The 72,089-nt window shown below is 40.4% G+C and overlaps 1 protein-coding gene across 1 annotated transcript; it reads right to left on the bottom strand.

Annotated features, from left to right (window-relative positions):
• Window positions 1-27,350: 27,350 nt before the first annotated feature.
• Window positions 27,351-66,388, bottom strand: LOC124596543 (general odorant-binding protein 83a-like). The gene is made up of 8 exons (XM_047135721.1): window positions 66,251-66,388; window positions 52,646-52,721; window positions 42,585-42,637; window positions 37,257-37,292; window positions 31,342-31,444; window positions 28,362-28,426; window positions 27,911-27,958; window positions 27,351-27,578 (listed from the first exon to the last, which is right to left on the bottom strand). Exons 1-7 carry the CDS (start codon window positions 66,320-66,322, stop codon window positions 27,941-27,943), a joined length of 423 nt encoding a protein of 140 aa, XP_046991677.1. The 5' UTR covers window positions 66,323-66,388; the 3' UTR covers window positions 27,351-27,578; window positions 27,911-27,940.
• Between the last annotated feature and the right edge of the window lie 5,701 nt (window positions 66,389-72,089).

The following is a 72,089-nucleotide window of genomic DNA, read 5'->3' as shown; positions in this document are numbered from 1 at the left end:
TGCGGGGAGCACGTGTCTGCAGCAGCGAAAGGGTTAATGAAGAGACAAACACTAGAAATTTCAAAAAATTGCATTCAAACGAATAAAATTCGTGAAGTACGGCACTTCAATATTGTTTTTAAATAAAGAAAATGTTAAGCACCACACAAGGTTTGAATTCATATCTTTTCACGTAGAAGCCTCATATCTTCACCAATACGCTAACGCAGCTCGTCTGTCTATAGAACTCCATGAGATCCATAATACGTCACGCAAAATACTGACACACTGTTGGTATGACTATGAATATTCACGCTTTGTCGAAGTACAATAGGAAATAAACAATTACCGCTGTTCTTTATTGCGAAAAAGCAGTTCGTGAGATTGATACAAACACCTTTCCTTGCTATCGCCTGAATTAGGAGTCTTATTGCTTGTTTGGTTTAATTAATTAATAGAATATGAAGCAATTGGTATAAAGAATGCTTTTTCCAAACTTTCTATAAAAGAAAGTCTGCTATCAAGACATTGCTTTTGTTCTATTACTTTATTTATGACTGAACGTTTCTAAAACTGAAGACAGTCGTCCATGCGCTGCACTGCAGTCGAGATCTGGCAACGTCGTTCTCTGTTCATTGGCTGACTGTGTTTTGTGACGTCAGATGCGCAGAACGAACCTAAACTCGGCCGCCAACATAAATGACGCGCACTTTAATTTTACTTGAGGCTACAACCTCTTACACAGGTCGGTTGACAAAATTTTTCTTTAAAAGTATTTGAATGTTTCTCTCATTGGTCTCCTTAATCTCACATCGGAGTCTCCCGCCTGAGGCCCTTGCGATGCTGAAATTGTTCTTTCAAGACTAAAAACCGAATTACAGTGGCCATTTACTTTTTCGAGTTTCACTTTGGTTCTGCTACGAAAATGAGTACGTTCGTTCGCTAGCCAAAGGCATAGCAAGAACAGCTTTTCCGCCAATTGGACAAAGAGTTGTTTACAGTTCATCTCCCCTCTACGTTATTTTTCGGTGGCTACCCAATAGGAGAGAGAGAAATGGAAATCCTGACCACCCCTCCTAGCAAACTCGAATGGAAAATGACCAGATGAGACTACAGACAGAAAGACGATAATGAGTCAGAGGGATGTGCATTTTCAATTTGTCGCAGCATAATGAACAGTCCATTAAATTTGCCCGAAATTTAACGGACTAGCCGGCCTTGGTGACCGAGCGGTTCTAGGCGCTTCAGTCCGGAACCGCGCTGCTGCTACGGTCACAGGTTCGAATCCTGCCTCGGGCATGGATATGTGTGATGTCCTTAAGTTAGCTAGGTTTAAGTAGTCTAGGGGACTGATGACCTCAGATGTTAAGTCCCATAGTGCTTAGAGCCACTTGAGTCATTTTTAATGGACTAGTCAGAGGGATGTTTGCACCATCCATAGCTTGGAGGAATTCTGCTGCACTTAGAATATTCCTTGTGCCGAAATTATAAAGACAGTCTCTCGTTCCATTATTTGAGCCGAGACGTGTCAGAATGGCTGTTTGGGAAAAGTTACATGTTCTTCGACGCCTTTCCTAGCACCATCATACCACGCAGTATGGGAAGCTCCCATTTTTAGTGAATAGAGGGGTGCTTAACTGCAGTCTGGCGTCTCGCTACAGCGTCGCCTGCCAACCTACTAAAGGATTTCTCTTTCATTCTCGGTTTAGACCACCTGCATAGGATGCACAGTTGTAGTCTGTTTAAAATGACTTGATACTTGACGTCTGTCACTTGTTGCTAGAGTGTTGCCACATCGGCCGCTGGCTACTGCTCGTTTATTGGTAACACACAAACATGGTAAATTACTTCACCAATGTTGTTAATGTATACCATGGAGCAATTTTGGAAGTGCCCACTGTGACGTATATCACAAATGCGAGATGCTCTGTCAACAGCTGATTTTAACTGAACTGGAGCGGGAGACATGTTTTGTAGCAATGAATTTAAACTCATGTTCTTAGCTAACCACAACCTCACGATGTACAATGTATCCGAGAAAGTGGTGGGCAACAATCTGCGGCAGAACTGAAACACTTTCGCTTTCTTCACAGCAATTAAAGCTAACCCCTATGAACAAACTCAAAACAGAAAAAGTTCAGTTTCAGCGAATTGTAATTTCTCGCTATAATTGGCTACCAGAAGCTATCCTCTCTCTGGGTAGATGAGCTGCCACATTACCAACCCATGAGCAGTCCTTGTTGGCATCTGGTTGCAGATTACAGGTGACACAGGCAGATTCCAGACAAGAAACAATGATAGGTAGAAAAATAAGAGCAAATAAAAAAATTCAAAACGAGTAGTAGGGTAAAGTGGGTCCTGAGCCATTTTATTTGAGTAGATTGCATACATTTAGGGACAAGTGTACATTCCGGGACAAACTCATTGTTCTGTTAATTGATTTATGACCCCCTTCACATTGATTTATGACCCTCTGGGGATAATCTGTCCTTCTGAGAAAACTCGCCACCTCTCCCCCTTCACCTCCTCTCCCCTCCTCTTTAGGAAATCTCTAACCCTCCCTCTCCCTCGCCGAAACGAGAACACTTTTGATATAAAATTAATTGACTGAACTGATCAATTAATTACCCCCTCTGGGATATCCCCTAGCTGTACCCCCCCCCCACTCCCCCTCCTCCTTTCCCACCATCTGGAAATAGGCAGGAGGAAGGATCTGATGAAATGAAATTCAAATCAGTCTCAACACGTCAATGATTGTAAGCACTGAGGAATGGAATGAAGCATGGTATATTAGCCACCATTTAGGGTCTCTGCACATGTGTTTGTTGTCAAGCACCATGGAGGTCACGCACTATTGAGGCTCCAGTCTCATGCCATTCTGCCAGCCAGCAGCAGAGCTACAATTGGCTCCCACCCCTAAATTCCTCAGTGTGTGTTGAGCTGTCAGACAGGAAGGACACTATGGAGTACTCGTGTGACAATGAAAAAAAGAAAGACGAATCTTGTGGTACAGTACACTTTTTCCTGGATATTTTAGCTCAGTTTGGAACCATTTTACTGTAGTGTTTTAGTATGTAGTGTCCTCCTGGAGAGATACTGTCATAATTGTTCAATTGAGATGTTGATGTTGGACAGAGAGGACTTTAATAAGTGTATTGCCTGTAAACATACAGCTGAGGACTGTGTTCATGGCCTCTAACCTGAGGAGTGTATGAAGGCGACAATGGATGAGAGTGGGGTGAATACTTTTCAGAAATTATGGCGATGTGGTGGGATGGGCTGAAGATGTATTTCACAACTCATAGAGACTATTGCCTGCACTGGAACTGTTCATGTTTTTTGAAATAGCTGATCAATCCACAGTGCAGGAGACAACTTTGGTCAATCCCACTACCATAGAAAGAATGAACCAGAGGTATTCACTTTAGTGTGTTGCCTTGACTGAGCTAGTTCACAAAACTGCCACAGAGGGCGCTTGAAACACGTTTCCTCCCACGACTTCTGTGAGGAAGCAATGGGAACATAGCATTCATCCTCTTCCCCCATTTTAACTGGTGGGAGCCAATAGGAATGTGGGAACACTACATCCAGTCACATGATTGTGCAGTTGGGGGATATAGGATGGATGCACTCTCAGTCACAGTCAATCAGTGGAAGAACCACGAAGTGTCAACAATAGCCAAGATCCTCATCTGCCTCCACATCACAAAAAATGGCTCTGAGTACTATGGGACATAACTTCTGAGGTCATCAGTCCCCTAGATCTTAGAACTACTTAAACCTAACTAACCTAAGGACATCACACACATCCATGCCCGAGGCAGGATTCGAACCTGTGACCGTAGCAGTCACGCGGTTCCAGACTGTAGCGTCTAGAACCGCTCGGCCACTCTGGCCGGCTCCACAAAAGAAGCATAGAAGTAAGTATTCATTACATGTCTTTGCTACTATTACCACATGTAGTGGTTCTTCCTCTTCTCTGTCCCAGTTCTTTGTTCAACTCCATGTATTTGTCTGCGGATGCTTTTTTCCTTCTTTGTTCAGTGGCCTCCAGTGTGTCCTGACCTCCAGCGACCTCCAATGTGTTGGGGCCAGCCAGCAGCAGTAGCAGTGCCGTGGAATCCTGCAGCGTACCTGACCAGCATGTTGGAGCAGGACAATAAGCTGCTGTTATCTCTCCTGCTCATTGATGAAGATACCCAGCCCACCTCCAACTCTCAGAAGTACTGCGGTGGAGGCCCTACACCACATAGTGTAGATCAGTACTGGTCTTTGACATACACACCATCCCAGAACATTCTGATGTTACTGTGAGGGCAAAGTGTTGATGTGGTGGATGAGAAGCTGCTGATTACTCCCACTACTCTACTGGTTTTCACTTAAACTTGTAATTTAACAGCAAGAGGCCCCAAGCACTTAAATATTGGTAGGAAGCATCAGTGGTCAGTGACTGGCATGTTGTGTTAAAGTTTGAAAATGCATCAAGAAGTGGAAATAGGATGAACTACATAATTCAGAACCCTATAACAATCAACAGATGACCTCCAAATATTGTCCATCTCGAGACATTTACTGTGCTGGCCTCATGCTTTCTATAGTGTCACTGTATGATAGCATGCCACTCATGATGAAATGTGGAAGTCGATCCATTGATCTGCAACACTCCGCCATTACAAACTTGTTTGGCCTACAGATGGTGCTATCCCTTGTGTTGGAAAGACTGAACCACAGGCTGTTGTGTGCTCAAACTGTGTATAAAGAGATTTTGAGCTATCTCCATACGTAGAGTGTGCAGGCAGATGATTTAGAACATTGCATCAATACAGTGTCAAAAGAAGAAGCTAAGGAACACCCATCAATTTGAGAGAAGAACATGGTGAATTCTGTACATACAAGAAACCTTTCTTTGTAAAATACTGTACTGTTATGAAGATTGAACCAATGAATCCCTACTGATGTATACCATTGTTTCTATGTAAATAAAAAAATATTAACACCAATCTTTGTTGTTTACTTAACTACACCATCATTATATAATGTGAGGAGTAGCCACTGTAGATAAGTCAGTAAGATGATTGTGCTATTATTATAGGTGTTCATTTTTCTATAAAAGCCCATTGCACACAAAAACCTAATGTAGTCAGTATCATGGCAGGGTGGGTGAAGCATCAGGACTGGTCCTGTGATAGTGCTGAAGAAGACTGGAAGAAGAACAAGGATGGGATACTCTTACCCAATAATATATGACTGATAATTAGAGGGCTATCCAACTGCAGAAACACATGTCACTACTAACACATGCAGATGGAGTCTGCTTTGAGCATGTATGTGTATTTTCAAAAATGCTGTTTCAACCCAAGTACTAGTTACTGCAAAAGATACTGCAGGGTGCAGATGGTGTAACATACACGACAATCAGCCAAAGCAGTCAAATCCCCCCTCCCCCCCCCCCCCCCCCTCCATAAAAAGTAAAGCCAAACACAGTGTTCATATTTCACAGTGTTGCTGTGGAAATCAGGATCAAATTCTACGATATTTCTGTTTTGGTTGTCACATGAGTGTTGGTGTAATTTGAGTCAAACATATTCCAGAATTCCAAAACAGTTGGTGAGGGATAATGCAAATCTCGTTATAGCTTTCAAACAAGACCATTTGAATTTAAAGCACTTGTACCAAGTGCATGTAGGAAATCACATGTCATTCAATGATTTTGGAAAGATATGCACAGATTGCTGGAATCATACACAATATGGGTATCCTCTCATTGATAAATCAAGAAGACTGAATGATGGTGGGTGTATAGATGGAACTTCCAGGAGTTTCTTTATATGTAGCTATGACAAAAGTGATGTATACATTAGTTTAATGTATGTCAGGCACTCAGCCTGAGAGATAGCTGTGCATAGACAGTGAATGTGCCTACGCATACATGGAAACTTTCAGTCTCTCAAACATAAAGTTACAGAGCTAGAGACGCATATCCAGACCATTCTAAAACTGTTCAACGAATCAGTTGCTAGAGTTAAGGAACTAGGGACATGTCCTGGATAATTCTGAGAAAGAAAGTAGACGACTTAACTGTAAAAGTTGATGGAATTGAAACTAAGGTACACGACATAACTATAAAGGTCGACAGAATTGGACAGAATGAATATAAGGTGCAACCTGCAAAGGAGTCTGCTTCGTATACAACAAGATGTCGACTAAGCATAAGGTCATTGCAGCATGGAAGGCTGTTTTTGAGAAGTTATGACTGCTAAGGTTAGGACATTTGGATAGAGAGCAGACACTAAGAGAAACCTTCAAACCAGTTACTGAATTTCTTGATGAACTCTCAGCGACAATACACAATGACGACCACATTGCTGCTTTCATTAACCATCACAGCGATGCTAGGATAGATAAACCATTCAGTGTCGGTGGTGAAAACACATACATGTTGGGTATGCAGCCCATAAGTTAAAAAAAAGTACCAATATAGATAGGTGATAGGGAATTTCAAAGAACAGCTGTCTAATGAAACTCATTTTCCTAAATCCCACAAAAACTGTAGATTATTCACCCAAAGACCTGGAGATATGTGGTGAAATACTGCAGCTGACTGGTGTACATGGGAAAGCGAGAAACTGGTGCCATGCGAAGTACAGAACCATTAAAAACCTATATTAGATGTTGACATCCAGCATAAAAGATTTAGCAATCGACCCCCCCCCCCCCCCCCCCAGTATATATACTACGATGATCTCAACAAGCTAACAGATCAACTGTGACTGCTCATGGCATCAGCTGCTGCTGCTAATATGCTCATTCGAATGAGGCTGTTTCCAGTCTCTTTGAGCTTAGAGAGAGAGGTATAATCTAGTAAGTATGGAGACAAAAATTCGAGAACTGCAGAAACGAACACGAAAACCATTCCCTCATAGAGATCTAATGATTAAAGGTTTGGATGACTTACAGCAGGCTGATCTTGTAGATACGTGGCAATATTCACATGTGAATGATGGATTCAAAGATATGTTAACGGTTATTGATGCATATTCCGAATTTACCAGGGCATTACCTTTTAAAACAAAACTGGGAGAGATGCCGTGGAGGTTTCTGAGCATTTGTTGCAGACAGGGATGAATCGATGTTCAGACAACCTCCAAACCAATAACAGAGGAAAGTTTTACAATAGATATTTCAAGACTGTGGTGCAACAGTTTGGAATACATCACTATGCAACAGTCACCCAACTGAAGGCGAGTACCGTGAAACGACTGAACAGGACAATAAAAGGTCAAATGTGAATGTGTTTTAATCTTTCCAGGTAATGCAAATGAATGGACATTCTCCTAGAAATAATTGCACAGTATAAGCTTACCAAACAAAGCATAGCAAAAATGAGACCAATTGCTGTTCATAATAATGGTTTCATGGATACAGTACACTATCATGCTAAAATGATGAAGCCACGTAGACAGCAATTTATTGTGGGTGATTTGGTGTGTATCTCAAAAAAACAAGACAGCATTTGAGAAGTCATACCTCCCAAACTGGTCGAGTGAGATGTTCACTGTTTCCAAAAGGCAGAGAACAAATCCCAGAACTTAGATCTTAAAATATAGAAGCGTCACTGAAATTTCAGAATGCTTTTACGCAGAGGAATTTCAGAAGAGCTCAGAACCTCATGTGTTTCTCATAGAGTGTATCACAAGACGTCGAGGGTGTAGAGCATTAGTTAAATGGCTTGGTTTTCCCACAAACGAAACAGTGGGCTCGACGCTGACGATTTGCTAAATAGTGGGGTGCACAGAACACAGCAGCATAACATTCACAGTAGGAGACACATTGCCGGCCGAAGTGGCCGTGCGGTTAAAGGCGCTGTAGTCTGGAACCGCAAGACCGCTACGGTCGCAGGTTCGAATCCTGCCTCGGGCATGGATGTTTGTGATGTCCTTAGGTTAGTTAGGTTTGATTAGTTCTAAGTTCTAGGGGACTAATGACCTCAGCAGTTGAGTCCCATAGTGCTCAGAGCCATTTGAACCATTTTTTTGAGACACATTATAGGAGGTAGTGGTATTATCAACAAATTCCAATCGAATTGCACATTCTGGGATAAAATTACTGCGAAGCTGGTACAAAGCTTCAAAAATGTTCAGCTCATGGTGAGAAGGGGATTAACCTGCTTGCGTGTTTGGAACATGAGACTGCGTATGCAAATCATAAAATATCTCCCATGGTGCCATACTGCACGTCGAATGTTACCTGATACAGCCAAGACAATACGTGCAAGAAAGGATACTGGTGTAGGGCAGCGCATTGCAGCACTCGTAGTTGATAAAATGACACATTATAAAATTAAGTATGGCTTGGATGAGAATTTCAAGCAAATTATGAGCGCAGCACATCATGCACTGTAAACGTTTGACAACGTGACTGCAGCGAGTATTTTAGGTAGCTCTTCAATGTTGCGAACCGCTTCCTAGACGCTGTAAAGAACAATACTACGTCCTCAGTAGTACCAAGTGAGTTTCTCACACTAGTAACTTTGCAACTGCGAGAGACAGCGAGGTTGAGCTGACGACTTCGACACGGTGCTACTTGCGTGTTAATAGCTTTCTTTTTTATTGTAGCCACGACACCTTTCAATTCTGAGGCGTATTAACTGAGCAACCATCACAGCCTATACCCACACAGTTCTCCAGTGACAGAGAAGGGCTTTCCATTCTCTTTAGAATCGTAGTACCTAATACTTCACCACTAATCATCATCATTTTATCCCCACCGACGCGCAACTTGCAGAAGTGGCGTCAAATCGAAAGAATTGTACCCGGCAAATGGTCTACCCGACGGGAGGTCCTAGTCACACGACATTTACATTTAACGCCACGTTCTTCATCTTGACTCTTTTGAGGTTCATCTCAATGTTTCAACTAGATTGTCTTTATGGATGTCAACTAAAAACCCAAAAATCTTTCATGTAATTTGCCGTCACCATCAACATATCTTGCAGCTAAACTCAGTTGGGCGATGTGCGCTATGTCCGTAGTCTCATCGAAGATTATGCTGTGATAACGACAGTCTTTGATTTCCTCCAGTATTCTCAATAACATCACTGTTTCACAGCATGAAATAAGTTCCTTACACGTTGTTTTACTTATGTAAGTGGTGTTCGCTTTAGTGCTCTCAAGGTGATATATTAGTTGCAAGTCTCCAGCGTCAACTCTAAATCTTCGAAGAGCTCTAAAGTTTCCCTCGTTACTCACTATACATTCACGAACATTTTCGTTTTCTAATAGACTCCCATCATCTCTATGCCCCCGCAGAGGAATGTTTTGCTTTCCATGAAACATGAATGTTTCTATTGGAGGTACAAGACAGTCTCTGTTTTTCCTACTGCTGTCCATTCTCTGTCTTGACAATTGATTTATGACCTCAAGTTAGCAGTTGTCTCGTGTCGCCAAAAATAGTTTTGCATTTGTTGACGCTTTAAAGTGGTACACGACCTGAGAGTGGGTCTCAAGGTCACCATCTTTACCAGTAAGTTAATTAAACTTTGTTAGTGGTTCAGTAACAAGTATCTTGGTGATAATGAATTTCTTTACTCCAACCATTTTATTATTCACAAACATTGAACAGTTAATGCAAATAAGTCCATTTTTAACTAGTGGGAACACCAGCCATGGATACTGTCCAAAGCGATTAACGTGCCCTTGTCTTCGTTCAACCCGTCTCCTCTTGTTGTACTCGGAAGTAGGAAAGATATAACCTCTTTCAGCTTTCCTTGGAGCTGTGAGAAGCTTGTGTTTTTATCATCACTAATATTTCCTGACGCTAATATATCCAAATAATTGCCACAGTCCGTGGGATTAAAGCAATAAGTCGATGAACTTTGTTGTGGAAGTTTCTATGAAGCACTGGGCCCTGCCTGTACATCTGGTGGTGTTTTTGCGGCTGAATGGTGACCGGAATCTTCAGGTGTTTCTACTTTTCTTTTTCTTATTGCATAACGATAACGATCCATTTATTACATTGTTACGACGTACGTAAATTATATGCCAATTATTCTCGAATAAACAGTTTATTCGCACTGAAAAATGCAACACTAGTACACCTAGCACTATAACACACACGGTCACACACCACGTATTTCTAAATCACTAAGCACAACACTGATTAAAGTCTGTGGTGCCGGCCTCGGTGGTCTCGCGGTTCTAGGCGCGCAGTCCGGAACCGTGCGACTGCTACGGTCGCAGGTTCGAATCCTGCCTCGGGCATGGATGTGTGTGATGTCCTTAGGTTAGTTAGGTTTAAGTAGTTCTAAGTTCTAGGGGACTGATGACCACAGCTGTTAAGTCCCATAGTGCTCAGAGCCACTTGAACTTGAAAGTCTGTGGTAGCAGCCAATAATCGCAGTTGTTCACTTTTTATCACTTCCAAGTTATCGTGACGATTGTTGTTTTCAAACTGACTATCTGACAGCGACTCTCCTTCCCTTATATATCTGGCTCGGTTGTTTCGAGAACATTCGTTGACAGCTTGTTCGCTTGCAAACTTTTATGGAGTGTGAACAAATGCTTACTGTGAAAGCGACAAGCCAATATGTACCTTACGCGAGCTTCCAATGACGACGTGATAGGCACTTTATCTGTGTAGAACTTTTATTGTCGATTCCGTTCCTTTCTAGTGCATTCGGTAGAGGGCCTATATAGTATTACGAGCTAGGTATGGGAAACTATTGTTACGTTATTAGTAAAAATAATTATTACGAGTGTCGTAACAATATTTTTTCTGAGAAATTACTATGTATTACTATTATTAATACTTCACAATCAACATTCTTCACTAATCTTCACGTTTGTACTTGCTACGTCTAGGACTTTTTACTTATTCATTCTTCAGTCTTAATATTTCTGCTTCTGAATGTAAACTAGCTTCCTCTTCGGCGACTAGTCCGTATTTGTAACGCTATGTATCGAAAGTTCTCTGTACAAGAAAACAGTAGAATATTCGCTACTATTCTCGAACAAATGCCAGACAGAATAACGTATTGAGATTGCTAGAATGGGGTCGATAACTCGATTCAGTCGAGTCGACTGACGAAAGAAACGAACGAATAGCGTGCAGGCTGACTGGTGGGGGTGGCGCGGGTGGAAATGCGGGCGGTCCCACAAGGGGGCGGCGCGCTACCCTGCCCCCCCTCCCCCGTATGTATCCGCCACTGGTTGTAGTCCAGGGTACCCTCCGCCCCACGCACCGTATAGTGGCTTGCGGAATAAGTATGTTCGATGTAGATGTAGATTACACGGTTTATCATAGAAGGGTCTGAAGACGCTATTTTGTAGCACCGAAATCGGTAGCACATAAAGCAAGATTTCAAAATGGTTCAAATGGCTCTGAGCACTATGGGACTTAACATCTGAGATCATCAGTCCCCTAGACTCAGAGCTACTTAAACCTAACTAACCTAAGGACAACACACACGTCCATGCCCGAGGCAGGATTCGAACCTGCGAGCGTAGCAGCAGCGCGGTTCCGGACTGAAGCGCCTAGAACCGCTCGGGCACAACAGCCGGCAGCAAGATTTCAATACAGCTCAAAAACATTATAGTAACAGCTGACGTCCCCCTATCCATTTGAAAATGGATGTACGAATATTGGAAATGTTGGTATGCTTCTTGGAAAAGTGCAGTGTATCTGTAAAGCAACACATAAATGAGACACTACTGTTACCCCAGGTTATTGTGTATGTGTTCACTAAGTCCAGGTAATTGTCCCAGCGTTTAGAGTTCTTACGAAGAAGCGCGACAGCACATGTCTAACGAACTCAGCAGTGCGCTGCTAGGATCGTGGAAAGGTAAATCCTGTCCATACCAAACCTCAGAGAACATAAATCGGAATCTTTGGAAGAAAGGTGACATTGTTTCCGTGAAACCATTCGCTAATTTAAAGGACTGGCATTCGAGAAATCGTGTGCGATAGTTCTGCCGGTTATCGTATATTTCTCATGGGAATAACAAGAATAATTTAAGAGATGCTGTATTCACCCGGGCGCGATACTAAGATGGCCCGTCAAAAAGTGAACACAAACGAAGCATGAAATCAGGAAGAAGGTTCACTAAACCACGAAAGAGGAAGCAAAATAGAAACAGTGAACAGTCTAGGCTCAAGATGTGCAACATCGACTGAAGGCATATTGCCATTGCCTCGTGGTTATGTGTGGTTAAGGTGAGAAGCGGGAGGTCTGTATTCAAACCTCCCTCTTGTCCCATTTTTTTTCTTTGTCACAAAATTATGAACTACCCTTCCGGACATTGTCGTGTCTGTTTGCTGTGTTTAAATTTGTGACCATGTTGTGGTGTAATGTCCGTTCGCAACAGCGAAGTGTAATGAAGGCACCTCCAGACTTGCATACCTCCTATCTGTTCTACACAAGTACAGCATGTTATGACTCTTGCTTTCCGTTTTGGAAGTTTTGACCCTTGAATTTCCCTTTGTTGTAACGCAATTCATACCCATCGTTGTTTTCGTTTCTGAGAGAGATCTATGCAGCATTTCGCCTACTCTCAGTATTCATCACATTTACTTGCGACGGTAATATATTTTTACAACACGACTCATGCTCTATAAACAGTGTATAGTATGACAACTGTCAAAACTAAAGAAGGGGAAGAGACACGTCAATGATCAGACGGGTGGTTCACAAATTTGTGGAAAAAATGGGGCACAGGGGAGATTTGAACACAGATCCCCCGCAGGATAGGCCAACACCTAGACCACCCAAACACGACACCTTGGTTCTCGCAATACGCTCCATGTTGAACATGTTGAACCTGGGTCGCCCACAGTTTCTATTTTGCTTCTTTCTTCAGAGTTCAGTGCATCTTCGTCTTGTTCTGTGTTCAATTTTGCACGGGCTATCCACGTAGCCATTTTACCACTGAATCTGAGGGTGGGGGGGGGGGGGGGATGTGATGGGGAGTTTCCCTCGCCAGCTTTATGTTCAGAGGGCATCGCACACAAGGTAGTCTGAGGGTGGCACCATACTTAGTATGGTCAGTCCTTTAAGACATGCCGCGCGTACGAGGAATTAGATTGTGGTTCAATTACAAGACTTTCAAACAGGGCATTCAACCGCCGATAGTTATGTCTGCCGTCACATAGAGTGATGAAAGCCAGAACTATTTGATACATCCACCAAATAGCGCACACAATGACATTATTACACCGAGCATGCGCTCGCAACGACTACACGCCGACACTCGGTCAGTTCCAGTTATCACGCAGTTCCAGCAGTTCCCGGACAGTTTATCATTCACTTATCGTCCAGTACTCCTCAGCATTCAACTCAGCAATTTTCAGAAGATGCCTGAAAGTTAGCTAGTGCCAGCCAGACTAGTCGTAGAACATATTACGGTATATTGATAATTTTTACTTATGGACCGTCTGACAGCAACTGAATAAAACACAATTTTAGCGCCATACGCGTTTCGCCTTTATTTTCTGCAAGGCATCATCAGTAGCAGGATGCGTGGACAATTTCTTACATATTACGCTCCTGTTGCATTTTTGGTGTTGTTATTCTTCTTATGAATGCCATTTTGCGGTTATTTTCCCACATTCCACAGCGCTATGAACTGAATTATAGTGCTATTTTCCCACATTCCACAGCACTATGAACTGTAGTGCTGTGGAATGTGGGAAAAAACCGCAAATTCTTATAAAAGAAGAAGAACAACACCAAAAATGCAACAGGAGCCTAATATGTAAGAAATTATCCACGCAACCAGCCACTGATGATTCCTTGCAGAAAATAAAGGCGAAACGCATATGGCACTAAAATTGTGTTTTATTCAGTTGCTGTCAGACGGCCCATAAGTAAAAATTATCAATATACCCTAATATTGCACGCAACTGAGGAAGACAGGACTTAAAAGTTGAAAATAGTTGTAGAACAGTTTATGCCAAGCGTCTAACATTGTTCAAAGTGAGAGTCAAAAGTGTATACATATTGAGAGACTGAACTTTCAGCCTCTGAACTTCAGTAAGATCAATTAGAAACAGTGCCACGGCTGCTCACGAAGAAAAAGCTGAGTATATGTACACAGGTGTGCAAAACGTAAGGACAAAAGTAAGTTTCGCATGATGTGAAATCGCCAAGTACCACAGCTCGGTGAAACTTGGACCACACATTACGTATCGAAAGAACTGCTACAATATAGTGCAGAGAGTCCCTGAAACAAATGCGCAGACAAAGAGAAATGAGACTTTCATTCAAACGCAAAAATTACTGTAAATTCACCGCCATTAACGGTCGTCCTCTGGACACTACAAAAGGCAGGGAATGGTTCTTAATAGGGTGCGTGATCACCAAGGGCGGCACTGGGTGCTTTGCAGCGCGCTCCCATGCTGGTCACGGAAGTTGGTAAGGAGTTCTTATGGCAGGGCGTTCCAGACCTCCAGTAGCGCGGTCGTTGGAGCATTTGGTGAGCTGCACTACGCCTACACACCGTATCCCACCGTCCGCGATGTACACTACTGGCCATTAAAATTGCTACACCACGAAGATGACATGCTACAGACGCGAAATTTAACCGACAGGAAGAACATGCTGTGATATGCAAATGGTTAGCTTTTCAGAGCATTCACACAAGGTTGGCGCCGGTGGCGACACCTACAACGTGCTGACGCGAGGAAAGTTTCCAACCGATTTCTCATACACAAACAGCAGTTGACCGGCGTTGCCTGGTGAAACGTTGTTGTGATGCTTCGTGTGAGGAGGAGAAATGCGTACCACCACGTTTCCGACTTTGATAAAGGTCGGAACGTAGCCTATCGCGATTGCGGTTTATCGTATCGCGACATTGCTGCTGCGTTGGTCGAGATCCAATGACTGTTAGCAGAATATGGAATCAGTGGGTTCAGGAGGGTAATACGGAACGCCGTGCTGGATCCCAACGGCCTCGTATCACTAGCAGTCGAAATGACAGGCATCTTATCAGCATGGCTGTAACGGATCGTGCAGCCACGTCTCGATCCCTGAGTCAACAGGTGGGGACGTTTGCAAGACAACAACCATCTGCACGAACAGTTCGGCGACGTTTGCAGCAGCATGGACTATCAGCTCGGAGGCCGTGGCTGCGGTTACCCCTGACGCTGCATCACAGACACGAGCGCCCGCGATGGTGTACTCAACGACGAACCTGGGTGCACGAGTGGCAAAACGTCATTTTTTTGGATTAATCCAGGTTCTGTTTACAGCATCATGATGGTCGTATCAGTGTTTGGCGGCCTCGCGGTGAACGCACATTACAAGCGTGTATTAGTTATTGCCATTCTGGCGTATCACCCGGCGTGATGGTATGGGGTGCCATTGGTTACATGTCTCGGTCACCTCTTGTTCGCATTGACGGCACTTTGAACAGTAGACGTTACATTTCAGATGTGTTACGACCCGTGGCTCTATCCTTCATTCGATCCCTGCAAAACCCTACATATCATCAGGATAATGCACGACCGCATGTTGTAGGTCCCGTACGGGCCTTTCTGGATGCAGAAAATGGTCGACTGTTGCCTTGGCCAGCACATTCTCCAGATCTCTCACCAACCGAAAACGTCTGGTCAATGGTGGCAGAGCAACTGGCTCGTCACAATACCCCAGTCACTACTCTTGATGAACTGTGGTATCGTGTTGAAGCTGCATGGGCAGCTGTAGCTGTACACGCCATCCAAGCTCTGTTTGACTCAATGCCCAGGCGTATCAAGGCCGTTATTAAGGCCAGAGGTGGTTGTTCTGGATACTGATTTTTCAGGGTCTATGCACCCAAACTGCGTGAAAATGTAATCACATGTCAGTTCTAGTGTAATATATTCGTCCAATGAATACCCGTTTATCATCTGCATTTCTTCTTGGTGTATCAATTTTAATGGCCAGTAGTGTAATTGAAGTTGGCGGAATGCGGATGCCAATGGATTGGCCAAAAATCCTCTCGTTCTAAAAGTTCCTCCTCGTGCACTGTTCGATGCGGTCGCGCACCGTCATGAATAAAAATGAATTCTGTGCCGAGTGGACACTTAAAAGTACGCACACGAGGGATAACTACAGTGTCACAATAACCTTGACGGTGAGGGGCCTTGTTCAAAGATTTAGAGGTCAGTACACCCATGCAACATTATGCCTCCCCACATCATGATGCCCACCTAAACGATCGTGTTCGACATTGTTCCTGGGTGCATCACCTGTTCCCATTCTCGCCAGACTACGTTACATTCACAGTTTCTACTCAGGCTGAATCTGCTGTCATACGAGAAGAGTACGCGATCCCACTCCTCGTTGGAACAGTCCCTATGTTCTCGGTACCGTCGCAACCTCTGCCGTTGACGTGGCGGCTGTCAAAGGAACACAACGTACTGATCGCCGGGCAAAGATATCATCACCATGCAGTCGCTAGCCACTGTGGAGCGTGAGATTGCGTGTCGTGCACTCCTGTTAAATGTGGCTGCAATTTGCACCCTCTGACGTGGCTCCCTTCTTGCCCACTGCACAATGTAGCCGCCATATAGTACTATCTTTAATCACGGTCGCCCACCTCCTCTCCTTCGGGCAGCTGTGCCTGTGGATCACAACTCTCACCCTGTGTGTGAAACAATACTGTGAGCAATGCCAGACTAGTGGGCTACACTTCTGACACTTCGTCTTGCTCCCCGTTTTCGACGGTTCTTCCTCAAGTGAAGTCATGCAAATATTATATCCGGACCGCGTTGTAATAAAGAACACCACCGTCCACCGTAACCTCTCGCTGGTTGGTACACACTTCCTTTCCCTTTTCTTAAACTCCTGCGTGTTCCGGGGTCAGCCCCATTTGACGCTATCGTCAAGCTGACCTCACGCCGTGAGACGTCCAACTTTATGTGCACGACTGGGAGACCTCCAGCAAAATCGTCCCACACATTCATTTCCAACGAGTGGTTAATATGCTATGCTACACTATCTATCCGGTCTGAAGGTTTTGCAAAGCAGTGTATTTGATGAATATCGGTACGCATGCGATAGCGTGCACTATCAACACACGAATAATCTGTGGAAGAAAAGGGGTCATTTTTAGGAAATATGGTGCGAAATTATGATTTAGTGTGTTTCAGTGCGTGATGCGCCAGCCTCACGCCAGACGGCGGACGAAGGGTGGCCGGCGCGTTATGCAGGTCACACAGTTTTGCAACAAGTGCTGGTATGTGTGTATGTGTGCGGCAGCCATCAACAGCCAGAACACAGCATTAGCAGAATTACGCAGGCGTGGGCCGCTTGTGGCGCGGTTGCGTTAGCCAACTCATCGAGAACCTTCTAATAAACACGGAGCCACGGAACCGGCGGATTCAGCAACGGTCTGCACTATTTAAGGGCATCAGAGGTGGGCGTCGGGATCGGTTCGAGCAATTGGGCGTTCGGTCGCTGTTACGTCGTCGTCACCAGTGACGCTGTCCTCGAGGACTGGCCGGCGGAGGGCATAGCCCGCTGCTGCACCGGCGACTCCTGGCGTCGCCACGAGCTGCAGCGTCTGCAGGGGGCGAGCTGGCCGGGCCTCGTGCTGCTAACCTCCTACCGTCTGCGCAGCCACTGACCGAGCACGGCGTCACATTCCACGGGCTGTGTGCATCAGCACGTCTCCACCATGACACGAGCGGTGGGGCTGAGCTACCGGAAAGTGTATTGGAAGAACCAGCAATAAAGACGAAGATTGCTAAAAACAGCCACCTTCTTCTACTCAGCCACGCCATACAACGCCGACCATGTCACCCGCTCTGGTCATCCTATTACAAATCTTATAGGTCGAGCAACCGCTTCTAGATAATATGAAGGACACACAAACAATTTAGAATCAGGGAAAAGGGACAGTCGGTAACGAGTGTGGAAAACAGCCTTGACACTTTTTGCATTGAGAATAAAGGGACAGTATTAGACATTTTAGAACGGAGACACATTTTTAGGACTGTTATGGAGTCCCCTTTACAGATATTGAATAGCCAGACGGAGCTAAGACATCGGGGTCTGTTATTGACTCTCAACTACTAATAGCCACCTCACTACTGATAAGGTCCACGTGTGTTTCCATCCATCCTGGACAAATAATTGTTCCTGTCACATAGACACAGTTCTCCTATATTCTTTCTCTATTCCCAACCACCTCTCATTTCCCCTCCCCAACCCCTCCTCATCTATGGAGGTTCGGTTAGTTTTGAAAGATTAGTTTTAAGAGGGCTTTGGTCCATGAATTTGCCTTTGTCAGCTATGCTCTGCTTTCACTAAGATCCATCATCTGGTCTCTATATTCTCCAAGTTAATTTTGACTGTTTTAAAAAAAACGATAGGGTTTGTTTTTTTACGTTAACTTCGTCTACCATTGCCTAGCACCATTTCAGATATTTTGTTTTCATATTTTTATACTTCTTATATTTTTATATATAATGTTTTAATTTTTTTGTTCGTTTAATATACTTTGCCCTCAAGGACTAGGACTTCAGTCAGGTTCTGTTATCTTGTGGATGGAACCAGGTAGTTCAGTTTCGTTAGCTGTAAGTAATTTTAAGTGTATCTTACTTATCATAAGTGTAGTTGTTCATATTTTCTGTCTCTTCTACTGGATTGATATTTAACACTGAGATATATTTTGTTACTGTGATTTCCGAGATCCCGTCTGTGTGTTTTTTTAATTTGGTTTCTATCTCTAGATTTTGCGATTTTCATCCAGCGATGGGTTGGCGCGTGCTTGGCTGCACAGTATTCAGTGTGTGGGTAGCGCTGCAACGTGCAGTTCTATTTGACGCCTGCCAATATATTTTAGTGTGGTAACGACACCCAAGGTTTGTGTGTCTTCTAATTCTTTGTTTCCTCCGCGGATTTTGACCATGGTTGATTTCCCCTCTTTTATACTCGACCGCCACCGCGAGTTATGTCTTAATTTACATTACGTTCATTCTGCAATGTTTTGTGTTCGTAGGTTTCAACCTATCAAACGTGGATTGTCTTGTACTGTCCAGGCTCGTCTTTTGACACAACTTTGGAGATGTTTTACTGATCATGCACGGTTCGGATCCAACGCCCACCTGCCGTTTCATCCATGGTTTTACCGAGGAGTGACACTTTTTTATGCGCACTTGCACATTAGATGTCGTAGCACATGAAAAATTAGTTTTGTGAGTAACTCTCTTTACCGTCTACTTTTCTCGGTAGGTTATGTTGACTATTAGAGCTTTTACTTGTGTAGTTTGATTCTATATGCATGTATGACCCGAAGATATACCTCTAGGGTATGAAACCGCTCGTCATACAGGCAAAACGACAATAATCAGCTATTGAAGATTCGGATATTCATTTACTTTAATGTAGACTACTCTACCATCTCTGATTGTAAATTGTCTGGTTGTCCCTCACGTTATATACTACCTAATATGTTCCAAAAAGCTGTACGTAAAAAACGGAATTCTTCTCATTTGGCGTTGTCTAGGGTGGGTCTTAAGGTGCCTATGGAGGCACCATTCCTTCGTGAGCGGTTTCTTGGAAAAGCCCAAAAGAGACTTTTTTACCATTGTTTCGTACCAAACCCGGCCCGCGGATTACGAAATATACCATTTTCAGTTATTCAATTCCTTACTCTAAGTAATTTTCCTTGCAGAAGTCACACACATTTCGTCCTTTACCGTAACGTGCACATCAGTGTACGCCCACATTAGACATTATAAAGTCTTCCCCTGCCTCGTTCTGTGAAAATTTACCTGGGCAAAACAGACAATTGGTCGGTACACTGTTGTCCAGAACGCTACTAAGATTGGATGGATCTCTCTCACACTAAAAACATCATCCTCAGAAACGTCTGTTTACAAAACATATTAATAATTTATGTGTTGTGATAAGAATGAAACTGAAAACCAGCAACTTGCAACAATTATGCCTTCTAGTCAATTTGTTAAAACAGCTTACTCGCAATGGCTGCCAGCTGTTATATGAGTGCATCCCAAAGCAGTCTACAGTTGCCGAACGTAGTTTCTTGACAGCTAACGAAAGTACAGTACTTACAATGCGAGAAATCATAGCATTTCGTATTACTACCCCTATTCCACATTTCTATCTCTTCCTCTAGGTAAAATCCGATGTGATACGAGAACGTAGATCATAAAATGACGTAGCACGGAGAAATATGTTGTAAAGTGTCTCCGCTATAATCAGAAGTTAGATGAAGATGGTACCTGTTCTTTCGGACATTTAACCTAATCTTCCTTCCTTCCTCCTTCCACGGTCTGTACACATGAGAATTGTACATATAATATTAGCGATCCCATATGAACAGTGAACTGGTTCACACAAGAGCTAGTAGAAATTAGAGGAAACTTGCATATGCTGTACCAGATACATAAACAAGCCTCTGACCAAGGGGCAGAACAGAGTGTGAACATCCATAGGTCATATCTGAAATGCAAAAAATACTATAAAGCTAAACTTCTTCTGGCAAAAAGCAAGCAGTGGAGAACTATATAGAAAGAGCTCCCAATAAATGCAAGGCAGCCTGGCAAATAATAAAACAAGTGAATACACCGAATCGCACAGAAGCAGCTCTGCTTGATCCTGAAGAATTAAATGAGTACTTTTAAACTCAGTTAAAGAAATAAGTAACAGTATCAAAGCAACAAATTCATCTGCAATGAACCTTGTTGGAACACCACTGCCTGTTAACCTGGCATTTCAATGAAGGGCTGTCACACCTGCTGGTGTTATAAAAGCTGTATCCAAATTTTCAGGTTCTACATGTATGGACTGTTATTGGTTATCAAATAACATAATTAAAAAGACAATACACTCAATCGCCAAACCATTAGCTTATATTTTTAATAAATGTGTAGAATTTGGAGTTTTTCTGGATGCACTCAAGGTATCAAAAGTTGTCCCAGTTTTTAAAAAAGGAGACAAACATCTCCCCCAAAGCTACCGTGCAATCTCCATTGTTCCAATATTCTCAAAGGTATTTGAGGCGCTGATACACACACGAATAAGCAACTTCTTTGAAAAACACAATATCCTATGTAACAATCAGTTTGGCTTTCGAAAGGGGAAGAACACAACAGGGGCCATCTTGGAAATCATTGACCAAACCTTAACAGCTTTTGAAAATATTAACATGGTATCACTGGTATTATGTGACCTAAGCAAAGCTTTCGATTGCATTCCTGTTGACATACTACTGGGGAAATTACAGTTTTATGGGGTGAGAGGGAGCACTTTATCTGCGATAAATTCTTATTTAAGTAACCGAAAACAATTCGTTTCAGTCAGAAATTTAAATTCTACCATCATGGAAATCAGCACAGGTGTACCACAAGGGTCTATCCTTGGACCCTTCTTCTTCATTGTCGCTATTAATGATTTACCTAAAAATACAGCTCACCCTGTTGTGTTTTATGCTGACGATACAACACTACTTACCACACGTCAGAACATTTCAGATCTGAATAATCTAACAAAAGAAACACTAGATAAGGCCCTGGACTGGTTTGCAGACAATAAGCTCCTATGCAACCCTGACAAAACACAACATCTTCTAATGGGAACATCAAATGAAGTAGGCAACAAGTCGGTAAAACTCTTAGGTATTCACATTGACTCAAAACTATATTGGGAGGAACATGTCAATCATGTATGTGAAAAAATATCTCGGGTGGCATACCTTCTCTTGAAACTAAGAGAGGTAGTGAGCTTGGAGTACCTCAGGGTGACATACTTTGGGCTATTCCAGTCATATGGTCTGATTCCCCTCACATCAAAAACGTATTGAAATTACAAAAAAAAGTCATACGTATAATATGTAAAAGAGGTCATAGGGAGCACTGTCGTCCTCTTTTTTCCAGACTCAGAATACTTACAGTTATAAATTTATACATCTATGTGTATGTACTCTATATTAAAAATAACATTTCAGAATTTATTGCCAGAAGGGAAATACACGAACACACCAGGGCTAATCGTAATTTAGACATACCGCGCCACAGATTAGCGAGAACAGGAAATTCCCACAAAGTTAACCCACTCAAAATGTTCAATAAACTGCCAGTTCATGTTCAGTCTATGGATACAGATTCTTTTAAAATTAAGTGGTACAGCTGGCTGTCAGATCATACATTCTATGGCATTAAAGAATTCTTTGAGATGCCTGAGGAGAATATAAGCATTTAAAAGTTGTCTGTAGTTAAACATTTTATTTTGTGCTGTGGTTAATCGTGTGTAATTACAAAGTTTATACTATAAACAATAAAATACCATATTATATTAGATTATAAGATAGCTTGTTGCGTTAACTTTTAAAAGCTATCCTTTGTAATTTGGTACACTGCCATGCTTCAAATGTATTCTATAATGTATTGACAGAAGTTTATTTTATTATTCTGTATGTACTAGTACATCTTGTATGACGAAGCCAATATCATTGTAAAATGATCTACGGTGAATAAAATTCTTGATTCTTGACATTGTTTTGTGCATGGGTCAATTAAACTGTTTTGATGCTGAACATCTTAAAAACAACATTAAATGACTATATGTAATGTGAGTTAAGCTTTTCCTTTCTGTAATTACTACATTTCCCATCCTAATCATTTAATAGAGCATACAAGGGACTACCACTTGCAAATGTAGTGCTATTTGAATATCGTGCCCTTCTCAGTTTAGAATCAGATATCCATGTTTCCCAGTCACAGCTCCACTGAAGGATTTGCTTAATCCTTACATCAGAAAGTGTTCACATCACATTCAGAACTCTGTGAATTTTGTGGGATGTCTTAACAATTTTAAGCTTAAGGATATGGACATAATGTGAATTTTGACATTCTTTCTCTTTTTGCCAGAGTGCCTTTTCAATAATTCTTAAAATATGTTGGCCAGAAATTTGATATAGTGATGACCAGCCTTTTTCAACATATGTTAACATTGGTATAATATTTTTGTGGTGGTGGCTACTACAAGCAGACAGAAGAATTTGCCATGTTGCCAGCAATGTTTACATAGAACATTTTGAGGAAGAAGGCCTGGAATCAGCCGAATGGAAATCTATCTGTTTCTACTCATTCATTGTAATTAATAATCAATTTTTTTCAAGCAGAGGGAAGTCTTCTTGTAGCTTATATGAAGGAACATACAAATTTCCACTTTTTTGCTTTTTGTTCACCCTGCAGAGATACTTGTTCCATCACTCTGATGGTCAACAACTGCGGCGCAGAATTTGGGTGGAGTTCAGTTTGGCTGAGGGTTGTGTAACGGTGAACTTATAATTAACATTTCCTTTATTAAATAATATATTACAACATAAGAGCACGTACACACTTGGCACTCAATTTCAATTTCAGGAATAATTATTTCAGGAATCTAATGATAGGAGAGATAAGAACAATATGCCATCCTGACAGAAATATAATAAGCTTATTGCAGTGAGCAACAATAACATACAACAGAACATAATATAAAATATATCCATAAATTTTATGAATAAAATAATCTTGCTTCAGCCCAGAATCACTGTACAAGGGGGCTCCAAAACAAAATGACAACTTGTTTCTGTCTAGGTCAACTTTACAAGTGGGCACCAGAGAACAGAACAAACTAGCTTCTACCCACTAGTAACTTTACATGAGCACACTAAAATAAATCAGGGCAAAATCACTATAATTATCTAGAAACTACTACTGTCAACACCTGGCCCTACAGATAAAACAACCACATAGTACTACAAGTACTATATTGACCACAATAAAATTAAGATAAGCAATGGCACAATAAAAGAAAAAATTTAAGCAAAATACACATTAACGTTTTGCTAACACATTGTCATCTAACAACAGGCTCACAAAATTTACAACTGGGCGATCAAAATGTTACACTCTATACCACCACGACCATGCCATGTAAAACACTTGGCAATAGTTTTGGCAGAATCAAATTCCTCACAACCTCACCATTATTTCATACAAACTGAATCAAACAAACATCACCTATCCCAGCACGCAATGCCACACTGTAGTCTGGTTGGAATAAGTGAGACAACTACCACTTCTGGCCAAAAGAAAATGTGGCCCATAAAAACGTATGTCATTTTGCACCCTTGCCATAACCAGTTTCTCCACTATTCCTCCTCTTTGGCTATGAGCTGCTGTCTGCTCCTGGAAATCACCAGGTGGACAATGTCTGCATTACAGCTGGTCATAAACTACACTGACCACCGCAGTCCACTGCTGCTGTCACCAGGCTACTCATGGTTCCACAGCACTCTCTGTCCAGGGTCAGTTTTGCTTGGTCTTGGCGACACACAGCAATACAGAGGCAAGTCAGGGTGGTGCACCAACAAGGCCCCTATACTGCCCCACAACTTGTCACCCACTGCCCACTGAGGTTCCAGGCACTGTCCCAAGTCAACATCACTGTCTCACTGCCTACTCTCAGTACTGAAGACTGACTTCCTCCACACCATGCTGTCACAACTCAGTTCAGTGTGGTGCTGGCTCTGCCACTTGGAAACAGGCACAACACCTGGAGCAATTTCAGGATCAGAACTGTGCTGACATGGCTAGGTTGACAAACAGGCTTACAAATGTGCCATGAAATTTTAATTTCACATCGCACAACATAGCAATTTAAATTAAAACTTTGTTTGATGTTGTCCAAGTCTCCTTTTATTACGATGTGAATTCCCTCTAGCTTGTTACTGACTTTTTGATATCATCCATTATTGCATCCAGAGGAACATGGGCAGCAATTCTGCTTGCAGCTTCTTCTTTCCTCGAGGTGTAAATGACCCAAATCACACTTATTACTCATGTGTGTGACCTAAAAGGAAGCATGATAGAATCCATCCATTAATTTGTTGACTTTGTCCTAGCTAGGCAAAATCCATTTACATTACAGTTTTGCTGTGTTTTCATTTGCTATTTACTGGTGGATTTTGATGTCTAAATGGCAGACCTGTGACACTAGTAAGTAAATTTTGGTGCTGTTTGTACAATTTGCAGCGCCTCTAATTCTAGTAAATCCTGATACACTACTTGAAGATTATGAGTATGTTTGAAATGTTCAAGAATGACCACTTTCCTAGAAGCCCAAAAAGTCACAAATACAGCAGCTAATAGCAACTTTATATCGAGTTCGAGTCTCGGTCGGGCACACAGTTTTAATCTGCCAGGAAGTTTCATATCAGCACACACTCCGCTGCAGAGTGAAAATCTCATTCTGGAAACATCCCCCAGGCTGTGGCTAAGCCATGTCTCCGCAATATCCTTTCTTTCAGGAGTGCTATTTCTGCATGGTTCGCAGGAGAGCTTCTGTAAAGTTTGGAAGGTAGGAGACAAGGTACTGGCAGAAGTAAAGCTGTGAGTACCGGGCGTGAGTCGTGCTTCGGTAGCTCAGTTGGTAGAGCACTTGCCCGCGAAAGGCAAAGGTCCCGAGTTCGAGTCTCGGTCGAGCACACAATTTTAATCTGCCAGGAAGTTTCAACTTTATAGTAAATAGATGAATCTCCTGCATGGAACAATCTATCATGTCACTGAAGAGCTGACACCTGGCTCAATTCTTTGTTGCATGAACTGCATAGGTGATCACCTCCTGCTGAGTTCTTCATTTTGTTCGCCACAATTTTTTCTTTCCTCCAAAAGTGTGCTTTTTAGCTTGTCTCCATAAACTCCCATGCAGTTCATATTGTTGTTGATGTAGCACACATTCAAACATTACATTAGGCTATTCCAACTTGAGTGCCTGCCTGCAGGCAGCCAGGTACCTGTGGGCAACAGTGGGCAGGGGTGCGAACAGGTGACACATGGCCAGTCAAGAAGCAAACAACCAGGTTGTAGAATGCTGATGCTGCTTTTCCACTGACAGGCAGTGGTTGTTAAGTGGATCACGCATGCACAGAACATATGCAATTCTGGCTGCCTTGTGAGTAGGCTGTACTAGGTGCACCTGCCCACAAGCAATATGACAATGCTCCTTAGTCCCAGGACCCCGTGGGGCAGTGTTGGAGCAGCCTACATTACTTGAGAGTAGTTTACAAATTACTATCACATAATTAGCATTCAATATAGACTCAGAGGAGATCATACAGCATGTCATAAACAACTAGAGCAATGGATCACTGGCAACATGTAGATTTGCCTTAAAGAGAGGGCTGAAAAATGTTTTTCTGCTACTGTATTTCACATATGGTTGACTGTATTCAGAAAAGTTTAAAGCCAAAGTTATTGTAAATGCAAATTGGGACACTTTTCATCATTATGAATGGAGAATTATCTGCCAACAAAATAAAATAAAATAAAATGTAAAGCTAGTTAAAATGAAGATATTGAAAACATATGGAATATTCAAGATTCATGTCCAATAAGTACAATGATTTCCTGGCCAGATGCATGTGAACATGACAGCTGGTCAGGCAGGCCAGGACTGAAATATACCACTAACATGTGGATTTATTACATTTGGGTAATACTAATATGGACGTTAATGAGTATTACCCAACAAAACAAACTGAATATATGGTCAGGTTGACAGCATCATCATCTTTACATCCAAGATAGAGAAAAACGCAGATGGTAACATGACCTATTATTAGTCTCTATAATTTCTTAATCATGTTTAAAATATTCCCTGTTATGGCCTTTACTTATCTTGTATGTTTACCTGTCCATCATTCAAGCACAGCTCTCAAAGAGCTGTCCAATTCAGTACTCATTTATGGTTATGGTCTGGGACTTTATTTCATTTTTTGCGTATATAGCCACTACCCCTTTCCTTTCGTTATGCCTGCAGAAATATTATTAACCTTCAACCATGTAGATTCACCTGTTCAACTTCCAATTGATGTTTTGTTCTGCACTTACTGGCAAGATAAGCTGATCTTTCCTATTCAACAAGCTTCTTATTTTTTGATGAAAAAGTCAAAATAATAAGACTGTTACCTTCAAGATGTCCAAGAGACAGTTTCTCTCCCTCTGATTGTTGCAAATGTGTGCGTGGTTACTAAGCAGTTACGTTGTTCAAATGTGTATCATGCCATCTGTTATGTGTTCAGATGAATGGTGAAAAAAATCACAACAATGTGTGAATATCCCTTTTTCCTTAGTGACTCTCCAATACCTGCATTAACACTGCTCAAAGAGTGTCACATCCTGCATATATCCTGATTCCACTGAACTAGACACTCTTAGTTATCAGTTACATTATCTTCATCTCATGTGATGTCTAATAAACTTTTGCTCATTTAGTGCCTATCTTATCATCAGAACAATCAAACGAGAGTAAATATAACTTTTATTCATGAATAATGGAATGCTAATACATTTCACATAATTGTGGATAAAATATCTCCGAGTTTAATGACATAAAAATATTGTGTGCTTTATTGTCTCAATATCTGTACATCACACATAAAAAATATTTTCATCTAATCAAAAACATCATAGATGTAGCATACATTTTTGTCTGTAAAGAGATGAACAGTAGATTCAAGAATATTATCAAAATAGTTAATGGTAAAACCACAAATGTATTTCCTGGAGCAAGATATGCTTTTGGTGACAACATCTGGGAACAATGGCATCTGTAATAAATTCAGAGTATCATCAAATTACTTCAGTTTAAAATTAATGTCTCACTAGCTATTCACTAATAAAGAAAAATTTACACGTATGCCTACAAAATTTTGAATATGTATGTGGAGGAGGCAAACAAATAAACTAAATGGAAGAAAAAGGTATTTCACATATCAAATTAACAAATTATTTAATAAAGATGAGAAACTGAGATGTTTATATTAATTTGAAATCCACAGGATCCTTTAATTGTGCTCAGTTGTGCCTCTTTGTTGTCACTATTAAAATGTCTCTAATAGTGCTACAACACATAAGGTGGTAATACCAACAGTTTTATTACCTCAATGTACTTCTGCTCAGCATCACTGTATTAGACAAGTATGTAGTCCTGAAATAATGAAAAAAGCCACATAAGAAATTTATTACTAGCTATGATACTAAACTTTTAATATTCATACTCAAATACTACAAATAAAAACTAGTAAACCATATAGTACAAAGAAGATAATCAAATGAGCTACAAAAATGGCAGAAATGAGAACAACAGGAGCCATGTAACTAAAAACACACAATACTTGTTCCGTTTCTCTTGTAGTTTCAAAACACTTGTACTATGATGATATGGAACATAGCAATAAATTCTTGTATAGAAATACTGATATTCAAATTATTAGCTAGATAATGTAGTCAATGAAAGGAGAAGCAAAAACAAGCAGTAAAGTAGTAATTCTGGGCAACACATTCTTGTGGCTACACAAAATAGCAGTAAGTTGAGGAAGCAGCAGTCTTACCTTTGGTGCTTGTTTGAAGAGGCACTGATTTATTTTGAATGCTGTATCACAAGCATCACTGCCCTCTGTGAACAAATAGTAGTTTTATATATTGATTAAATCAGTTTTAAAGTTCTCTGTGTTAAATATTTTAGTAAAATTATTTGTAATGTATTCATGTAAATGGACTGTGTCTATTAGTATAGCTATCAGTAAAAATACTGGAAAAGAAAATTTTGATTTGATTTGTGACATGTCTATGGTCAAAAGAGAAACAGTGTCACTAAGATATTTAAAGTCACTTCTGTGTAGCCTAATATGCACATTATTTACTTAAATAATGAATAAAGTTAGATAAAATTTTTCTAGTCCAACAGGCCATACACCATAATGAACAACTGTGACAAGTTACAATTAAATGCTGCTGTGGGACTCAAACTTCCTTTCAAAAGTACTGCACTCCTGGCAGCCGCTAGCTGCAAGTTTACCAGTCTTTTTGTTGTCCCTGCTGAGACTCAGCGGCCATCTTTCCCATGAATAGCAACCTATCCTATTCTTTATATTGTTGGTATTACAACCTGGAGATTCCATTGTTTCATGGGAGTCAGATGTATAAGACGTTTGATTACAAACATTCAATTTCCCTGCTCTTCACTGGGTATGTCTATGCTCTTTTGACAACAGTTGAAAAGCATGTACAGCTGTGTAATGGAGATTCAATGCAGAAAGTGCAGTTTAGTAGAGTGCACTATGTCTCCAGTCATGAACAGTACAATGTGGCTTGTGCACAGTGTTCATTCTGCAAACACATTTCAAAAGGACATTTCAACCTTTGACTGTGGACACATTGTCACTTTATGATGAGAAGGGTTGCCTGCACAGAAAGTTGTCCACCAAATTGGCATACACCACAGTGACATCATTAAACATTCACCTGTTGTTGTGACACACAAAACATTGAAGATATATCTCATAGTGGTTGCCTTCAGTTAACACCACCATCTGATGACCATCATCTACAAATTGTGGCTTGTAGGAACCAAAGCAAAATGCAACAGAACAGTGTGGTGTCTTTTTGAAGGCTATTGGTTGGGCTGTGTCAACCCAGACAGTATGCAACCATCTCCAAACGGTCTGACATCTGGACATCCATCATGAACAAAAGTGTAAACTTCCCACCACTATGATGTGTCAGAAAGGTGGTAAGGTAACACCTGGAATGGAACCTAGAACAATGACACTCACTTTTCTTTACCACCAAATACAGGATTTGTCTGAAGAGTATGGAGGTGGCTAGGTACCAATGGACTCAGCAGGGAGTTATTTTTTGGTTTGCTGTCATGTATAAATTTCAAATTCCTCCTATCATTATCAAGGGTAAGTTGAGGGCTGTGCAGTAGTGGGACAGTATCTTCCAACCTATTGTCCAGACTCAGTCAACATTTCACCTACAGATTCATCTTGTAAGATGAAAATGCGTAAAGTTCTTCAATTTTGCAGCCATAGTGTCCACAGTTGCTTTACAGATGTTAAAGGTATTTTAATTCCGTCTATGAAATGACTAAAATGTGTGTTTATTTTAGCACATGTGTTTCATTTTATTCGTTTGAATGAAACATTTTTACTTTTTGGTTTGCTTCTAGTTTCTTTGTAAGGAACTGTTTCTAGGTCCTGGAGGAAAGCAAAATTATAAATATGTTTCATTCCAGACCACTGACAATATTTTAAATGAGTAAAACAACATGTGTATGTTGAAATAAAGAATCATTTTTAGTAGGTGTAAAGATGGAATTCAAATGACTTTGATAATGCACGATCACACCATGCTCCCCTCATAAATACCTTCCTCTGTGAGGCAGGAATCAACAGTACAGAATGGCCTGTGGTATCCACTGACATGAAACTGACTGAACATGCTAGAGACCAGTTGAACCTTATATAGTGTCGCTGCAGGAACAGTGAACACTGGATGACCTCAGGAGGCCATTGTTGAAGAGTGAGGCAGGCTTGTGCACAACATCTCGGCATGCCAAAGAGCATACAAGCATATAACAATGCTCGAGATGGAGCAAAATGGTATTATAAAGTTACCCGGCAACAGATTTCGATGCTGCAGGTGTGTAGACATACACATTTTCAAACAGACTGACTTCAATTTTTGTTACTGCTCAAGCTTTTTTCAGGCTCCCTTAGAATCTAGCTTCATCTATGTTCACAGATGTGCAACTTATAATGTTCTCCAAAACCAGTTACCGAATGTTAAGCATGCATATTTCCTGGATTTGACTTCTGTATAAATACCTGTCCTACACATCAGCAACACTGTAAATGAGATATGTCAGTACACAGCAGCAGAAGAGCTCTGCAGTAATTTGATAACAATTTAATTAAATTCTATTATTTGAAGAGGAACAGGTACATGTAGTTGTAAATGTAGGTTTCCACGGCCATTGTCACAGTCAATAAAATTCTTGTGGGTTTGAGGTTGCATTGTCAAATATAAAATTCTGATGTCTCAGCGACTGTTGCAAGACTCCTTCCTCAGGGTGTACTGCAGTACACCATGAGGAAGGCATCTTGCAACAGTTGCCATTGGAATTTTATAGTAGACAATGCAGTCTCAAACCTAGAAGAATTTCATTGACAGATACATGTAGGTTTACCCTTCACATTACATGATTTCATACCTGGAGAAGATATTCATTGTTATCCACTGGATCTTGATGTTGAACAGATGAAATAAACTACATATGTGAGCTGAAATGTGACTGACACGATACAGTCATTGCAGTAAGTTTTGTAAATTCTAATACTTCTGTAAAATTATCTTTATCTGTTCATTTTAGAAACATAATGAGGTCTTTGTAAGTATAGTATATAAAGATAAAGATGTCAAGCAGCAAGAGTGTAGAGTTTTGTTTCTGTCTACATTGCTGGCAGTATATTTTTCTGACATACTGCGAGGAGCAAATAATAAAAGTCACTTGATGTATGTACTCACTTTCATCCTTGCAGGCAGTAAGTGCCTTTGATGCAACATCTTTGAGATTATCAGGCAACATTGCAATTGCAGTATCAGCATCAAAGACTCCATCATCTGACATCTGCAACACAGAATTTGCTATTTTATAATTTGCATTTTAAAGATAGTAAAATTATCTTATATTGTTTATTAGTACTTGATTGATGAGAACATAGTGGGAGAATGTGATAAACTATGAACATTTTCTCCCTCTTTTTCTGTAAGCACTTGCTTAGCATGCTTTATACAATTATCCTTTCATGATAAATGTCTTATCATGAAGCATACTAAAATATACAAAAAGTCTCTGAGCAGCATGTCTTTTTGTTTTGTCCCTACATTAAATGAATATAAGATGCACGTACAAACACTATCCTCACGCTTTTTGTGAAGAATAGTATGTGTTTCTGTTTTCTCCCCACATTAATTATTCACAAGCTGCTAATAGAAATACCACCCCATACTTTTTTGTAAATTCATGAAGCTTGTAGACAGGCAAGTTTATAGGAAAGTAGATGACCCTAGAGCAGAATGCAGATTGGATATAATCTGTCATGAAGATAACTCAAAGGATGAATATAACTGCCACAGAACCACAAAGAAAATATTAAGAAACATAAAATTAATGCAACATGTGATAGTAAAGTAATTAAATGAAAATATTGTATTATGGCAAAAGCAAAGTTACAGTTTTTAGTGTGTTGTAGAGGACAGTTAAATCATTCACCCACTGTCTTCCTCAGATTCCATCAAGGAGGAGAACCTCTAGGAATGTGGAATGAATCAGTGTATTTGTTGTTGTTGTCTTCAGTCCTGAGACTGGTTTGATGCAGCTCTCCATGCTACTCTATCCTTGGCAAGCTTCTTCATCTCCCAGTACTTACTGCAACCTACATCCTTCTGAATCTGCTTAGTGTATTCATCTCTTGGTCTCCCTCTATGATTTTTACCCTCCACGCTGCCCTCCAATGCTAAATTTGTGATCCCTTGATGCCTCAGAACATGTGCTACCAACCGGTCCCTTCTTCTTGTCAAGTTGTGCCACAAACTCCTCTTCTCCCCAATTCTATTCAATACCTCCTCATTAGTTATGTGATCTACCCATCTAATCTTCAGCATTCTTCTGTAGCACCACATTTCAAAAGCTTCTATTCTCTTCTTGTCCAAACTACACTTCTGGAAATTGAAATAAGAACACCGTGAATTCATTGTCCCAGGAAGGGGAAACTTTATTGACACATTCCTGGGGTCAGACACATCACATGATCACACTGACAGAACCACAGGCACATAGACACAGGCAACTAAGCATGCACAATGTCAGCACTAGTACAGTGTATATCCACCTTTCGCAGCAATGCAGGCTGCTATTCTCCCATGGAGACGATCGTAGAGATGCTGGATGTAGTCCTGTGGAACGGCTTGCCATGCCATTTCCACCTGGCGCCTCAGTTGGACCAGCGTTCGTGCTGGACGTGCAGACCGCGTGAGACGACGCTTCATCCAGTCCCAAACATGCTCAATGGGGGCAGATCCGGAGATCTTGCTGGCCAGGGTAGTTGACTTACACCTTCTAGAGCACGTTGGGTGGCACGGGATACATGCGGACGTGCATTGTCCTGTTGGAACAGCAAGTTCCCTTGCCGGTCTAGGAATGGTAGAATGATGGGTTCGATGACGGTTTGGATGTACCGTGCACTATTCAGTGTCCCCTCGACGATCAGCAGTGGTGTACGGCCAGTGTAGGAGATCGCTCCCCACACCATGAAGCCGGGTGTTGGCCCTGTGTGCCTCGGTCCTATGCAGTCCTGATTGTGGCGCTCACCTGCACGGCGCCAAACACGCATACGACCATCATTGGCACCAAGGCAGAAGCGACTCTCATCGCTGAAGACGACACGTCTCCATTCATCCCTCCATTCACGCCTGTCGCGACACCACTGGAGGCGGGCTGCACGATGTTGGGGCGTGAGCGGAAGACGGCCTAACGGTGTGCGGGACCATAGCCCAGCTTCATGGAGACGGTTGCAAATGGTCCTCGCCGATACCCCAGGAGCAACAGTGTCCCTAATTTGCTGGGAAGTGGCGGTGCGGTCCCCTACGGCACTGCGTAGGATCCTACGGTCTTGGCGTGCATCCGTGCGTCGCTGCGGTCCGGTCCCAGGTCGACGGGCACGTGCACCTTCCGCCGACCACTGGCGACAACATCGATGTACTGTGGAGACCTCACGCCCCACGTGTTGAGCAATTCGGCGGTACGTCCACCCGGCCTCCCGCATGCCCACTATACGCCCTCGCTCAAAGTCCGTCAACTGCACATACGGTTCACGTCCACGCTGTCACGGCATGCTACCAGTGTTAAAGACTGCGATGGAGCTCCGTATGCCACGGCAAACTGGCTGACACTGACGGCGGCGGTGCACAAATGCTGCGCAGCTAGCGCCATTCGACGGCCAACACCGCGGTTCCTGGTGTGTCCGCTGTGCCGTGCGTGTGATCATTGCTTGTACAGCCGTCTCGCAGTGTCCGGAGCAAGTATGGTGGGTCTGACACACCGGTGTCAATGTGTTCTTTTTTCCATTTCCAGGAGTGTATTTATTGTCCATGTTTCACTTCCATACATGGCTACACTCCATACAAATACTTTCAGAAACGACTTCCTGACACTTAAATCTATACTCGATGTTAACAAATTTCTCTTCTTCAGAAACGCTTTCCTTGCCATTGCTGGTCTACATTTTATATCCTCTCTACTTCGACCATCATCAGTTATTTTGCTTCCCAAATAGCAAAACTCCTTTACTACTTTAAGCGTCTCATTCCCTAATCTAATTCCCTCAGCATCACCCGACTTAATTTGACTACATTCCATTATCCTCGTTTTGCTTTTGTTGATGTTCATCTTATATCCTCCTTTCAAGACATTGTCCATTCCGTTCAACTGTTCTTCCAAGTCCTTTGCTGTCTCTGACAGAATAACAAGGTCATCGGTGAACCTCAAAGTTTTTATTTCTTCTCCCTGGACTTTAATACCCACTCCAAATTTTTCTTTTGTTTCCTTTACTGCTTGCTCAATATACAGACTGAATAACATCGGGGACAGGCTACAACCATGTCTCATTCCCTTCCAAACCGCTGCTTCCCTTTCATGCCCCTCGACTCTTATAACTGCCATCTGGTTTCTGTACAAATTGTAAATAGGATTTCGCTCCTTGTATTTTACCCCTGCCACCTTCAGAATTTGAAAGAGAGTATTACAGTCAACATTGTCAAAAGCTTTCTCTAAATCTACAAATGCTAGAAATGTAGGTTTGCCTATCCTTAATCTATTTTCTAAGATAAGTCATAGGGTCAGTATTGCCTCACGTGTTCCAACATTTCTACGGAATCCAAACTGATCTTCACCGAGGTTGGCTTCTACCAGTTTTTCTATTCGTCTGTAAAGAATACGCATTAGTATTTTGCAGCTGTGACTTATTAAACTGATAATTCGGTAATTTTCACATCTGTCAACACCTGCTTTCTTTGGGATTGGAATTATTATATTCTTCTTGAAGTCTGAGGGTATTTCGCCTGTCTCATACATCTTGCTCACCAGATGGTAGAGTTTTGTCAGGACTGGGTCTCCCAAGGCCGTCAGTAGTTCCAATGGAATGTTGTCTACTCCCGGGGCCTTGTTTCGACTCAGGTCTTTCAGTGCTCTGTCAAACTCTTCACGCAGTATCATATCTCCCATTTCATCTTGTTCTACATCCTCTTCCATTTCCATAATATTGTCCTCAAGTACATCGCCCTTGTATAGACCCTCTATATACTCCTTCCATCTTTCTGCTTTCCCTTCTTTGCTTAGAACTGGGTTTCCATCTGAGCTCTTGATATTCATGCAAGTGGCTCTCTTTTCTCCAAAGCTCTCTTTAATTTTCCTGTAGGCAGTATCTATCTTACCCCTTTTGCTGGATCAGTGTATATATTAATAAAAAATAAAGACATGGCAGGAACTTAATCTGTATACAGTACCATATTAACAATAAACTATGACTATATTGCTCAATGCTTTTCAGCTTATGCTAGTTAAATGTAACTGAGTAAACCAGTAAGAAACTGCTATTTGGAAAAAGCCTGCTTCCTTCTCTATTTTGTTATATAGCTGATCTTTATCTGCTATTAGTAGATTAGTGTTTACTTGATTACAATAGAATTTTTCAAAGAAATATTTTTTATATCTATAAATACTAAGACTTGGTTATAGCACATTATTACTTGTCATATAACTTTAAAACAACACCAGCTACTAACAGAGGTTTTCAGTTACAGTACATCAGATTTATTTTCCACACATCTTACATATCAGTTAAGTAAATACACATCTATAAAATATTAAACATTAATATGAAACTAAGAACAAATATTGTTATAATGGATATCCCAGTATGGAAACAAAACACAGAAATTAAATCAGCAACCACTTAATTGGTGTTATCGCAACAGAAAGAGTATTCTCTCTTTCTTTCTCTCTCTCTCTCTCTCTCTCTCTCTCTCTCTCTCTCTGTGTGTGTGTGTGTGTGTGTGTGTGTGTGTGTGTGTGTGTGTGTGTGTGTTTAATTATTGTATTGAAAGTTGAAGAAGGAGTGGAAATTTGGAGTTAGTTATGTTATTTGATCTCAAAGTTTGACTACGTATCACCAACAAGTCATCTGCTGTTGAGTGATTACTTGTCCTTATTACTATATACAGGATGTTCAAAAATAGATGTCATGTATTCCTACAGAAGGTAGTACTGATCAGAACTATATGTCCAGACAAACTCTTCAGCCATTCATCACAGTGAATAACACAATCTTTCAAATGCACTTATCTCCATTCAAATTGTGTCATATGCAGTTTTCAAACTCTCCTGTAACAGCTGCACAGAGTCAGTGGCTTGGGCATACACCAATGCTTTTATATGTTTTTTGGCCAGAAATTCAATGGATTATGGGCCAATAAATAGGGAGACCATGCTACCAGATCTCCTCCACCAACCCATCAACTGTGAAATTTTGTGGTGAGGTACTTTTGCAGAGAAAATGAGGTGGTACTCCTTAGTGCATAAGCAACAGTTGTAGTCTTCCTGCAAGGGTAACATTCACCAATAGTGCTGGTAATTCAATGCATAGAAACCAGTAATACACAGCACTTGTTAATCTGTTTGGTAAAGTGTATTGCCCTACTACTCTGTCACCGACAATTCCTGCCCATACATTCAAACTGAAGCAATCCTGATGACACACCTCACCTTTGTGATTGCTTGAGGATTTGCGTACTGTAATAATTTACTTTTTGCAATGAACTACAACAGTAGGATGGTCTGTACCACCAAATACTACACATTACTTGTCACAAGTGAAATGGCCCATATCTCATCAGGAATTAATTTCCAGACCTATATTTATAGGAACTTTTCTTCTAGATTTGGCCAATACTATCTCCTTAGGCATATATTAAAAAGTTTGCCTAATACTTCCTACTTACCTAGGCACAAGCATATAATTAAAAAATTATAACTGATAAACACAATTTAAGACTGAGAAGACGTTTCACATGATGCCACGATCTAACACTTCAAAAGATTTTAGACTGAAATATATGACATTTGGATTAGTTGCAGTTTGCCCGTTTATGCATTTTCAACCAAGATATCATATTGGAAGAGACAGAAAATGCTTTTACTAGACCTTTATGAAAGTCATCACTTCTTCTGGCAACTGCTGATATCATCATTACTATTAAGGAAATTGTTCCATGAGACTGATCATTAATCACTAAAGTAACCCACTGTTTTTAGCATAATATGTGTAAGTATTTGAAAAATGTTCATAATATAAAAAGAATTTCTGAATTTTATTTTTACTTACACACGTCATTTGGACGAATATGCACTTCATGTAGCACTGGAACAAAATGTACATTTTTAATAAATTTACTGTACAAAAAAATGGCTTTAGACATCTACTGTTCATAAAATTAAAAATTTCATTTTTCAGCTTTCCTCTTATAATGCACAGAGTTGTGACTTAACTGACATAGATTTCAAAACAAATAAAAATAAGCTGTGAAGATTTGTACATCTATACCCTACAAACCACTGTGATAAACATGGCACATTGTATTTCCATTCTACCATGTTTAAGGATGTTCCCCCCCCACACCCCACCCCACCCCACCGTCCACTTGTGTATGGAGTGCAGAAAGAACAACCCTCAGCGGTACCGTTATTTGCCATATAATGTAATCAACCTGGTTTTGTGCCTGTTCAATATCCTGAATGTTCATCTACTCAAATTTTCATTCTATGATTATTTGAGATTATAAACAGTTATTAAGTAAATGAATGCAACAGAACTTAGTTTACATTTTTATTCTCTTCTTATTTATTGATACTGGGCAAACAATGATCAACCTTCTTGCACTGCATTAATACAGATTTTACAAATGAACATTGGTAAGTTACATTCACTCTAAATAGTCTCACAGAATTTCACAAGAGGCAAATGAAACTGAATGAAACAGCTTTTATTGACTGAATTTACACCACAGATTGGCTAACAGCATAATGACCTCATGGATCAACATTGTTTACAACTGATTGAATACTCACTTCCAACTGACTATGGCTTTATATGCATGCCTATGTAAGGAAGCAAAAAGTATAAAAATGACAAAATATTGGCAGTCGAAGCTATTACTATTTAGATATTAACATGGAAGGCAGAAAAAGTAAAACATAAAAATAAAATAGTTGGTGAAGTAGTCTTTATTATAACTAGAAACTTGCAGAATTCTAGGTATTATCATATGACATCTTAATGAGCAGTGGCCCACCAAGAAATTTCTAGAAAGTTAATTAGTATAATTTGAATATTTTATGAACTAAGATGTTTTAGGAAAGGTACACATTTTTGGAAACAGAAAAATTGGGGCTGAAAAACTATAACACTAGATTTTGGAAAGGATTACACGTTAATATTTAAATATTCCAGAATATTACAGCTTTAAGTATAAATAACTTTTGAAATCTTGAGTTTTTGGAAAAAGTAAAATATTTTTTAGGAAATGGAATAAGTTATATCAATCTTTAAAAAAAAGTTATTATTGGGGTCATAACTTTAAAATTGTAAATATTCCCTTTAATGAATTGCTTCCATATTAATTAAATGCACCTATATTGTCAGCAATCAGAAAAGTTTTCTGTGAATAATAAAGTTTAATGAAACACAGAATGAAAAAGAATTTAGCAATTTAAGGTACTCATAGTATATGTATTATGTATACAATAGAAGACAGCAAGAATGTTTATTTAAGGAATAGAATTGTACAAAATGGAGCTGTTCAACCTTGCTACATGTCAAATACACATTTGAACTGTTGACAGTCAACAGATCCAACCCTTTTGCCTTTGCTTCCCCCTGACACAAAACACAGAAGTCTTCCCTACAGGTGAAGTGTGTCACACTAGCTCAGTTTCAATAGCCTTTGGAGATTGCATCTCAAAACTGTAAGTAAGGGAGTCAAATGTAGTACAGTGAGTTCTCACTGACCCCTGTCTCCCATGTACAGGGCCTCTAAACCCAATGCTAGCTCAGCACTCTTAGTTCAGTGATAGGCCTGTACCGCCTGGAGAGGAGACAGATTTCATGGGAGAAGACACTATGTGAGGTACCTTTGGTATCTCTGCTACTTGAATCTCAAAAGTTCACCCAGCACACCCACTTGGAGCAATTTACTATGATTTAAGAGCTGTCCGGATGATTTCCAGCTGCTTACAAACAGGTACTAACTCTTTCCGCACCTAAGAGCAGAATTCACAGTGGTTCAAATGGCTCTGAGCACTATGGGACTTAACTTCTAAGGTCATCAGTCCCCAGTCCCCTCGAACTTAGAACTACCTAAACCTAACTAACCTAAGGACATCACACACATCTATGCCCGAGGCAGGATTCAAACCTGCGACCATAGCGGTCGCGTAGTTCCAGACTGTAGCGCCTGGAACTGCTTGGCCATCCTTCACAGTGGTTCTTGCATGCTAAGTTCGATGTATAATTTTAAACAGTTAAGAACTAAGACCTAACTAAAAATGAGCCTTGCTACTTTAAAAAAATCAGAATTAGCAATTCTCTGTAGATCTGATGCTACACTGTCCAAGAAACTGATTTGTTTTATAACAAGAGAAAATTCAGGCATAAAATTTACTGACTCTCTGAAATGGTTCATAAGTTTGGGTATCAAGTAACAAACTCCTAACAGGCATTATAAGAAATACACACAAAGCAGAATTTTATCGGATAAACAGACCATATACCCTAGCGTTGAAGGGATAAACTACCTGAGACATGACACGACAGGTTATAATATGTGCAGGCACAATAATACATCACAGCAGTTGACTTCATATGGGTTATATTTTCATTGTAGCCTTGAATTATTGAACACATTCTTAGAAAAAAAACTAGCCCATGTACATAAAAAAGTGGAAATACTGCAGAGATCATCACAACACTACTGCAAAAATTTAGAAAAAAAAAGAACAAATGTAGCTTGCAACTGACAATATACATACATCAAAAAAAAGTTTTGCATCACCTTGGTTCTGAGAATTCCAGAACCTGTACAGAAAATTGGAATAGAGATCAACATAAACATCATTTCCACCCTTTTTATTGCTCACGAAAACCACACATGTTGTACCACCATACAGCAAGACCATTGGGAGGTGGTGGTCCAGATTTCTGTACACACCGGTACCTCTAATACCCACTAGCATGTCCTCTTGCATTGATGCATGCCTGCACTCATCATGACATACTATACACAAGTTCATCAAGGCACTGTTGGTCCAGATTGTCCCACTCCTCAATGGCAGTTCGGCGTAGATCCCTCAGAGTGGTCGGTGGGTCATGTCGTCCATAAACAGCCTTTTTCAATCTATCCCAGGCATGTACGATAGGGTTCATGTCTGGAGAACATGCTGGCCACTCTAGTTGAGAGATGTTGTTATCCTGAAGGAAGTCATTCACAAGATGTGCACAATGGGTGTGCAAATTGTCGTCCATGAAGACAAATGCCTCGCCAATATGATGCTGCTATGGCTGCACTATCGGTCAGAGGATGGCATTTATGTATTGTACAGTCATTACTGCACCTTTTATGACCACCAGCAGTGGCCCCACATAATGCCACCCCAAAACAGCAGAGAACCTCCACCTTGCTGCACTCACTGGACCGTATGTCTAATGCATTCAGCCTGACTGGGTTGCCTCCAATCACTTCTCTGGCCATTGTCTGGTTGAAGGCATATGCAACACTCATCGGCGAAGAGAACATGATGCCAATACTGAGCGGTCCATTCGACATGTTGTTGGGCCCATCTGTACCTTGCTGCATGGTGTCATGGTTGCAAAGATGGACCTCACCATGGACGTCGGGAGTGGATATGCACATCATGCAGCATATTGCGCACAGTTAGCGTCGTAACAAGATGTCCTGTGGTTGCACACAAATCATTATTCAACATGGTGGCATTGCTGTCAGTGTTCCTCCGAGCCATAATCCGTGGGTAGTGGTCATCCACTGCCGTAGCAGTACTTGGGCGGCCTGAGTGAGTCATGTCATTGACAGTTCCTGTCTCTCTGTATCTCCTCCATGTCTGAACAACATTGCTTTGGTTCACTCCAAGTCGCTTGGACACTTCCCTTGTTGAGAGCCCTTCCTGGCACAAAGTAACAATGTGGACACAATCAAACTGAGGTATTGGCCGTCTAGGCACGGTTGAACTATAGGCAACATGAGCCTTGTACCTCCTTCCTGGTGGAGTGACTGGAACTGATTGGCTGTTGAACCCCCTCTGTTTAATAGGGGCTGCTCAAACATGATTATTTACATCTTTGGGTAGATTTAGTGAAATCTCTGAACAGTCAAAGAGACTGTCTCTGTGATACAATATCCACAGTCAATGTATATCTTCAGGAGTTCTGGGAACTGGGATGATGCAAAATATTTTTTTGATGTTTGTGTAATACGAATTTGATGGTAGTCATACATGTTTGAAAATATATAATTTATCATAACATGCATAAGGTTTGACAGAATCAGTGAAAGATAATGGGGAAAATGATTCAAAAATATAAGAAACTAGAAACTGGAAGCAAATTAATCTGACACATTTTTAAAGTGTCCTGGCTTTTATACTGCAAAATGTTGACTCACCAATAAACTGGTACTAGTTTTCGATTGTTGATGTATACACATATGCAGAGATTGGTCATATTTCTATCTCTTACTGGGTTTGAATATTGTCTGGATAAATCATGCTGCAGTGTATTGATGGTGCAAATAGCGAAGGCTACTGTCATCATATCATGGAGCATGTAATGTTGCCCTGTGAGAGGGTACAACATACACGAAAGATGATCAAATTTCAGTAATAAATGGTTCAAATGGCTCTGAGCACTATGGGACTTAACATCTTAGTCATCAGTCCCCTAGGACTTAGAACTACTTAAACTTCACTAACCTAAGGACATCACACACCTGACGCAGGATTCGAACCTGCGACCGTAGCAGTCACGCATTTCCAGACTGAAGCGCCTAGAACCGCACGGCCACACCGGCCGGCAAATGTCAGTAATACTTCTCATCCATTCACACCAGCTCACAGACTAAGCTATGATTATTCTGAAGGAATAGTTGGTGCAAAAGGTGCAGCATTTGATTAATTTAGTATTCATATAAAGGAGTATATTAAGCCCACACAGACAAAAGATGGAAAAGGTATTAGTTAGTGGAATAAATTGAAGTCTTCAACAGTGATGATTTCAGTCCTCTGTCTTATGTTAGATGAAGATATGAAACAAACATTGTGAACATGGCAGTTAAGTATAGTACACATTTAATCTTGCTCAATAACAAAACCATTTTCTCGAAAGTAGTGTTATTGTTGACATTTATACGCATCTTTACAGAGTCATAGCTGGACTAATGGAAAAAAAAATCTGTCATGTGTAGTTCACTATAAAATAGAAAGATTTATACTAAGCAATTTCTGTTTGGGCTCAATTCATTGACAGAGACCTGAAGATTTTTAAACAAGTAAGTGTGCTACATGCTTTACATCTGTACAAAGAGAAAACTATCTTGTTGACTTGTAGCGGAAAACAGTTATTTAAAATATGTGTTTGATTACATACCTTCAAATTTCCATCCTCAATGAAATTCCCCTTCCTAGCTTCATCAATGTTAGCTGTGACAAACATTTTAATTAGTCCTTTCTTATAAATAAGTATGACATAACCGTTAAAACATTTATTAATAACTCTTTAATTTTCTATTTGCTTACTAGTGTGTTTCAAAATTCACAAAGATTGAAAATACATTAATGTTTAGGTCATATACAATTCAAGCAAAATTTGGAATTGAGGAACATTCAGTGGGGATACCCAGTGATAGCACTGATGATTATGAAGTTAAATCGTTAGACTCACATTTAAGAAACACAGTTGAGATAAGAAATGACAATCACAGCCATTATATTGAAGGAAGTACTGGTAACACAGCAGGTAGCATTGTGGTGGTTGACTGGATTATCGTCTTGCATACAGCATAAAACATAGATACATAATTCCATACATGTTTTGACATGTTCAGTGAATATCTGTCAAAATCCATTTTTACATGTGGCAGCCCAGTGCAGCAAAATCATTTTTCAATTAGTAAATATTTGTTGCAGAAAATCAATAAAATTATGATTTATTTCTCACTTATTGTAACCATGAAAGATGGCTACACGAACAAAACAGTTATGTACGTACTCCACAATCTTAAAATTTAACAGAGTATGAACTACACAATGAAGGATCCATGCAAAATATTGATAAATCTTATTTACAGTCTGGTTTTCTGGCATATGGCAATGTAGAAAGTCCTTTTTCTGGAAATTAATAGTAAATACACATTGATGTTCAACAATGAGCAATTCAATCAAGATTGCTGCTCTATTAGACAGAGAGTGCCCTTGTGGTCACACTGAAAGAAATAGTTCAGCTTGGTATGCAACAGGAATGTTGTCAGATCTTGTAGTGGTTATATATTCCTGACATTGTCAGTTTATGTGTGATCTGTAATTTATGTTAACTGAGAAAACTTCACAAGCCAAGACCACTAAAAGAGCATGCTGTTATCATTGGATCTGCAAGAAGATGAACAAAAGTTATCTGGAAAATTTTTGTTGTAATACAATAAACTCTGATGTTCTAAATATATTATTAACATCCATCTTTTTACATGATGTTTTTTTGTATATAAGATGTGATGAAGATATCAATCGTATGTTGCTCTTGGTTTAAATCATGTCATTGCATGTGAAGGAATGCTTATAATAACCCAATTAATTTTTGAAAATATAATGTAGCAATTCTGGATTATTGTTTTAGATTTATAAAATGTATTAAACAGTTTCTGAGAAACTTCTTCAATGTGATATTTTTGATAAATATTGTTATGATTTTGATGTATTATTTAGATTTATATTATTTACTATATAAATTCTAAGTACAACTCAACACCATTTTAATTTCATTTGATGAGACAGGTCATGATGAATGTTGTTCCATCATATGTCCATTGAGTACCTAGACAATGGGTGACATACATGGTGCAGATGAACATTGTAATTTCATGGTTAAAATGATATAAAGTTGTTTTTTTTTAACGGTGATATTTTTATAATATTATGTTCATAGAATTGTTTCTTTAAGAATAAAAAATAGAAAAATATATTGTCTACCCATTATGATGAGAAATTCGAATCATAACTATGGACATTCAGATGTAAATTATAAACAGGACACAGAGTATAACAGAACACTGATATCCTACCAGAAGAATTTCTTTTTAAATACTCATCTATATTTAGCATACTGTGAGTCTAGTTCTTGTTACCTAACATACATCACACATATTTTATCCTATAAAATTATCATAAGTACACATATAAATGATGTGGAAAATTTCTATTTTTCTCTGAGTTTGACTCTATAATAATGTAAGTAAAATGATCCTTAATAATGTATTACAAATTATATGGAATTATGTATCTATGTTTTATGTTGTATGCAAGACACTAATCCAGTCAACCACCACAATGCCACCTGGTGGATGTAAATGATGGTCGTTGTGTTTATATCACTTTTCTGTCAGTTGCCAGCTGGTGGTGAACAAGAACACTTATAAATGGCACCATATAGTTCTGTTTATGTTTGTACATAATACTTTTATATTTGATGTGCTGATGTATGCACCTTATGGTGGTTTGCAGAGTATCTATGCAGATGTAGATGTTGATGTAGATGTAGGTGTCAGGTGTGTGGGGGAAGTCATAAAGGCACATAACTTATCACATGCCACCACCATGAGTACCACAATTTGGGGAAAACTGCCACCACCAAACTCAACCAGTGTAAGCAAAAATGCTTTGTAGGTGGTGATCTCTTTCAACTATTATAGATCAGAATAGCAAATATGTCAACTACCAGCAAATAATATAGAAACTTACTTTCAAACATGGGTGTCCATTTTCACCTCTAGGCAATAGTCTATGTACCTTCAGCAAGACAATGACTCATGTCCTTGTTCCTTAATTGCATCAGAACCATTTGAGGAACACAGATATGTGCCTGCTTATATCATGAGATGACCTGACATCAATCCCATTGAGCACAGCTGGAATACCATCAAACAATGTGTATGCTCTTTGTATTCGTCCCCAATCAATTTCTTAGCTCTCAGGGAGATGGTTGAATGTTCATGGATCTGAATGACTCCCCAGTGGCAATATGTGTGTCATGTATACTATGCCATGACATATTATCTTCATCATCAAGGTAAAAGGAAGTCTACATGCTACGAGATAGATGTGTAACTCAAACATTCCTGAGTAAATATAAATCTAAAACAATTTGTGGAGAATATGTTGATTAAAAATTTCAAAACACAGGTACCAGCCCTTTAGAATATTTAGACAGTATGAAAGACAGTCACATTTCTTGAGAACAAAGTGTTGCATGGTAACACTGTTGTATAAAAGATTCTTGGACTTCTTGCTGTGTCAATTCAGGGTAAGACCTTGAGCTTTCAATGAATGCCTCTATTATTTTTATCAGGAGCAACTGACAGTCAAAACTGCTGCTGTGGTGGCCTCATATAGCCCACAGATAGCTTCTGACTGATAATTATGTAATGCCATAGCAGATGGTGTCAATGTGTGTTGGTGGTGTCACCTCTCCAGCCAAGCGTATGCATTGCAGCAAATATCTATGCCTCTGCTCTGCATTGAGAGCTTGCTTCAATGCACTGCTAAGATTGCATCTGCTGTCACAGTTGAAGATCTGCTCACACATTCTTATTTCTGCAGACCCTTTAATTAGATTTCCGGTATGTGGAAACCTGGGACAAAACTTTTGATTTGTCAAATAGTATTTGTTTGTGAGGCCGTGCTCAGCAACTGCAGTTTCTCCAGTTCTTGATTTTTATATGCCATTGATGCTATGTACAGCAGTCAGAAATGGTATGGATGGACTGATCAATATAATTGCTTTCGCACTCACAAGAAATGTTGCAAACCCTAGGGATCCTGTTGAGTACTCTCTTTTCATTATCTTCCAGCCACAGTTGGTCTCATATCAAGATTAACTAGCTATAAGTTATACACCTATTTAGTTTTTTATGTAGGGGAGAGTGGGGCACTCTGAACCACGGGGCACAATGAATCAGGTAGCATAATTTCAGTATAAGGTGGTAAATTATTTTTTCCTCTGAGCATATGTTGTCAGTACAGCTCTACCAAGTGCCATTTCTTTTCTGCAGGATCTAGTTCCTGCCATTAGTGTTGTACTGGTGATGAGTTAGTTTCGCGACAGTGAAGTAATTTTTGGAGATGTAGATAGACTGAATTTTGTTCAATCCTTTGTCACCAAATTTTAAAGAAAGTAAGTCATTGTATCAATATCAGTACTATATTTAATGACATAGATCTTCAAATGTTAACAATGTTCATACATAACCTCACATGAGCTCTGTTTGAAATATGTACTGTTGGGGCACATTGAACCAAGCTCTCTTGGGGCACAATGGGCCATGGTTCATTGTGCCGCAGGAATCTTTTTATTGTCCAATACAAGCACTCAGTACTTTGATTCCTTAGCGTGGGTAAAAACATATGTGTAGGTATTTAAGGCTTTTAAATTACAGATGTTCAGCATTCCTGTTTTATATTATCAGGTTTGAAGGTGGTTCATTTACACCGCAGGAAGACAGACAGAGGTAAAACTGACCATGATGTTATGCGAGAAGCTGTGCTGTATGTTCTTAATAAGGGCATGGCAGTTCGCCAAGCATCTAAATCTCATTCAATATCTTACCCTACTGTTCGACAATATGTTCAGAACATTAAATGTGGTTCCAGTGAAAGATTGACAAACTATGACAATCGTAAGGTATTTTCTGTGAAACAGGAGAAAGAATTAGTGGAGTATTCTTCTAAGATACACTTTGGTGTTGACACTCAAACATGCAGCCGTTTAGCAAGTGAGCTGGCTTTCAAAAATAGTCTGAAATGTCCTGAGAACTGGACGGAGGGAACGGCTGGTGTAGACTGGTTCTATGGGTTCGTGAAACGAAATCTCAGTCTAAGTATCTGAACCCTAGAGGGCTGCAGCTTATCCAGAGCAACGTCCTTTAATCAGTAAACAAAATACCAGTTTACTATGGGGGGAAGATTTTGAAACTGAAGGATGACGCAGGAGACTATCAGGTATCATTTTTGAGAAAAAGTGAAAAAATGGGAGGTAAAGGATGAAGCTTTTGTTCCAGCTAACAACGTACTTTACATGCTCCCACGACCTGCTACTGATAGTGTGACAAAGAGACAAAAATCATATTTCAAATTTGGAATCAGCTTCGAGTCCATTGATTTTCGGTAATTCCAAAATAAGTTACATGATTGTGTGGCTAAGATTTAATTATATTGTTCACACATGGAATATATGCAAACATTATGTTTAAAGAACATTTTCACTTCTTTTGTATGCTAAATAGGTTCTTTCAATGAACGTGTTTAAATTGGTTCAATATATCCCACACGTGGGGCACAATAAACCATTTACCAAATTTTCTTCAAAGGCGTGCAGCTAAAAAACAATTAATGACAACACAATCATATCAGGCCATTTGATACTTGAATGATTAAACTGCAACATCTGTAAATCACAACTCTGTGGTAAAATTATTGGATGAGTAACATGGAGAAATATTTTTTATGGTTCAATGTGCCCCACTCTCACCTACCTATTTAGTTAGTGTAGAGCAGATTTAGATTACTCTACAGGTTCTGTCTACTGTGATATTTGTATGTAGATGTTTTTGTTTATCAAGCTGTCCTTTTTTGTCTGTTATTCCCATGTTTATAATTATAGTAGCACTAGAGTATCCTGCAAGGGCATAGCATCTCCTTTATCTTCTTAATATATCAGAAAATAGATCTCATACCTCATCTCCCAAGGACTCTGCCAATTTTGCTGGATGTAGTGCTACAGAAAGAAAGGAATGCAATTGGTATGTTATCCCATGAATGTCCAAAGTTTCCATATTTCCTTTTCTTGGAGCACGCTGATTTCATATTGTGTAAACCATAGCCATTCTTTCAGAAAACATACTTCAGATGATTAATTTTGGAATCCAAGTTGTTCATGTGAGAAACTGTTTTGTCTCTGTGTACCAGTGTATTTAAAACTGCTCTCTTCTGGAGTGAATGGGGAAAACTCTGGGCACTAAGATATAAATCAATATGCATCAGCTTGCACTACAGAGAGTGGCCAAGATGTTGATCTGTCTTTCATTATACAAAAACATCTAATAATGGCAGCCTTCTCTCTTTCTCTGTATGGCAGTGAACTGGATGTTCGGGTGCACTCTGTTAATAAGTTTCTGAAGTGTTCAAGAACTTCTACATCATGTGGCAAGACCATAAATGTGTTGTCAACATAACTATGAGGGTTGGAACTTAAATAGTGGCAACCTATATATTCACAACCAATGCAAAAGAGTTACTGGTACATGGTTGCACCTGTTACTGTCCTTCAAAGTAGACACCAGCATTATGTAGAACCCATAGCCAGTAATGTGGAAGGCATAGTATATCTACATCTAAATCTACATTTATACTCCGCAAGCCACCCAATGGTGTGTGGTGGAGGGCACTTTACGTGCCACTGTAATTACCTCCCTTTCCTGTTCCAGTCGCGTATGGTTCGCGGGAAGAACGACTGTCTGAAAGCCTCCGTGCGCGCTCTAATCTCTCTAATTTTACATTCATGATCTCCTCGGGAGGTATAAGTAGGGGGAAGCAATATATTCGATACCTCATCCAGAAACACACCCTCTCGAAACCTGGACAGCAAGCTACACCCCGATGCAGAGCGCCTCTCTTGCAGAGTCTGCCACTTGAGTTTGTTAAACACCTCCGTAACGCTATCACGGTTAGCAAATAACCCTGTGACGAAACGCGCCGCTCTTCTTTGGATCTTCTCTATCTCCTCCGTCAACCCGATCTGGTACGGATCCCACACTGATGAGCATTACTCAAGTATAGGTCGAACGAGTGTTTTGTAAACCACCTCCTTTGTTGATGGACTACATTTTCTAAGGACTCTCCCAATGAATCTCAACCTGGTACCCGCCTTACCAACAATTAATTTTATATGATCATTCCACTTCAAATCGTTCCGCACGCATACTCCCAGATATTTTACAGAAGTAACTGCTACCAGCGTTTGTTCCGCTATCATATAATCATACAATAAAGGATCCTTCTTTCTATGTATTCGCAATACATTACATTTGTCTATGTTAAGGGTCAGTTGCCACTCCCTACACCAAGTGCCTATCCGCTGCAGATCTTCCTGCATTTCGCTACAATTTTCTAATGCTGCAACTTCTCTGTATACTACAGCATCATCCGCGAAAGGCCGCACGGAACTTCCGACACTATCTACTAGGTCATTTACATATATTGTGAAAAGCAATGGTCCCATAACACTCCCCTGTGGCACGCCAGAGGTTACTTTAACGTCTGCAGACGTCTCTCCATTGATAACAACATGCTGTGTTCTGTTTGCTAAAACCTCTTCAATCCAGCCACACAGCTGGTCTGATATTCCGTAGGCTCTTGCTTTGTTTATCAGGCAACAGTGCGGAACTGTATCGAATGCCTTCCAGAAGTATACCGTTAGTAAGGCCTGTTCTATTGACGGTTTGAATGGAGTGGTCTAAAGTTATGGTGATTCTCGTGTATGGCTGTGATGATGTTATCCTAATGCATTATGTTCCTCCATGGCAGACTGTCAGTGCACAGTATTACTGTTCATTTTTTGAGCATCACCTGTGACCAGCTTTGTGAAAGAAGTGGCGACACTTCCTGTGCAACCTACCCATCACTTTGCACGACAATGCACGGGCGCATACAGCGCAAGCTGTGGGTGCTCTGTTCAGTCGATGGGGCTGGAAGGTACTATACCATTCACCATACTCCCCAGACATAAGTCCTTGTGACTTTTATTTGATTCCAAAGATGAAGGAATCACTTCATGGCATTCGTTTCAGAACTATTCCAGAGATTCGACAGGCAGTAGACCACTCCATTCACACAATCAACAGAGCAGGCTCTGCTAATGGTATACTATGCCTGGCAATGGGTTCTATACAATGCTGGTGACTACTTTGCAGGACTGTAACAGGTGCAAACATGTAACTCTTTTGTATCAGTTGTGAATAAATAATTGCCACTATTTAAGTTCCAATCCTCATATAAAATGAAGATGGATGAAAGGGGGTCAGATTTAATGTGAACTCCTCCAAATGTTCCGTAAAAAAGTTGACCATCGTTGGAGCCAGTGAAAAACCCATTACCATTCCATCCATCATTTCACAAAATTTACTGCTGCACAAGAAGTACATGGTGGTCATAAGATGTTGGAACAACTCTATATTTTCAGGAGGAAAATGTTGTGCCAACAGTTTTAATGTGTTCTCCACAGGAACACCTGCTGTTAGTGAGACCACACCAAGACATTCTTTGGGCCAACTCTAACCTATTTAATTTTCTCAATGAACATCTGAGAGTTTTTGATGTGATGTACACAGTGGTCAACTATTGGAATCATCAACTTAGTTACATATTTGGCCAGCCTTTAGACAGGAGAATTAATAGTGCTAACATCAGCAGAGCAGACAGAGAGGGCTCCATGCATTGCAGAAAGATGAAGATCTTGTGGTACTTCTGGTTGACAAGGCAAATGCCACAGTTGTTCTTAATACCACTGAATATAACAACAAAGTGTCCTCACTGTTGGAAGATAGTACATACTGATGCCTAAAATGAAACTCAACTTTGTCATACAGCAGGAAAATAGTGGGTTTCCTGAAGAATTCTGGTCCACCACAGGACATCATCAAAAATCTTAGAGCATGAGCTCCTAGCCCTCCTAGCTGAATGGGTTACCTAAAGTCCATAAGGAAGGTATTCCAAGGAGGCCATTTGTTTGCACTATTGGTTCTCCTACCTACAGGCTGATTAAATATTTAACTAAGTTGATAATTATGATGGCTGGTGGCTGTGAGCACTACATTAAAAATTTCAGATGTTCTTTGAGAAAATTAAACAGATTAGGGTTGGCCCAAATGATATGTAGCCATGTTGGATGCAGTCTCATTATTTACAACAGTTCCTGAAGTGGATGCATTAAAAATGTTGGCAGAGCACTTTCCTCCTAAAATGATAAACTTGTTCTCACATGAAGGTTTGGAAGATAGGAGACGAGATACTGGCAGTAGTAAAGCTGTGAGGACGGGGCGTGAGTCATGCTTGGGTAGCTCAGTTGGTAGAGCACTTGCCCACGAAAGGCAAAGGCCCCGAGTTCAAGTCTCGGCCTGGCACACAGTTTTAATGTGCCACGAAGTTTCTTGTTCTGACATGTTCTGATGACCATCTGCTTCCTGTCTGGTTGTAAATTTTGTGAAACGACAGATGGAATGGCTATGGGTTCACCACAGCCTCTAGCAATGGCCAACTTTTTTATCATTATGTTGATGACACATTTATGGTGCGGCCACTTGGTGTAGAAGTTCTTGACCACTACCATAAACATACGAACAGCATGCACCCAAACACCTAATTCACTGTCAAGACAGAGAAAAAGGGAAGGCTGCCATTTTTAGATGTTGTGGTACAACAAATGTCTGATGGATGTCCCAGTGTACCGTAAGCTGATGCACACTGATTTATATCTTAGCACCTAGTCCAGAAAAGAGCAATTTTAAATACACTGGTATACAGAGCAAAACAGTTTCTGACAAAGACCACTTGGATTCTGAAATTAATCATCTGTATATGTGTTCCAAAAGAACATGATATGAAGTAAGCATTCTCCAAGAAAAGGAAATGTGAAAATGTTGAACATTTACGTGATAAGCTACTGACTGAATTCCTTCCTTTCTGTGGCACTATATCCAGCAAAACTAACAGAGTCCTGGGAAGACAAGGTATAAGAACTGTTTTCTGACCTCCTAAGAAGATGCAGGAGATACTATGCCTTTTTCAGAACAGTCTCAGCTTCAGGATCCCTCAGATTTACAACATACCTTGTGAGCGCGGAAGCAATTACATTGGTCATATGGATGATTTCTGACCTCTGTGCAGAACATCGACAGCTTGTCAAAAATCAAAAACTAGAGACATCTGAACTTGCTGATCACAGCCTCAAAAACAAACATAAAATACTATTTGATGAAATGAGCAGAAATAATATGTGAGGAGATATTCAACCATGACAGAAGATATAATCATAGCTGTGCTTGGAGGCAAGCTCTCGATGCAGAAAAGAACCAAAAGTTCTTGTCACAATGTTTCTGCTGTGACTGGAATGTGGCACCACCAGCACAGGCTTCGACACCATCTGCAATGACATTACATAATTACTGATCAGTCAGAAGCCATCTATGGGCTATAAAAAGTCATCGCAACAGCAGTTTTCACAGTTAGTTGCTCTTAACAAAGACAATGAATTTAATCTTCGAAATCTTGAGGTTTTACTCTGAATTTACATGATAATAAGTCCAAGAATCTTTTATACAGCCACATTTATTTTCCATTAAAATAAACAAAACAATTTATAAGTATACTGCACAGGTAATAACGTACCATCTGATGCACCACTCTCACCAAGACATGACTGGTGAAGCTGCTCCATCATTTCCTTCATCTCATCATCTTGACCCTACTCAAGAAAAAAAATTAATTTCAGGATGTATTTGGCTAATAATAGTTTATAGTCACTTCAATAATGGATTATTTTCAAAATTGTCAAAACATTGTGGTTATACTGATACAGTTCATGAGATGATTTCCTTGCATCATATATGTAACACAGTAACGAAAGAAAAATCACATTGAGAGCTGAATTTATTTATCATCTGTTATTTTTATGAAGTATGAATTTCATTCCTTTTACATGTCAATGTTTTTAGCCTTCAAAAGTGTTGCATTGGCAGCTATACTTTGATGGTAGCATTGTTTCCCATCTTTGCTGCAGTTCTTGGATCCTTTTGGCATAATACCATTCAGTAATTGTGCTCTTCTGGATACTATCCAAAGTACCAAATTGACTTATGTTTAAGTGGTTTTTGAGGTGAGGGAACAAAGAGGAATCACAGGGACTGGGATCCAGGAAGGAACCACAGAAATGCTGTTTCTTTCGAAAAATTCATTGATGAAGATTGCTGTATAACAGAGCCGTTGTCATAGTGGATCATCCAAGTACTTAAAATCTCTAGTTTCCTCATACCACTCACTCGCTGAGTCATTCAAGGACTGACTGAAAGTTGACCCTGCAGGCACAAATTCATTGTGGGTGATCTCATGACTGTTAAAACTATAAATGAGTGTTTATCTGATTCTGAGTTTAGTCATTCTTGCTTTGGTGGGAATGAAGTGTTTACTGAATGACACTTCTGACTTTGGCATTTTGTCTTGATACGACATTAAAAAATCCATGACTCATCATCTGTAATATTGCAACTGAAGAATTCTGGCTTCTTCTAAAGGTTATCCAAAAGACCCAAGCATATATCCTACTTGTGCCTTGGATAGGGAATGCTTACCATAAGTCTTTTGTAATATTATGTAAGATGTCATATTGGTTTTGCCAACCTTTGTACAAAAACTTGATGCCCTACTTGTGCCTTGGATAGGGAATGCTTACCGTAAGTCCTTTGTAACTTTATGTAAGTTGCAATATTGATTTTGACAGGATTTGCACGAAAATTTGATGCTTTAGCATTGCTCATACTTTTGTCAATCATGTTCATAATGCACCTGACAAAAACAATTCAGTTGCTCTCACCTCCCATGCTGCAACTGCAACAAGTTAAAATTGATACTGAGATGAGTCAAAAGAATAATTCATTTAACTGGAAAGGGAAAGGCAACAGCAATGTCAGTACACGCACAGTGTTGCCAGTGTCATTACTTTTTTAACATACCCCACACAACAAGAACAAGATATATATATCACATTTTTAAGGTTCTGTTTTGACCAGAATATAAATAACGACAGGGAACAGTCGTAAAGGACCAATATTTAGGCCAGTTTGACAAAATTAACTATCTGATACCACTTTTTGATCTTTGTAGGGTATGACTCTTAGATTATGATGAAGGTCTTGCTAGTTGAAGCTCTTTCAGCAACAGTAATCCTATTTACTGTTTGTGATTAGTAGCAATGTTTCTGTCAGTCCTAACAGGTAAACATAATATTTCACAAAGTTATGCATACTATTATTTCACTTTAAAACAGAAGAGAACAAATGGGGACATTCTTTGAAGATACAGCTATCTCGAAACACTGTAACATTCCAGTATTTAATTTGTTCACATAATAGTAAATGCTACCAAAAGTTGCAAAATCATGAAATTTCATTTAAATTGTCCGGACTAAAATTTATTAATCATTTTTTATAAAGTTATCTTTTGATTATGAAAATGTATGTGGATTTGCAAAGCACATTTTTATTTAATTTACAATTTTCTAACTACAAAATGTAAACAAAATTTCATAGGCATCCCATTCTGCAACATTTTATCTTTAAATCATAATTGTTTAGCATATCTATTGTCATTACTTTAGTTCTTTGATTTTTCTATCAAAGAAAACAAAGGTTTTCATTCAAATCTGAACCTCTGTGAAAAATAGGTATGACAAAAATAACTGGAATGACATTAGAGATCTTGAGACTGTTCCATCAGGCAGCCACATGTAATAAATACATGTAATAAGTGAGCCAGAACACACTTCATAAGTAAGTTTTTAGTCCACATTTGATACAGACAGATACTGTTCTTTATTCAGCTTCTTTGTTCTCACATTGTTTTGTGTATAAATGTGAAGCTTTTTGTGAATGTGATCTCCTGTTATGTTGAAAAATGTGATTGTTTCAAGTATGTTGAATTTTGTGCAAAAGTATAAATAAGAAGCTTTTTATGAATGTGATCTCTTATTATGTTGCAAAAATGTGACTGTTTCAACTGAGCTCAATTTTGTGCAAATGTGAGACTAAAAGTTCACAGCAGCATGAAGAAAAAAATTTCAATTACGAAAAAACAAATTGTCTCCATTCATATTTATTTCAAGCATGGCTTCCCTGGACAATGAGGCCCTTTCTGCAGACATCAATGGTAAAACATGAATAGAAAATTTAACTGAGGATTAAATTTTTGACCCTTAATCATGAGAATAAAATACACTGTAAAAGTATTGGGTTTGCTACATGGCATTATGAACTATTAAGATTTCCTTCAACAATAATCTTCAATGGTGAATTATTTTGAGTGCTTATTTTCTGATCTGAGGAAGGTGGTGCTTAATTGGGAAGGAAGTGGTTTCTCAGTCTGTATAGATTCACTAGGATGGAGGGACCAGGATCAGAGAACTGATATCTTTCATCTATAGTACCCCAAAACTTCTTAATGAACACATTTTACAACATAATGTAAAAGTCATCTTCCTTAACATTGCTTTTGAAAATTACAGTTCTTTTAGAGGAATGGTCCCTTTCTCCCCCTGAACCTGTGAAATAATTCACACAGTTTATTATTGGAGACATAGAGTTCAACATGGAATCCAAATCAGAATGCTAATTCACATTTTGGAGAAATTCAGCATATTGCCAAAGATGGAGTTCATGTTGACTAACAATATAAAAAGAAAAGGAAAAAAACTGTTGAGTTGTTATCAAGTCTGTGGGTGAAGCACTGGTGAAAGTTTGAATTCATGAAACACGGGGATATATGGCACTGCATGGCATTATCATTTATTTTGAAAGATGCACATGGGGCATGAAGATGGCATAGCGCAATGCCAAAACTGGTTGTCATCCAGATAAAATAAAATAACATCTTAGTTACACAACTTTGGAGAATTTTTATTAATATTGCCAAATGTACGAACTGTTGCTGTGCTTCAAAAATGAAAGTTTGTCTTGACTGGACTAAAAGCACAATTAAGAAGTCATCAGTCTCTTTTCAGTTCCTCCTTCATACTGTGGTATGTGTGCAAGGTCAGACATATTTATCTATATTGCACAAAGGGATGATCATCAATTTTCAGATGATGGAGGCAGGCAGTAATACAGAAACAACAAAATTTGTAATCATTTAGCATATGTGGACAGTGAGAGTTCTTGTGAGTGGGTTAATGAAACAATTGCAACTAACATCATGCTAACTGCTGAACTCCATGGATAAATTGATGGTTGAAGTACATAATGATTATGATGATGTTTGGAGGCTAACCAAAGCACTACATTGTAACATCTTACCACATAAATAAATCAGGTATGGGCCAGTATTGTGTCCATCACAGTTTCAGTCAGTCATGCTGCATTTGGGCTCTGAGCACATGGATGGTGTTCTCTCCAATGCGAGGGGCTGTACACTGATGGAGCACCAAAACAGGTCTGTTGGTGATAGGCAACTGGCGGCTTTCTGCAGCGAGTCAAGTTTTCTTCATCATAGGATGAACAGAAGTTGCTGTGACTCGTGAGAGGTGATGATGACAACTTTGTGGTCGGGGCATTGTTTAAGAGCCATTCTCTAGAATCATTCACCTACTCTGAAGACACTGATGACTGATTTTGTTATGATTTCATCTCCAGAGATTACAATTATGTGTGTGTATATGGTGATTGTCTTCCATGGTACTGATGTAATCTTTTATCAAGATAAAGTGTAGTAATGTTGAAGTGTTGCCTGTTGCATTCACCTCCGGATCTCTGGTTGATGATTAATTTGTGATTTTTCTACTATTTTGGCATCACAAGTGCCTAGCATTGTTCAAGAATTACTCTCCATTGCTGGTGGCAGAGTGGAATGGTAGCCACTTATGCTGGCAGAACATCAGAAAAAACTGCTAAATGGCTATTGGCTGAAGGTCCCAAGATGAATGCCAACAGGGAACATGTCAAGCAGCTGTGAAAGCCTCAACAGTTTTATGCTGTGACATTGTCAGCCAGCTAGAAATGTCCTCAAATGGCTGGAGCAGTACAGTTCCTAATATTATCCAGGACCTCAAATTTTCGTGGTCCTAGCCAACATCTTTGAGATCATCTTACCTGCTGTTGCTTGTATGGATCTTCCAACACACACTTTTCAGTAGCTGAGCTATGGGAAGTACTGCAGGCAGCATGACTGCAAATAAACATGGAGAAACAGTGCTCTCTGACTGAACTATTTCAGGCTTGTCTAAATGAATTTTTTCCCTACATACTAACATAGTGCATTTCTGGAAGAAAGAATGTTGCAAAGAAATGGTTTAGCCACAATCTATGGGACAGAAGTTTGGAAGATGGGAGAGACGTACTGGTGGAAATAAAGTTGTGAGCGCACTTCATGAACTGTGGTCAGGTAGATCATTTGGTAGTAAGGGCACCCATTGACAGTTTGCAGGGGCGGGGGCATAGACCTGGAGGTATGGAGTATTTTGAATACTGTGGAAGATGAATGGCAACTTGCAAGTAGCCATGAAAAAGTTCCATTTACGACCTAGTGAAAAACGTAGATAGTACAGACTTTTAAATAATTTTCTTGCAAGAAAAACACCTGACTAAACTATATATTTTCCTTTGCCTGAGGTTCCAGCTTTGAGACCTGGTCCAACATTCAGTTTTAATCACCCACGAAATTTCAACCTGAAAGTCATTTTGAACACCACAATGCTTTACTAAGATTGTCTTATTGGAGTGGGTACACAATTGCCTTTCTTTGAGCTCTAATCAGATTTTCATATCCAGCTATAAGGTGACTTGCAGTTTAATGTAGTCCACAGTTCAATTTGACCTTTTTTACACTAACAGACATTGCCAGAGGTGAAAAAAGTGATAAGTGGCAGATTAAAATTCTAGAATTAACTAGGGATCAAACCCAGGACCTATGGATTCATAGTCTGGCACAAAACAGCTTTTTCTCCCCAAATGAGCAGCACTTCACAGTGTAGAAACTAGAAGATTAAAGTGCGATACAGTCTGAATAAGTGTTTCAAAGTATGTTACACTCTTTAGAGTTCACAATCACTAGCAAACTAGGCAGTTGAAAGATGGGGACCACAAAATTGTGCACTACAATAATACAGTATAAGGTTACTCATAAGTAAATTCAGGGTTGGAAAATAGGCACATATCAGTGGATAGAGCATCTATCCAAGTTTTTCATTCACACTGTAGATGCTCAAATTATACCATAGTCTGACTGTAATTAGTGGATGATTTGTCTACGTGTTCTGACACACCTACTACCCCAACTGGTGCAGTCTTGTACTATGTCATCGTATGGATTGAACCTTGGGGAAATATTCTATACCAGGCATGGGCAACTTTTGGTGACTTGTGGGCGTGATTCACGTACTACTTAAGTTCTGCCTGGGATATTTTCTTGGTGTCAGGATTGGAATGGGGTGCTTTCAGTCTCGTGAGCCAAGCTGAGTAGTTACTTGAGCGATTAGTTGCGGCTCTAGGTCATGAAAAATAACAGTGCTTACGAGAGTGGTACGCTGATCCTACACCCCTCCACACTGCATCCAGTGACACCATTGACAGAGGGTTTCATGACAATGAGTTCACACAACATCCTGTGGCGGATAGATGCACACTGCGCAGATGGCAGCGCGTGCATGGGGAGAACAGTAGTGGTGGGGGTTACAGGCAGGCGTTTTAGGGGAAATGCTGTTCTAAACTGAAGCCTATGATCACATTTTTTGTAAATATTAAGTGGGGTCCTTCCATGCCCACACTTGAATGGTGACTATTCAAAAAGATCTACTGTCACCTATGCTTTGGTTAATCTAAAAATAATTCCGCCGAAAATGCAGCTATTTATTTTCGTCTGACTTTTTAACCATTTGTAACTTTCAGAGAAATGTCATGAGTGGCGAATTTTGAGTACAACCTACACATTTCGCTTGGTGCCATGTTAAAATTTGCTCCTTTTGCCAAAACACAGCTGAGCTGACACAGTCTCACCTCACTAACATGTGTGGATACTATTATGAACAATTCTGAGACAGTGGTTCATTAAGTTTATTTAGTGAGGGGACTCAGGAAAAGTATGGTCAGTAGCTCATGAAGAAGCACATTCGTGGTACAAAAATGTCTAAATGTCTTTATTTATGTTGTTCCGAAACCCGTACCTTTTCTCGTGTCATTAGCTGTAGATGGCCCTTAAAATTATATTCTTTCAATGAAAAAGTCTTTAGTTACTGCAATGACACGGTAGATATTGAAGTTTTGCATAATAACTGCATGGCAAAATACTCTCCTCTTTGGTTGCTATCATTTGCCAAAATCTCATTTCGATATACGAGAAATGTTGTGGATATTTCACTCTGGCTTTATCGCTGGCGAGGCGCAATCGAAAATGTGTGTGCTACGTCAGATCACATTCCTCGAGATTGGTGACAAATAGATACCTCTACCCAATTCTAAAGAAAAATTAAGTCTATAGCTAAATTTCATACGTTACGACATATTATGAAATATCCACCAAACACAAAATCATAGTGACCTCTAGTTTTCATTGCAAACTTTTCCTGATTTCGCTCACTGCCTTACTTCCACGTAAATATCACAATAACTACGACAATTAACGAAGTGAAGGGGACATTATCATGAATCTGACATATAAAGCAAGAAAGTGAAGTACAAATGAAGTTTTTTAACAAATACTTTCAGTAAAATCGTTTGAGACAGATTACAAGTCGTGCGCCTTGAGTCTGTCATCGCTGACCGGCCTCCCCTTCTGAACAAACGAATGAACTCGCCCAGCGCTTTGGACAAAAGCCGGTCACTGCACATCGGCCACCGTATACTGCGCGGACCAACGAGTTAAAATTTCATAGAGTGGCTGAGATACTAGTTACAGCGCTCCTAGCGGCAACCAACGCTACCTCGGCCGCCATGTTCTCCTTAGTCAAAACATTAGGAAAGCGTTACTGTTGTTTGTGTTTGAAGTGTGTCAGCTGTTGTGATATTACTGCAATATTTAACTTTTCTAGTTGACTTTTTTGTTACAAAATATAAAGTCAACATGCCTGCAGTGTGTTCAGCGTTCAACTGCACAAATCGCAGCGATAAGACAACAAATATTTCATATTATAAGTAAGTATATTAGTACCGAAATACGACACACGATTTTTAATGTTTATTAAAGAGTCATTTGCATTGGAACTGTAATTATGCTTAAGACAAATGCAGGAAGTAATTTATTTATCGTTGATTACAGATTTCCTTTAAAAGATAAGGAAATTACAAAAAGATGGGTTATAAATATGAAGCGAGAAAACTGGTTTCCTACTACAGCCAGTTACCTCTGTTCAGCTCATTTTGATGAGAAATATATGTACCACACAAATGTCCAGAGGCGCCTTTTGTCAAAACCAGTACCTGCTATCTTTACTATCTTTAACTTTCCACCACATTTACAAAAGCAAGATAAAGTATTACGACCACAACCCAGAAAGCGATCTTTCGACAATTTGCAAGATAGTGCTATTACAGTGACATCATTAGCACAAAGTAAGTCAATAATTTAATTTTACTCCGTGTTCTTATTACTTTGAATTACATACTTTCTATTATAATCTTATGGTGTAGCTCAGTTATAAACTTGTGATGTAACTACATTCTTTCAGAGCCTGTCGGACCCACATCTGTTTCTGCTGACCACAATTACTGTCTACCAAGCCCTAAGAAGTTGAAAACACAATATAACAGAGTACAAGCAGAGAATGTGCGACTAAAGAAGCGGATAAAGCAAATGAAGCAACTTAGTGTACGACACAAAAGAAGAATAGTGCAGTTACAGACTTTAGTTGCTGGTTTGAGAAGAAGGCTATGTAGTTCAGTTTCTGATATGTTAAACAGTGAACATGTAGTTGGTTTGTTGTAGGAGCTATTGGAACTTCAGTGCAGTGCTAAAGTATGCCATTATTCTCAGCAAATAAGGAAATTTGCCCTGACCCTACACTTTTATTCTGCCAAGGCATACAGCTACTTACGAAAATTTGTGAAATTACCCCACCCAAGAACGCTTCGACTTTGTTATTGAATTACTATGCTTGTGTTAACTACTTGTAACACATATTTCAAATAAATTCTCGTTCACAGTGTACTGGTTTTTGAGGCTTTGACTGTTTACTTTCAAATAGCGACAAAAATATCGCATTTCTGGCCCGTTACTGTTTCTAATAGTTAACCACAGCATGTTTAGAAGTTTCACCGTAATATTCTGGTGGTACCCGCTCTAATTGCATTAATTTATGGGCAACAAGTAACGTTATAGTGGATGGACAGACTTATTTGAGTTGTCTTGTAGTGTTATCTACATCGAAAAGTTTAGCCATATTTCGACAAAAACATCCCTTTTTGCTGTCAGTGTACACTGAAATCACTGCTGTCTATTGCTTGTTTTAGAAAAAATAAAGCTAGTATTGGCTATTTCAAGTAAGTCAAACGCAGTTACAAGAGGGCGGGACACAGCAGACGAATGCCTTGACTAAAGAAAACATGGCGGCCAGGACTTCAATTTGCTTCAAACATGGCGGACCTATAGCCACTCTATGAAATTTTAACTCGTTGGCGCGGACTCTACCGAGGGGCTGCCGGGGCCTATCGATGGAGTCAACACAATTTCAGAGGTGAAAATACTTACTCCGCACCCTTTTAAGGCAGTGAGCTGTTTCTCTCACTCTCCACACACACATTAGCACATGGGCCATAATGCCACACTTAGACTGGAAACATGTTTCTCTTTGTTGTTCAAATCCAGTTACGGCGAAGTGGCATTGAACATGCACAGAGTAAGCGAAACTTCCATGGGTCTGTGTCATGAGCAACAAACTTCAAAGGCTAGCCGAGAGTCGGCGGAAATTCCCGAAAGTGCATGCCAGCCGAAATAAAACGTAATCGCCTTGCTCATTCTCCCATGAATTTCTACCGCGGGCCAGATTGAAACCAATCACAGGCTGGATCCGTCCAGTGGGTCGCCTGTTGCCCACCGTGATCTATACCGGGATACCGGCATGTGTCATTTTTCTGTACCATATTTCTTGTAGTTTTGGGGCAGTCTTTTTCTGAAATCCCGGAGGTATTCAGGAGTAACCTTACATTGTGTGGCATTTTCGCCGAGTATGCTTGGAATATAAGCACACGATCACTGTCTGGCGTGGCAGATTCAGTGGGAGCAGGAGAGTTACAGGAGTAGCAAGCCCGATAGCACTGCCTCCCATCAGGAGATGTCTAAACATTGATAGCAAGTAATAACTGTCACCAACTCAATGATATATCTTACATCGATGTAAAATGATTAATTTATTGAACATCCTAAAAAGCAGCGTAAAATACATATAAAATCATATTTATCAAGTTAGAAATAAAGTAAAAATTAATATCCCGTATCGCAATTTTTGTTCACAGATTATAAAAATGATATTTTTGAGAAAAGTGTCCCCATTCGTGTATCGCGTTGTTGATAGAGCATATTTGAGAATAGTCTTTCAGAAACTTTCGATCTTGCTGTACAGCTCACATATTTAACTGCAATTTTTTAGGTTTGCAGAGACAGTATGCCCCGTCCTCACAGCTTTACTTCTGCCAGTATCTCGTCACCTACCTTCCAAACTTCACAGAAGCTCTCCTGCGAAACTTGCAGAACTAGCACTCCTGGAAGCTTCTGTGAAGTTTGGAAGGTAGGAGACGAGATACTGACAGAAGTAAAGCTGTGATGACGGGGCGTGAGTCGTGCTTGGGTAGCTCAGTTGGTGGCTGGCACGGTAGCTCAGCATGTTCGGTCCGAGGGTTAGCTGCCCTCTATAATAATTTAAAAAAATGAGTTAATGTATCAACGATGAACTTCAACAAGTGTCATAGGACGTCCACCTCGAACAAATACAACGATCAATTATGAACAAATGAGATTAACACAAAAAAAGTTGGTAGAGCACTTGCCCGCAACAAGCAAAGGTCCCGAGTTCGAGTCTCGGCTCATCACACGGTTTTAATCTGCCAGGAAGTTAGTTATCTTTTCTTGCGCTATTTTATAATGTTCAGTGCATAAATTAAAATTGAGTCTCCCGTTTTCCAAAAACGTATCGACGTGTTGTCGTCCACACGAGAGCATGAAAAGTAAAGGGATTAGTCCACGCTTAGCTACAACAGCCTATTTTCCTGTCTGAGTTCGTCAAAAGTTTTGCATCTCCCTCCTCTTGACGCTTGGTCACATTTGACAAGTCAAGAAAATTGCAGTGGTGTCTTTAAAAGACATGTTCAGAAGAAAGGTTCGTTTAAATGACGAAAAATTTATTGACAGTGGCAACAAGTAGCCTAGCTTTTTGACAACATTGAAGGTCGACATCGATGTTCCACAGATTTCAGTAAGGATACTGAAACATCGACGTCTAAACTCCCAGCAACGGTAATTTCTTAATAACGATGATGATAGAATACCATGCTTTTCAGTGCCTTCTGTAATGCTGTACCCAAAAGTATCTGGACAACTGTTGATGGGCTGTGTCCACGCTTCACATTTATGACGGGTTGAACTCTACTGACAACCATTTGAACGAGGTTTGTAGAAGAACGGCAGACCATTATTCCTCAGGGGCCGAAACTGTAGGAGGTAGTGATGATGGATGCTGTGGTCTGGGTCGAAGTCGACCTTGTAACTAATCCCAAAAATATCTCATTTTGTTCAGGTCGAGACTCGGGGCAGGTCAGCCCATTTCAGGACTGTTAGTGTCCACAAACCATTGCCTCACGGATGCAGCTTAATGACAGGGTGAATTGTCATTCTAATACAAACAACTGTTCCGCTACTGCCTACAGGAAAGAACGTTGTAAAATGTGTTCATACCGTTTCCAATTTAGCGTTTTCTTAATGGCAACACGCGGACCACGTCCTAACCACTAAAAACATCCCCATAGCGCGCTACTACATTCTACATACTTCACTTTTGCCACTACACGTGATGACAGGTAATGTTCTCGAGACGTTCGCAAACCCAAACCTTTCCATCGGACTTCCACAGGGTATAGCGTAATTCATCATTCCAAATCACTCATTTCCAGCAACCATCTGTCCATTGGTGACGCTCTTTAGAACACTTTAAGCTCAAAATGGTTCAAATGGCTCTGAGCACTATGGGACTTAACTTCTGAGGTCATCAGTCCCCTAGAACTTAGAACTACTTAAACCTAACTAACCTAAGGACATCACACACATCAGTGCCCGAGCCAGGCGCGCCAGGCGCGCGGTTCCAGACTGTAGCGCCTAGAACCGCTCGGCCAATCCGGCCGGCGCACTTTAGGGATGGTGATTATCGTTGAAACAACTTGTTTTCTGTTATATTAGGTTTTCTTCGACTCCAGTTTGACCCGACTGTTAAAACCGCCCAAAATAACAGATTTCTGAGGTAATCGATTTTCGGTTTTTTGTTCCTGCTATTTTCTGTAATAAACGCACAAACGGAACAAAGACGGAACAACTTTGACTGCGTTAGTTTCGTGATGAGTAGAATCAAAAACATTAAATTAAATAGGCAAATAAAACAAAATTTAGTCGGCCCACCGTTTTTTTTCGAAAAGTGATTGAATACTAGAAAAAGTCACCTGTATTCTCCTACTGATTCTAATTTTTTGAAACTCTGCTCAAAAATCACGTTTTAATCAGGTGTCGTACCACTGGGCATTATGAGGTCAGTACTAAAGGGTGAAAACAGGTTTCTCCGAGTTAATTTGTTCGATTTCAAGGGCAACAAGTGGATAAAATCCTGTTATGTAGAGACAGGCAGCAGATCAGCCGCTTTCTATTTTTATCGTAAACTATGAACTATTCTCTTCATATGATGTCGCAAGTTTGTTGTGGCTCCTCCCATTTTTAATTTTTGAAAGGAAATGGAGGATTGTACTTCATTGATACTGCACTTCGTAAAATAGTTCCAGACTAGAGATGATGTCACTCTGCAATACAACTGATGTCCGAACGACGACAGTCAGAAGCCAGCTAATAGTCCAGATGGAAAAATGCATGTACTCGCGTATCCGCTAGTAGGCCACGCCACATGGTAACAAATACGTTATAGTCACTCACAGCAAAGCTGTACCAGTTCTTATGGCGTGTGTTCCGTTGCTAGTTTCTGTCGTCATTATTATCAAAAAGGCATTGACCGCTTTTACCATTTTGTATTATAACGCAATATTTCAAATGAATGGAAATTTTAGCAATAAAAACTACTGTTTTTTTTTTAAAAAAAGGTTTATTTCGAAACCAAAAATTTCAGAACTGCTGCTATGTCTAACTGATATTTCGGTATTTTTACCCAGTTGTTATTATAAAATAAAAAACACATGTTATAACGATGGCCAAACAACTACCGAAAAATACCGAGTTTTCGTAACTGAAATACCGGTGCCTGTTTCGACCGGTCGCTTTTTCCCATCCCTTTCGCCAAGGGTGCCCATACGATAGTTTGTTGGAGGGGGGGGGGGGGGGGGGGGGGGTGCTAGCCCTGGAGGTATGGATTATTTTTAATATTTTGGAAGACGAGTGGCGACTACTGAGAAGTCACAAAAAAGTTCCACTTCCGATCTGCGTAATACCGACTTTTAAATCATTTTCTTGAAAGAAAAGCAGCTGAATATACTGCATTTCTTTCCAGTCACTACTCTTGATGAACTGTGGTATCGTGTTGAAGCTGCATGGACAGCTGTACCTGTACACGCCAACGAAGCTCTGTTTGACTCAATGCCCAGGCATATCAAGGCCGTTATTACGGCCAGAGGTGGTTGTTCTGGGTACTGATTTCTCAGGATCTATGCACCCAAATTGCGTGAATATGTAATCGCGTGTCAGTTCTAGTATGATATATTTGTCCAATGAATACCCGTTTATCATCTGCATTTCTTCTTGGTGTAGCAATTTTAACAGCCAGTAATGTAGTTACAAAATGAAATGATCGTATGGCGTTTATTGGCCGGGATATCCCCTTCGGGGTTCGGCCGCCGTACTGCAAGTCTTTATAGTTGACGCCACTTCGGCGATTAGTGTGTCAGTGATGATGAAGAACACACAACACCCAACCCCTGCCGGGAATCGAACCCGGGCCCCCTAGCGCTACCGCTGCGCTACGGAGGCGGACATCGAGTTACAAGATTGTGCACACGGTAGGTACCATGGTACTCGCCGGCTACTGCGCTCGGTACTCACCCGGACCACCGCCGCTACCAGGAGCAGTATCACCACCGTAGCCGCTGCCAGCGACGCCGCGTGTGCTTTCATTGTGGTGTGATGGTGATGTGCTGTCGGCTCTACAACTGCGCGACACTTTTAAAAAGGCTCGGGGGCGGCAACTCGCCGGCTAATGATCGTCATCGACGTCTGCACGTCCTTGGCAGCCTCGCTTCCCGGATTTGCACTTGGCCAAGCCCGCATTAGCGGCTCTCAAAAACACAGGCTACCACTGGGTCTTTAGGACGCGCTGTCCTCGACGCCCTTCCACCTCCGCAGCTAAGCTCATGGAAACACGCAATTTTTTTCACACAGAGACTGACGACATTCTGTCCAAGAACAGAAGTGAACTTATGAGACATCAAATTGCTCCTCGGAAACAAAGTTCTTAGCGTACAGACTTTTTGCAACATTCTTGCATTTATGAGTTTACGAAACATCACCCTGCTGTCATTGTAACCTGCTCAAAATGGTTCAAAATGGTTCCGAGTTCTATGGCACTTATCACTACTGACCATTAAAATTGCTAGACCAAGAAGAAACGCAGAAGATAAACGGGTATTCATTGGACAAATATATCATACTATAACTGACATGCGATTACATTTTCACGCAATTTGAGTGCATAGATCCTGAGAAATCAGTACCCAGAACAACCACCTCTGGCCGTAATAACGGCCTCGATACGCCTGGGCATTGAGTCAAACAGAGCTTGTATGGCGTGTACAGGTACAGCTACCCGTGCAGCTTCAACACGATACCACAGTTCGTCAAAAGTAGTGACTGGCGTATTGTGACGAGCCAGTTGCATGGCCACCATTGACCAGACGATTTTAATTGGTGGGAGATCTGGAGAATGTGCAGGCCAGGGAAACAGTCGAACATTTTCTGTATCCAGAAATGCGCGTACAGGAACTGCAACATGCGATTGTGCATTATTCTGCTGAAATGTAGGGTTTTGCAGAGATAGAATGAAGGGTAGAGCCACGAGTCGTAACACATCTGAAATGTAACGTCCACTGTTCAAAGTGCCATCAATGCGAACAAGAGGTGACCGAGACGTGTAACCAATTGCACCCCATACCATCATGCCGGGTGATACGCCAGTATGGCGATGACGAATACACGTATCCAATGTGCGTTCACGGCGATGTCGCCAAACACGGATGCTGTAAACTTAACCTGGATTCATCCGAAAGAATGACGTTTTGCCATTCGTGCACCGAGGTTCGTCGTTGAGTACACCATCGTAGGCGCTCCTGTCTGTGACGCAGCGTCAAGGGTAACCGCAGCCGTGGTCTCCGAGCTGATAGTCCAAGCTGCCGCAAACGTCGTCGAACTGTTCGTGTAGATGGTTGTTGTCTTGCAAACGTACCCATCGGTTGACTCAGGGATCGAGACGTGGCTGCACGATCCGTTACAGCGATGCGGATAAGATGCCTGTCATCTCGACTGATAGTGATACGAGGCCGTTGGGAACCTCACGGCGTTACGTATTACCCTCCTGAACCCACCGATTCCATATTCTGCTAACAATCATTGGATCTCGACCAACGCGAGCAGCAATGTCGCGATACGATAAACCGCAATCGCGATAGGCTACAATCTGACCTTTATCAAAGTCGGAAACGTGATGGTACGCATTTCTCCTCCTTACACGAGGCATCACAACAACGTATCACGACGCAACGCCGGTCAACTGCTGATATCAGAAATCGGTTGGAAACTTTCCTCATGTCAACACGTTGTAGATGTCGCCACCGGCGCCTACCTTGTGTGAATGCTCTGAAAAGCTAATCATTTGCATATCACAGCATCTTCTTCCTGTCGGTTAAATTTCGCGTCTGCAGCACGTCATCTTCGTGGTGTAGCAATTTTAGTGGCCAGTAGTGTAACATCTGAGGTCATCAGTCCCCTAAAACGTAGAACTACTTAAGCCTAACTAACCTAAGGACAGCACACACATCCATGCCCGAGGCAGGATTCGAACATGTGACCGTAGCGGTCGTGCGCTTTCAGACTGAACTGCCTAGAACCGCTCGGCCACATCGGCTGGCTTGTAACCTGCTAATACCCATTTTGTTCCTCTAGTTTAATACTGTCCTTTTGAATTTACTACGCTTTCTGAAAATTGAATAATTTCACCCTCTCAGATCGTCTGGCTTGAACTGTGTACATTAAATTTTACTGTCTTAGCTGCAACAAAAGTATTTTTTTCCCTATGGAAACCCGAGGTACACTTCTGTAAATGTTCAAAGTTTTTATGATGCGCAAATGATGCCAACTGTTGGGCATCAATATGAAAATATCAGCAAGTCAGTGGAGCAGTGTGCAGTAGGTCGTGACCACCACAATGCACGGTTGTAGTTGGCTCGCTACAGTGCACTGCATAATTGAATATTGTTATTGACGTTTTGCGAGCTAATTATTGAATGATCGCTTTACTATTTGTTATAATAGAGAATATTAGGTGATTAGTTCAAAAATGGTTCAAATGACTCTGAGCACTATGGGACTTAACGTCTGAGTTCATCAATCCCCTACAATTTAGAACTACTAAAACCTAACTAACCTAGGGACATCACACACGTCCATGCCCGAGGCAGGATTCGAACCGGCAACCATAGCAGCCGCGCGGTTCCAGGTAATTAGTTATTTAACTTCATAAAATAAAGCCAAGTATACAAAGTGTATTTTGAAAACGAGTACATATTTTTTATAAATCTTCCATTTAAAATTATGAAATATCACTACATAAAGAAAATTTTTCCTGCTTCCGGAAAAAAACCAGGTCTGAAAGGGTTAAACTCCCTAATCGAAAGTATTATTAGACATTAATGTTGGGTGTCCCCACCCTTCGCTTGTACAATCCTGATGCAATTTCTGTGCTTCATCGTCTATATCAAGGTCCAAGATTTACAGTAAACCTGCATTGGTGCATCCGAATCTGCTACTGCTGTCCCCCAGCATAGGTTACAAGCACAGACCATTTGAAGCGTTACTCCCCCATGGACAGGAGTCGGCATTGTGCCTTTTGTATTCAATCCCGATGTAATTTCTGTGTTTCATCTTCAATGTGAAGGTCCAAGGGTTACAGTAAACTTGCAGTGGTGCATCGGACTCTACTACTGGACTCCCAGAAAAAGGTCAAAGCACAGTCTGTTTGAAGTGTTACTCCCCCATGGGCAGAAGTTGGCATTTTGCCTTTTGTATTCAATCCCGATGCAATTGCTGTGTTTCATCGTCAATGTGAAGGTCGAAGGGTTACAGTAAACCTGCTGTGGTGCATCGGAATCTACTATGGACTCCCAGGAAAGGTTCAAAGCACAAACTGTTTGAAGCGTTACTCCCCCTGGACAGAAGTGGGCATTGTGCCTTTTGTATTCAATCCCGATGCAATTTCTGTGTTTCATTTTCAATATAAAGGTCCAAGGGTTAAAGTAAGCCTGCCGTGGTGCATTGGAATTTAATACTGGACTCCCAGGAAATGTTCAAAGCACAGACCGTTTGAAGCGTTACTCCCCCTGGACAGAAGTCGGCATTGTGACTTTTGTATTCAATCCCGATACAATTTCTGTGTTTCATCGTCAATGTGAAGGTGCAAGGGTTACAGTAAGCCTGCAGTGGTGCATCGGAATCTGCTACTGCTGTCCTAGGAAAGGATACAAGCACAGACTGTTTGAAACGTTACTGCGCCTGGACAGAAGTCGGCATTGTGACTTTTGTATTCAATCCCGATGCAGTTTCTGTGTTTCATCGTCAATGTGAAGGTCCGAAGGTTACAGTAAAATTGCCGTGGTGCATCGGAATTTAATACTGGTCTCCCAGGAAAGGTTCAATGCACAGACTGTTTGCGGCGTTATTCCCCCTGGACAGAAGTCGGCATTGTGCCTTTTGTATCCAATCCCGATGCAATTTCTATGTTACATCATCAATGTGAAGGTCCAAGGGTTACAGTAAACGTGCAGTGGTGCATCGGAAATTGCTACTGGATTTCCAGGAACGGTTCAATGCACAGACTGTTTGAAGCGATACTTCGCCTGGACAGAAGTCAGCATTGTGCCTTTCATTTTCAATCCCGATGCAATTTCTGTGTTTCATCGTCAATGTGAATTTCCAGGGGTTACAATAAATCTGTCGTGTTGCATCGGAATTTAATACTGGACTCCCAGGAAAGGTGCAAAGCACAGACCATTTGTAGCGTTACTCCCCCTGGACAGAAGTCGGAATTGTGCCTTTTGTATCCAATCCCGATGCAATTTCTGTGTTTCATCGTCAATGTGAAGGTCCAAGGGTTACAGTAAACCTGCAGTGGTGCATTGGAATCTAATACTGGTGTAAGACGTGTATATTTCTATTGACTATTGTCAAACCACAATTTGTGGAGGATGTTTATATTTTATAAATAGGATTAAGTAGGAATAATTAATATTTGTCATGTTGGAAAGTATTGTGGTAGCAGGGAATGTCTGTTGCAAAGTATTGTTGACAAGAGAGACCGCATATTGATATAATTTTAAAATGAGTGGTAGAGACCGCGTATGGATACATTTTAAGAAAAGAACGGGAAAGACCGCGCATTGATACATTTTGTAATGGTAGCAGGGATTGTCTGCACCAGAATGAATTGTTGGCACGAGAGACCGCACTTTAGCGTTCGTAGGAAGTCAGTAGTAAGCCGGATGTGAAGGGAGTCGGTAGCAGGTCTGAAGGGAGAGGTTGAGAGGAGCGGTGTGCCTGCCACCCACTAGCTATGATTTACAAGAGATTATAAACGGATGTACAGAGACATCAGCTAACTATTATCGTAAGAGGAACTAATATTATTGAATTAATTTCTTGAGAAACTCAAGATTACTGAAGTTATGTTTGCGCATTGTTAGTTGTAAGATTATTGTAAAAAGTTAGTCCTATTTAAACGTTTGTAAAATCATTTCATTCAGAATATAATTAATTTTTGCCAGCAATATTGCATTACTGATTATAATCCATCGCAAAAACCATCAACGTAAAACTTCGCAAAGTTTTATTGTTGTCAAGAAATAGTTTAACTATGAATTACGTAACTTCCGTCAAATTAATTAAAGAATAAAGTCAGCTTTGGTGATAAATACAGCCACTTATTATGACAGCCCACCAAGAGGTAATAAGAGTATAGTAAAACAGAGTAAGTATATTCATGTCACAGTTCGAAGTAGTAGTCAGATGGCGATCCAGTAACAGTAAAAAAGGTAAGGAACAGTTTCTGGTTATTACAGATAACGACTGAGGGCCACGACGACGATACATTCTATGTTTCGACGAAATAATCAGAAAATAACTTTTAATAAGCATCAGTTAAATTTGTATGCGGAAATTGAGAAAAAGAATTAATTTCAAAGCCAAGATTTCATTTGTTATTATTAAGCATGAGGTAGGAATCCTAAGGAAAGTTTTCGTAGGATACTGTAGATGGGAAGGTTGAGTAACAAATGAGATATAGAGGAGACGGTTATTGCGTAACAAGAAAAGAGATATAGAGGAGACGGGAAGGTTTCACTTAAGTGACATCCGATCAGTAAGACTCTTTAGTGAATCTACTGTGAAAATGAATATACTGACTCTGACAATTGTATGAATAAGCTGGTGTTAAGTGGCCCAACGCTTATACTAAACTGTATACCTTTAATTCACAGCCAATCGGCAATTCTGTTTGCTCTATTGATTCTGCGCTGAAAAGTGTTTGTTCAGTGTTGAATCCGCGTTAAACAGTGATATATTTTGTTGCGTGTGCTAATTATAGACAATGTCCCGCAGAATAATTACTCGTTCTCAAAGT

Source organism: Schistocerca americana, chromosome 2 (assembly GCF_021461395.2).
Source record: "Schistocerca americana isolate TAMUIC-IGC-003095 chromosome 2, iqSchAmer2.1, whole genome shotgun sequence".
Taxonomy (NCBI): Eukaryota; Metazoa; Arthropoda; class Insecta; order Orthoptera; family Acrididae; genus Schistocerca; species Schistocerca americana.
The sequence above is the reverse complement of the archived record's forward strand: the minus strand, read 5'-3'. Positions and strand labels throughout refer to the sequence as shown.

Excerpts from the sequence above, each read along its gene's own strand:
- LOC124596543 (XM_047135721.1), bottom strand. The coding sequence starts at position 66,322 with ATGAAAGCACACGCGGCGTCGCTGGCAGCGGCTACGGTGGTGATACTG. Across the intron at positions 31,445-37,256 it reads TATTCGTCCAAATGACGTGT|ATGTCAGATGATGGAGTCTT; the intron begins GTAAGTAAAAAT and ends TCTGTGTTGCAG. Across the intron at positions 28,427-31,341 it reads TACTGCCTGCAAGGATGAAA|AGGGCAGTGATGCTTGTGAT; the intron begins GTGAGTACATAC and ends ATTTGTTCACAG.